Here is a 72089-nt window from a genome sequence, read left to right as displayed (position 1 = left end):
GGGCCGTTTAGGGATCTGGGGCAAAAATTGGGGATTGGTCCTGCTTTGAGCAGGGGGTTGGACTAGATGATCTCCTGAGGTCCCTTCCAACCCTGAGATTCTATGATCCTGTCATGGCATTGCTTGCTATGGGAAAGGAGGGAGCTGCAGTTTGAAACCATTCCCACATGTTATGAAGGCAGAAGAAGTCAACCGCGTGTACCCTTTGGCTTACCATAGCTGCCTGGAAAATGAATTCTGTTGCCCAACCGTGCATGATGTGTCACCATACTGGCAGGCGCTCAATAAAAAAGGCAAAATGCGACCTTGTACCTAAAACACATGCACTGTCTGCTGTGAATTGCTTGATTCACTGTGAAAGAGTCTCCCTTTTGTTCTCAGAAATGTATCTTCTTAAATTTTACTCTCCCTTTTTATCCTCCCACAGATGCAAATGTTTGTATACTCTCTCCATCATCTCTGTCCCTGAGGTTAACGCTGATTAGAAGGCGAAAAAAAACGCACTCATGATGACATGTTTTCCGAGCTCATGCAGTCCTCCCGCACTGATAGGGCACAGCTGAATGCATGGAGGCATTCAGTGGCAGAGTCTAGGAAAGCATTAAGTGAGCGCGATGAGAAGAGGCAGGAGGCGATGCTGAGGCTAATGGGGGAGCAAACGGACATGATCAGGCAACTGGTGGAGCTGCAGGAAAGGCAACAAGAGCACAGACCACCACTGCATCCATTGTATAACCGCCTGCCCTCCTAACCAAGTTCCATATCCTCCTCACCCAGATGCCCAAGAATGTGGGAGGGGAGGGTATGGGCACCCAGCCACTCCACTCCAGAGGATGGCCCAAGCAACAGAAGGCTGTCATTCAAACAGCTTTGATTTGTAGTGTGGCTACAATAAGCAATGTGGCCTTGTCCTTCCCTCCTCCCCCACCCCACCCGGGCTACCTTGTCAGTGATCTCACTTTTTAAAAAAAAAAAAAAAGAAAGAATGCATGGATTGAAAACAATAGGGACTTTATTTCCTTTGCCAGCTGTGGTCGAAGGGGGGAGGGGTTGGCTTACAGGGAATTAAATTCAACAAAGGGAGTGGTTCTGCATCAAGGAGAAACACACACAACTGTCACACCATCGCCTGGCCATGTCATTAAACTGTTTTTCAAAGCCTCTCTGATGCGCAGTGCACCTAGCTGTGCTCTTCTAATCGCCCTGGTGTCTGGCTGTTCAAAATTGGTCACCAGGCAATTTGCCTCAACCTCCCACCCCGCCATAAACATCTCCCCCTTACTCTCACAGATATTATGGAACACACAGCAAGCAGCAATAACAATGGGAATATTGGTTGTGTTGAGGTCTAACCTAGGCAGCAAACAGCACCAGCGGGCTTTCAAACATCCAAAGGCACATTCTGCCACCATTCTGCACTTGCTCAGCCTATAGTTGAAATGCTCCTTACTACTGTTCAGGCTGCCTGTGTACCGCTTCATGAGCCATGGGAGCAAGGGGTAGGCTGGGTCCCCAAGGATAACTATTGGTATTTCAACATCCCCAATGGTAATTTTCTGGTCTGGGAAGAAAGTCCCTTCTTGCAGCTTTTCGAACAGCCCGGAGTTCCTAAAGATGTGAGCATCATGCACCTTTCCCGACCATCCCACGTTGATGTCAGTGAAACATCCCTTGTGATCCACCAGTGCTTGCAGCACCATTGAGAAGTACCCCTTGCCATTTACGTACTGGTCAGCAAGGTGATTCGGTGCCAAGATAGGGATATGCATTCCGTCTATCACCCCACCACAGTTAGGGAACCCCATTGCAGCAAAGCCATCCACTATGACCTGCACATTTTCCACTATGATCTGCACACTACCCTTGCTAGCAGAAGGTCACTGATTGCCTTGGCTACTTGGATCACAGCAGCCCCCACAGGAGATTTGCCCACTCCGAATTGATTCCCGAATGACCAGTAGCAGTCAGGCATTGCAAGCTGCTACAGGGCTATCGCCACTCGCTTCTCAACTGCCAGGACAGGTCTCATCTTGGTATTCCTGCACTTCAGGGAGGGGGAAAGCAACTCACAAAGTTCCATGAAAGTGGCCTTATGCATGCAAAAGTTTTGCAGCCACTGGGAATCATCCCATACCCGCAACACTATGTGGTCCCACCAGTCAGTGCTTATTTGCCAGGCCCAGAATTGGCGTTCCACTGTATCAACCTGCCCCACTGCCGCCATGATGTCTCAATTGCCACATCCCATGCTTTCAGGAACGTCTGTGTCCATGTCTGTGTCCTCCTCACAATCGTCCTCGTGCTGGTGGCTCCTAGCCAGGTTCTGCACATACTGCAGGATAATGCACGAGGTATTTACAATGCTCACAACAGCAGCGCTGAGCTGAGCGGGCTTCATGCTTGCCTTTTTCCCAATCTAGGAAAAAAGGCGCCAAACAACTATTTGCCATTGCTTTCAAGGAGGGAGGGGAGACTACCCACAGTGCACCACTCCGTGAGTCAATGCTAGCCACAGTACTGAGGACGCACTCCGCCGACCTACTGCGCTTAGTGGGGACATACACAATCAACTGTATAAAATTGCTTTCTAAAGATTGAGTTCTATAAAATCAACCTACTTTGTAGACATTAGTGTAGACTTACCCTAAGATCAGAATTTGACCTGAATGCTCTCCAGAACTCACCCTTCACCGTCAACTTCAAGCTGTATTCATGGCTGTTTAGAGTTTCTTTTCTTGTGAAGAACATTACTTTATTTACACTCCCTCCAGGCCCCATTAATGCAGGAACATTCAACCAAAGGCAACCAAGTAGAAACTAGGTCACAAGGAGGACTGCCCATTGGTTATGGCTGATGTTGCATCCTTTGCTCTTTACACAACAAAAATATTCTGAAACCGCATTAACATTGTGACATAAACAACTGTCTCCCCTAAATGTATACAAACATGCAATGCCTAATTACATATACACTGCTTCTCTGGCAGACTTCTGGCAACTTCTTCAACATAAAACATAGTGAATGCCACTAAAGATTTCACAAACTATTTAAAGGGATATGATTCTATTCCTATACACTACAACTAGAATGAAACACATCTATAGGCAAAAGGTATGATCAGTTTTTAAAAATCCAACATATTGTAGGAGAGGTCATGATGATATACTGCCATTATACCACTGTTCACCCTGAACAGGGATCTAAGATAAACATAACTATAATTAGAAAAATGCATCATTAGAGAGAATGATACAGTGTACTTGTTAGTTGGTATTGAAAATAAGCAAGCTGCTCACTTCCTTTTTATTAATTATTGTTATTGTTGTTATTATTATTATTTTAATGCACAAGTTTGAGCCAAGCCATCTGTTAGCATCTCTCTTACTGAAAGATCATCCACTGGCTTTGAGGGCCTATTTAGAAACTGTGACAGAGTGCAAATTAAACTCAATCATTCTCCTATAACATCTTTAAGCAATTAGTAGAAATGTTATTAGAGCATATGACTTATCTTGGGCCCAGAAATTTGTGCATTAAAAAAAAGCAAGTTGCTCCCAAAACACCATTTGAATGCAAATTTGAAAATATGCATCAGGAGATCAGCATAGGAAAAGAGCTTTTTAAAAAAATAGTCTTGGAATTTTATTGTGAAGGATTGGAGAGAAACATTTAGAAGTACCATCGTGGCTTAATAAATCTTCATAAATACCATTTATTTTGAGGGCAGGCACCCTGTCTCTTTAAATAGATTACCACTTGGTATAATCTCATAGGAACATTTATGTGGAGATTTTATTTAATGCAGTCTGTGATATGTATAAACTTCACCATGGCATGAGTTTAACCAAGCACTGAGCAGAACCAGGAGTCATGTGGGAGCTATATTTGCTATATTAGAACAGCACAGTTCAATATACAATTTTATCTGCAGGAGCCTGCTGGGAATTAGAGATTAGTCATATGGGGATCTTTACAGCTGTGAAGTTTATGAGGGGCTGACTCAATGATTTTGGTCTCGTAAATTGTCACACAACTGTCCTGTTACTTAAAATTGTAAGATTTAGAAAACAGGGACTTAAAGCACTAGAATAGGGCTTGAAGTTAGTGTGCAGGGAGTAAAGAAGGGCACAGAAAAAGTAAGTGAGAAACATAGAAACATGTAAAGGGTGGTTTTACGGTATTCTGGAAAGTGACTAGAAAAATGGAATTGGGGGTTCTATATTAAATTTTTTCTTAAAGACTCAATGTCAAATGTGCTGTTCACAAGTCAAAAACAATTTTTTTTTTAAATTGCCAGTCCTGGAAACTCCACTTGGGACCCACAAGTCAAACTGTGGCTCTTTCTGCCTCTTAATCTCCGGTAATGGAGAGTCCACCACTGGAATTTAGTTATCGGTTTTGTTGCGATCCAGAATAGAATCCGGCTCATTCACCAATAGCAGTGTTGATCTGCTGCACTAGCAGGAGCAAGAACTCTTTAACAATAATGTAAATAAATTTGATACAAAGATACACTGGGCCAGATCCTCTAACCTGCACCAAGCCCAAATGAATAGACTTGGCATATAGAATCCCCTTCCCTGCCCCAAACCATGGAGAAGCACAAGAGCCATTCTATGGCTGTTACCCTGCACTCCTTGGGGTGTTTCAGCCAAAAGATCCACAGCGTCTCAAATCCACCTTCAGACCCAATCCCAAAAACTCCTCTGTTTGGTGGAGCACAGGTAGCCCTTAGAACACAGGTCTCTGCAACTCCTAAGGAGACAGCCCCAAACCTGCTCTTGCCCCTAATGAGATGTACATGCCAGTGTGGAAACAGGACAGGGGCAGGAATTGCCCTGCAGTAAGCAGACTGGTTGAGTAAGAATGTATTATTGCATAGTCACTTTTCTGACCATATCTGCACAGAAGGCCATTCATGATAGGCACCAACTGCGACAGCCAGTAATGCTCATATATTAAATTGCAGTTTCCTTTACATCTTGATTTCCATTAAGCTTCATTTCACAGCTCACAATTCTATTAAAGTACCTTAGAACTATCTAGATGCTTATATGGCCCCCTCATAACTGTAATGTCTGAGGGCCTCCCAAATGCAAAGTATTGATCTTCACAGCATGCCCGAAAAGAAGGAAAGCACTGTTATGTTTTCCTTTACAGATGGGAAACTGGGGCACAGAGAGATTAAGTCACTGAGTCAAGTGTCTCAAGTCAGGAAGTCTGTGACAGAGCCAGAAATTGAACCCATATCCATCAAGTCTCAACGCACTGCATCCTTCCTCCTTCCTCACACTGAATACTAATTCCTAAGCAGATTTATTCAACATATTTTTGCCTTCTTCTGATCATGAACAGCTTGCAAAATTCTTTGTCAGTTTCTTCAAGGAACAATTCTTGTCCTGCTGATTGTCCACAAACTGCAAATATTTACAGGTCAAAGTTGCACTCTGTTATTGCCTCACCAGCCCCACCATACCTGAGATTAATCAGGTTGAGCACCATACTAATCGATCAAGATACTATAATCAGTATAAATATCTCCTGCAACTGCACTTTAGAGAAGTTTATTTGCCAAGTGATGTTTCCTCTCTTCTTTGCTATGCTTGTGAAGGAGCACTTTTGTTTAAATGAAAAGACAAATGATTAAGTCTCCAGGGTCCCCCTCTTCTCTGCAAGCAAAAGTATTCATTGTACACACATTAACCAGTGAGGGGGAAGGAGAGAATTGCAGAAGCCCCTTCTTCAGATATTGTCAGGACATCTCTGAATGAAGTATCTGTGCAGTAGCAGCTGCTTCTGTGCCCCCAGACTGTTTGGTGCACATCCCAGTGGGGAGAGGTTCCAAACAGCAGGAGAGGTTCTATAATCAGAACAGCTTGGCAACCACAGTAGGGCATTGAGGGGTGCTTTCAATATGCCCTTAATTAATGAGGCTTTAGCTAGTGAGCATGTGATGCTACAGTGAGTTGCAGTGACCTACCTAAATTTTTGGCCTATTGCCACCACTGCAGACAGCTACTATTTGGTAATCAACTAAAAAGTAAAGAGCAGACTTATAGTAGCTCATACTTCTGTATGTTCTGAGCCTGATTTTTATCCCACCCACATCAGGTTTCACTGGTGTCACTCCATTGTGGACTGTGACTTTAGGAAACCTGAAGTAGTTCACACCAGGAAGTGAAACCAGCTGGATCCAGGAGTAGGGCATGCAGAATGATCTGAGTGAAAAGCAAAGAAGATATTTTTTTGAAACTTCCTGATCTATGCTGAGTTACTGCCTCTAGCAGATATAAAACCAGAAACATTACAAAAACTCTATAATCTTAAATATTATTATTCCTAATTTACACCAGCATAAGCAAAATCAGGGTCAGGTCTTTTATTTGTAAATCACACTAGACTTTGAGCTATCGCCAAACTCCTGGCCCGGAGACTTTTCTCATTTACATTACCCACAGACCAGCTATTGGGAGTCATAGTGCAGTATGATTAATATTCTGTTGGACACAATTGAACTAACCTTGAAACATTTACATTTAATCAACCAAAATAGGCTGCTGACTCCAAACCCAGTATTCCAACAAGAACTATACATTTCGGCAGCATAAAACTTTGGATGACAACACAGGAGTATGAAGTGGTGCACGGATTTCAGTCCATTGGTAACCAGTCATCAAATGGCTAGCAGGGATGGGGCATGAAGAGAAAAATCATTGCACAATAATTAAAATAAAAAAACGTATGTCAGATAGAACTTAAACAATATGTGTTTTAACACAGTCAAATGTAAAGTCATACAACTAGGAACAAAGAATGTAGGCCATACTTACAGGATGGGGGACTCTATCCTGGGAAGCAGTGACTCTGAAAAAGACTTGGGGGTCATGGTGGGTTATCAGCTGAACATGAGCTCTCAGTGCAACATTGTGGCCAAAAGGACAAATGTGATCCTTGGCTGTATAAATAGGGGAATCTCAAGAATGAGCAGGTAGGTTATATTACCTCTGGAATACTGTACCCCATTCCGGTGTCCACAATTCAAAAAGGATGTTGATAAATTGGAGAAGATTTAGAGAAGAGCCACAGGAATGATTAAAGGATTAGAAAATATACCTTATAGTGATAGACTTAAGGAGCTCAATCTATTTAGCTTAACACAGAGAAGGCTGAGTGACTTGATCGCAGTCTATGAGTACCTACACAGGGAACAAATATTTGATAATGGGCTCTTCAATCTAGCAGAATATAATAAGCAGGTATAATAAGATCCAATGGCTGGAAATTGAAGCTAGACAAATTCAGACTGGAAATAATATGTAAGTTTTTAACAGTGAGAGTTAATTAATTAATCAATCACTCATTGGAACAACTTAGCAGGGGTTGTGGTAGATTCGCCATCACTGGCAATATTTAAATCTAAAAGATCTACTCTAGGAATTATTTGGGGGGAAATTCTGTGGCCTGTGCGATACAGAAGGTCACACTAGAAGATCACAATTGTCCCTTCTTGGCCTCAGAATCAATGAATCTAAGAACATTTTAGAGGCAATTGCCTACACAACATTTGAATGTATTATAGGCACTGGATCTAACCTATCATCTGCAAACATAAGGCTTTTCCCAATAGACGGTTATCCCAGTATATTTCAGAGAGATATTCCCATAGAAGCTTCCATTTCCCAGGCTGAATCCCATTTTATTTCCAACCTAGGTAAGTGACTTTGTACAGGACCTTGTGATCTTGAAAAGTAGCTCCCATTCTACCAAGTGCCATTTTTAAAACACAGGGATGAAGAGTCAGGAAGGAAAGGTCATGGTCACTCAGAACGTAAGTATCCTCCACTGGCTGAGGCGTGCTTGCTCACTATTTCAAGAGGTCATATAGGGACCAGTATATTAGGTGAGACATTCCAACTTGCCTTAGCACTGCATGTGCTCATTATATAAGGGCATTTTTAATATGCCGCTGGTACTCTTTTTGGCTGATGATGAGCTATTCATCTGAGTGGCTGGTTTGGCGCCCCCTACAGGAATGTGCAATTATGCTCATTAATTGAAGGGTACTTTTTGGTGATGGACACAAAAGCTGCTTAGGAGTCCCCTACTGTAATGTGCACACATTAACCACAAATTCTGGGGCACTGGTGTCGCTGGATCCACAGATCAGCTTACAACAGCTATTTCATTACATTAATAGCTGGCAATGGCATGTTAACTTGGGATGGTGGTAGATGTATTTTATTTTATTATTTTGCTGAGATATTGGTAATGGCAGAGAATCCACTGACAATAGGATGATTCTAATGAGCAAAAACTCTATTTTATTGAAGAAACAAGAACAGATATAATGAAGAAACTTCAGAAATGAAACATGACTCTTGAGCTTTAACTTTTGCTTGTTTTCATTTTAAAGTGATTAGAAAGAGAGATTGGACAGTGAATTTTGTAATTACTAAGAAGGAACTGAAAACAACCCAGATCAACCTCCAGTGGCTTGGCAAATAAGGGAAAGTTATGTGTAGTCTTTAAATTTAAAACAAAGAAACAGAGTTTTTCCTGGAATAAATATCTCATTGTTCAAGAAAGATTAACAGAGTATGTATGCCCACTCTCCACGCCACAGAAAGGAATGTAGAAAGAACAAGGAGTACTTGTGGCACCTTAGAGACTAAGAAATTTATTTGAGCATAAGCTTCCATGGGCTAAAGCCCACTTCATCAGATGCATGCAATATAGCGGGCAGTAGGTTTCTGGTATAGGGTGGTGTTTATGTGACCATCGCTTATTAGCACTGTAGTGTCCAGGAAGTGGATCTCTTGTGTGGAATGGTCCAGGCTGAGGTTGATGGTGAGATGGAAATTGTTGAAATCATGGTGGAATTCCTCAAGGGCTTCTTTTCCATGAGTCCAGATGATGAAGATGTCATCAATGTAGCGCAAGTAGAGTAGGGGCATTAGGGGACAAGAGCTGAGGAAGCGTTGTTCTAAGTCAGCCATAAAAATGTTGGCATACTGTGGGGCCATGCGGGTACCCATAGCAGTTCCGCTGACTTGAAGGTATACATTGTCCCCAAATATGAAATAGTTGTGGGGGAGGACAAAGTCACAAAGTTCAGCCACCAGGTTTGCCGTGACATTATCGGGAATAATGTTCCTGATGGCTTGTAGTCCATCTTAGTGCGGAATGTTGGTGTAGAGGGCTTGTATATCAATAGTGGCCAGGATGGTGTTTTGTGGAAGATCACCAATGGACTGTAGTTTCCTCAGGAAGTCAGTGGTGTCTCGAAGATAGCTAGGAGTGCTGGTAGCGTAGGGCCTGAGGAGAGACACTACAGTGCTAATAAGCAATGGTCACATAAATACCACCCTATACCGGAAACCTACTGACCGCTATAATTACCTACATGCCTCCAGCTTTCATCCAGACCACACCACACAATCCATTGTCTACAGTCAAGCTCTAAGATAGAACCGCATTTGCTCCAACCCCTCAGACAGAGACAAACACCTACAAGATCTCTATCAAGTGTTCTTTAAACTACAATACCCACCTGCTGAAATGAAGAAACAGATTGACAGAGCCAGAAGAATACCTAGAAGTCACCTACTCCAGGACAGGCCCAACCAAGAAAGTAACAGAATGCCACTAGCCGTCACCTTCAGCCCCCAACTAAAACCTCTCCAGCGCATCATCAAGGATCTACAACCTATCCTGAAGGATGATCCCTCACTCTCACAGATCTTGGGAGACAGGCCAGTCCTTGCTTACAGACAGCCCCCCAACCTGAAGCAAATATTCACCAGCAACCACACACCACACAACAAAAACACTAGCCCAGGAACCTGTCCTTTCAACAAAGCCCGTTGCCAACTCTGTCCACATATCTGTTCAAGGGACACCATCATAGGACCTAATCACATCAGCCACGCTATCAGAGGCTCATTCAGCTGCACATCTACCAATATGATATATGACAGCAATGCTCCTCTGCCATGTACATTGGCCAAACAGGACAGTCTCTACGCAAAAGAATAAATGGACACAAATCAGACGTTAAGAATTATAACATTCAAAAACCAGTTGGAGAATACTTCAACCTCCCTGGATACTCAATTACAGACCTAAAAGTGGCAATTCTTCAACAAAAAACTTCAAAACCAGACTCCAACGAGAAACAGCAGAACTGGAATTAATCTGCAAACTGGACACCATTAAATTAGGCTTGAATAAAGACTGGGAGTGGATGAGTCATTACACTAACTAAAAACTATTTCCCCATGCTAATTTCCCCCCCTACTGTTACTCACACCTTCTTGTCAACTGTTTGAAATGGGCCATCCTGATTATCACTACAAAAGCTTTTTTTTTTCCTTCTGCTAATAATAGCCCACCTTAATCGATTGGTCTCGTTAAGAGTTGGTGTGGCAACCCCCATTTTTTCATGTTCGCTGTGTGTATATCTTCCTATTGTATTTTCCACTGCATGCATCTGATGAAGCGGGCTTTAGCCCACAAAAGCTTATGCTCAAATAAATGTGTTAGTCTCTAAGATGCCACAAGTACTCCTCGTTCTTTCTGCTGATACAGACTAACACGGCTACCACTCAGAAAGGAATATGTAAATGAGAAAAACTGAAGGCAATAACTGATCACCCATGCTTTGTAATATTGTTTTTATCTTGTTCCCCAGCATATTTAAGGCATGAGGTCTCAGACAGGTCCAGAGGAGATGCAATCACCATCTTAATGGCTAGAGGGCAAAGGTATAGGCTCCAAAACTTTTTTGGGTTTTAACATAGGATGAGGGTATGGAAAAGGTTGAGAACCATCAACTTTTTTGTGTGGTGCATGCATACACAACCTACACCACATGTAAAAGCATAAATATGGACTTTTGGCTGTTCAAGGGTATGAATGGGTTTGTTTTGTTTATTGTCAAGTGTCCATCTTCCAACAGATTAACGGGAATGCCTGACAAAAAATAAAACAAAACAAAATTATGCCACAATTTGGGCCAGCCCAGGTACAAATAGCCATGTAAATTGGATAAAAACCCTACAACATGAGAACAAAAGAAAAGGAAGACCTGGTCTGGAAAGGGAGACAAAAATAAGGTCACACATGTACCAATCTGATTACAAAAGCCTTTGCAGTGGGCAGCCCAGTCAATGTCTTCAGAGTAACAAGTTCCACAGATGGGTCTCTTCCCAACTGACCCTGTCACCAGCTGGAACCTCTGAGAAAAACGAAGCTACAGAGACATAAGGGATACATACCCAAGCGCATTAAAAAGAGAAACTTGGAGAAATTCAGCTGAAATCCTGGCCTATCCTAGGAAATGGAACCCACTGCTGAAAATAGTGTTCAGCCTTGGTGTGAGCAGAGCTGAGCATGTCTAAATAACACTGTGTTTAAAACACACTTACTGCATCTTGGGTAAAATTTTCAAAAGCGCTTAAGAGACTTAGTAGTCTGCATCCCATTTTCAAAAGTGAGTCAGGCAACTGTGAGCCTAATTCCTACTGGCTTTCAGGGAGATGTGGGCTCCTAAGGGCCTAAATCACTTTTGAAAATGGCACTCAGGCTCTTAAGTCACTTACGTGCTTTTGAAAATTTTTCACTCTTTGTGTTAACATGAATTGTAAACTTCAGAGAAAGGACCATGAAATCAATGAGAGTTAGGCACCTAAGGGTATGTTTACATGGGATTAAAAAAGCAGGGCTGGGCTGGATCAGCTGACTCAGACTGGGGGCTGGGGCACGCAAGCTCCAGGGCTGAAAAATTGCCATGTAGCTATTCGGGCTTGGGCTGGAGCCTAAGCTCTGGGACCTCGCGAGGATGGCGGGTGTGAGAGCTCAGGTTCCAGCCCAAGCCCGACTGTCTACATAGCAATTTTTACCCCATAGCCCAAGCCCTGTGAGCCCAAGTCAGCTGACCTGAGCCAGCCGTGGCTGTGCTCAGGGCTTTTATCACTATGTAGAAATACTCTAAGTATCTTAGAGGATCTGGGCCCATGTTTTATATGTTTATACAGTACCTAGCAGGAGGCCCCAATATAGATACTATCAGAATATAAACAGCAAGAGGAAGATCAGTTTCCAAAAGAAAAAGAAAAAAAAGACAATGGATGAAGCAGAGTAAAACACCATGACTGAGCCCACAGGCATGTATAATAAAGTCTGTTTCACAGTCAGGGGAAGCAGAAATTTAACTTTCATTAATAGTGCAAGCAGATTGATGGAATAAATTATTACCCAAAAGAGATATCCATCAGCACCCAAATATTTTGCAAATGTAAGTGTGCGATTATTTGAAAAGACCAATTTCCTGCACTTGGGCTGTTAACAAGGGAGTCACTTGAGTACCTGTGATTGTGACAATTTACTATAATGTCAAACCCTTGAATGGAATCTGCTGGCTTCGTCGTGGTATTGCAGTGTACAATACAACTATTTCCATACCTTTGAATGGCCATAGGCAAAATATTCAAGGTTGACAAGTGGCAGGGGGAAAGGATGTGTTGGGAGGAAACAATTAAATATTGATTTTTCTGGCCATGTGCATCAAGATAGATGCCAAAACGTCATCCTCCTCAAGCTGGCCTGAAAAAGGGCGGCATCATCAAGTTTCAGAGGGTAGGAAGAGAGGCAGGGGCAAAGAACAGAGATGACAAAAAGGTCTATGCCAAGTATTGTCAAAAAACTCTTCTTAGCTCATCAAAAAGCTAAAGCTTTGCCAGCTCTCCAGGCTGGTGTAAAGTACTTTGCGGTGTACATTTAAAAAGCTGTTTCAATCAGTTTTTATTAACTTTTAGGCATAGGTATCCAAGCAACACTATCACCCTTTCACGCTTCTGGGAGATGGTCATCTAATCAGGGTCCCCTCCACCCATGAAGCGGGAGGGAGCCATTGGGCCCTGATCCAGCAAAGCACTTATCTTTACATTTCTGAATAGTCCCTTTGACTTTAAAGGAGAAACTGTGTTTAGAAGTTAGGCATACGCTTACATGTCTTGCTTATCCAAAGCCATCTACTCTCTGACTTTCTGCCTAACTGAGGCCATAAAACTTCACCCAGGGATTCCTGCATCTAGCTCAATACCTTGTGACAGCTCACTGTTGAGCTGAGATGCCACGGCAATGTTACTAACTCCTAAGACAATAGCTTGTGATATAGATTTTAAAGCCAACAAATCTTTGGGCCTGTGTTCTAGATCTGAGAGAGAAGAGTCCAGTAATTAGGACCTTTTTATTTTAACTCCTGCAAACACCCATATATCTAGGGTACCACTGAGAATTAACATACCAATGTGGAGGCCAACATGACTTTTTTGGAGGGCAGGGGGAGGAGAAGAGGGTTGGGATTGAGGGAGGAAGAAAGAAAGGAGGGGAGGGAAATTAAGTTTATAGTGAGCTGTACCTCATGAAAGCTTATGCTCAAATAAATTTGTTGGTTTCTAAGGTGCCACAAGTACTCCTTTTCTTTTTTTTGGATACAGACTAACACGGCTGCTACTCTGAAACCTAAGTTTATAATGCAGCTCAGTTGTAATCTTAATAATGATAAAGCGGTTGTAGCAGCTCTGAAGTTATGACACTTATCTTACAGATGGGGAAGCTGAAGGACACTTTGGTGACTTGCTCAAGATCATATAGCAAATTAGAACCTTGGCTGCTCACAGTCTTGTGCTCTAACCATTAGACGCATTGCCTCAAAAGCTGTTGCTACTTGAATTGACCCCAGGAAGGTTTCTATAGAATAAGATTGTAGCTTTGTTTTTAAACAGCTGTATTTATCAATTTAGGAATCGAATAAATTATCCATAGAAATTACTATTTTAATTCCTTCTTCAGGTCTGGTGATCCATACACAAACTGAGTAGTATCTTGCTCTGTGAGGTGTCCCATTTATTTCAAGGGTGACAAGGGTAGCAAAATATGGCCCTTAATTTGCTGTGGGAAGCTGTGGCCAGCACATCCCTTGGCCCCGCACCGCTTCCCGCAGCCCCCATTGGCCTGGAGCGGCGAACCGTGGCCAGTGGGAGCTGTGATAGGCTGAACCTGTGGACATGGCAGGTAAACAAACTGGCCCGGCCCACCAGGGGGCTTACCCTGACAGGCCGTGTGCCAAAGGTTGCCGATCCCTGAACTAGACCATCCTTGACAGGTGTTTCTCTGCTCTTTTTGTGGAATCTCCATCACTGGAGATTTTTAAGAACAGATTAGACAAATAGTCTGTTTCCCTTTCCTCTGCACACACTAATTAGATTTTTATTTCACTCGTCATCATGAAAGAAAAAGGTCTTTTAAGAAGGCCAGTAAAAACCACAAAGGGCCCTTCGAGGATCTCTCCCATTTTTCCACATTGCCTGATTTTATTGTATTTTAATTGTAAATATTGGCATACCATGCTCAGCGGCTTAAGTGCTATAATGGTGATATTCTTCCTCATAGAAGCTGGCACATGCCTTGAGGAATGTAATAATTAACAATACTTTGCACTTATAACAGCACCTTCTACCCAAGACTCGCGAAGTGCTCTACAAACATTAATTAGGCAAGTCTCACAACATTACACACAGGGTACGATGAGACAGAGGGAGGCTACATGACTTGCCCAGAGTCATACAGGAAGTCACTGGTAGAGCTAGGATTAAAACCCAGGAGTTCTAACTCAAAAGTCCATACTTGATTGCCACAGATTATACAAATGTTCAAAGTGTGATCCTTTGTGCTGTGCTCCATAGGCTTGGCTCCTGCTCAGCACATCCCTGTTGGTAGGGCTCGGACTATGTCTACACCTAAAACACTAAAGCGGCACCACAGCAGCTGTATGGCTTCAGAGTAGACACTTACTACAGTGACAGGAGGTGTTCTCCCATCACTGTAGCTATTCTACTTCCCCGAGAGGCAGTAGCTAGGTCGATGGAAGAATTCTTCTGTTGACCTAGAACTGTCCTCACTGGGGGTTAGCTCAACTTAACTATGTCTCCCAGATTCAAACCCACGAGAGACATAGCTATGCCAACATAACTTTTCAGTGTAGACCAGCCCTAGACTATCCTACTGGATTCCTTTGGCTTGGCTCCTTTTTGACTGGAGAAATACAAGTCCTGGGCTACACTAAAAAGGGGTGTGAAAAATCCCCACCACTGGGCAAGATAGGTAACCCCAGGTGTAGACAGCTCGAAGTCAACCGAAAAATTCTTCCATTGACCTAGGTACTGCCTCTCAAGGAGGTGGATTACCTGTGCCAATGGGAGAACCCCTTCTGTCCGCAGAGGTGGCGTCTACGCCGAAGCGCTCCAGCAATGCAGCTGCAGCACTGTGGACTGTGCTGCTGTCGCATTGGAAGTGTAGACAAGCCAACCCACCGGTAATGTCAAAATGAGACGTCCCTCAGAGTAGATAGCGTAGCCCTTGATAATATCACCCACCCTCTCCTTTCTTCCATTTGATCAACAGTATTGGCATTTAAATCATCATCACTGGGCATCCAAGTTTACACCCTTTGAGATGAACAGGGCAGTTCACACTCCCCAGAACTATTGTAGGCTCTGTTCAAACTCAAGCAGACTCACTCCACCACCCCACTGACCTCGCCTAGCTACATCAGGATAAAAACTGCCTGCACAGTATCTCCACTAGGATTTTACAGCAAGATAAGTAACTTCCATTAGCTATCTTGATAAGAAAAACACACCTTTTCGGCAGTGGAGAGAGACATAGGGCAGGTCTACCCTAGAAATTTACATTGGCACAGCTGCACCAATGCAGCTGCACTGCTGTAGCGCATCTGGTGAAGACGCTCTGAGCCAATGGGAGAGAGCTCACCCCTCGGTTTAATAACTCCACCTCCACAAGAGGCGCTAGCTACATCGGCAGGAGAAGCTCTCCTGCCAACATAGCACTGTCAACACCAGGGCTTAGGCTGGTATAACTGTGTCACTCAGGGGTGTGAATTATTCACACCCTTGGGCAGTGTAGTCATACTGAAGTCATTTTGTAGTGTAGACCAGGGCTTAGTTTTAGAGTCCAGCATTATCTCTCGCCAATGTGCACAGAAATGTAAGAACAAAATCAGAACTGAGACTAGACCTTAGAAAGCAGAATGTCTGTTCGTTTTATCCAGCCAATTTAAAGAGACTCTTCCCTTGAGTGGTGCATACTCAAGGGATATATAGCTAGACTCAAACCTGGGAGAAAGTGAAAATAAAAGAAAAGGAGGACTTGTGGCACCTTAGAGACTAACCAATTTATTTGAGCATAAGCTTTCCTGAGGTACAGCTCACTTCATCGGATGCATTCAGTGGATGAGTGCTGGATGCATCCGATGAAGTGAGCTGTAGCTCAGGAAAGCTTATGCTCAAATAAATTGGTTAGTCTCTAAAATGCCACAAGTCCTCCTTTTCTTTTTGCGAATACAGACTAACACGGCTGCTACTCTGAAACCTGAAAATAAAAGGTTTTCCTACATTAAAAAAAGATTTCTCCCAGAGTCCCTAATTAGTACATCTGATGAGAGAAGCAGGAAGGAAACAGCTTCAGGTTGAACGCATCACTTACTGACTCATTGCCATGAAGCTACGCTTCAACAGAATTCCTGGTGAACGGCGATGAAATATTCATCAGCTCATATTTGTAAATGGCTCAGCAACATACTGACTAAATGACCTCCGATGAAGTGCCCGCATTAAAATGGAATAGCAGCCAGCTGAAACAAGGGAGCTACAAACTACACGTGTTTTGTCAGCATGGACAAGCAGCAAACACAAACAGAAGGAAATCTAGTTGGAATCATCATATTGACAGTGAGAAACAAATGAGGAGAGAGCCTGTTTATTTCAAAGAGACCCACTGGCAGCGCTGTCTACAGCAGCCATGAATGTGGCTACCTGGACTCATGTGTTCAGTCGTGTCCAGGTTTTATTTCCAGCCTTCCCTCAACATCAGAAAATTAACACAGCAGTGAGGGAGCATTCTTTACTCTGTTCTCCTCTCTACACATTCACTGGTCGATCTTATTAACACCAGTGCGTGACACACCTCATGCACGCAGAGACCACAGATCAGTGACTTCCAAATACAGGGTGTGATCTTGTGAGTTGACAAATGCAGTCGGCTCCCACCGAAGTTAATAGGAATCAGGGTGGTTCAGCAATTTGCAGTATGTGCTCAGCTCCTTTCAGGATCAGAGCCATAGTTTGCATTCCTTCCCTTTGCATTTTGGAAGCTCACTCTTCTTCTACATGCTCCTTGGACGTATCAGACCCATAACTATCATGGACATCTGCCTACGTACCTCTGTCCATGCATTGGGTGCTTCTGAAAGAACACTGATACAGGGGGGTGCTTAGGGATGTGCGTTGTGAGAAAGTGGATTTTACACTGGTATTGTTCTTCATCAACTGTCTTCATGCACACTGATCGTTTGGGGAGTTGCGGGAGGCGGGGGGTGGATCCACTATCGCCATTTAAGTTCCCATTAGTAATCAGGATGTGAGATTTCCAAGGAGGTTTCCAGCTTTGCACTGCATCGCCAGTGACAGTTAGTGCTTGTACTCAAAAGCTCCACCTTGGAAATTGTGAGGCAAATGCAAGGTAAATTAGGAAAACCTGCCAAGTGGTCTCAACACTCCACAATACGCAGAGGCATCAGGGCTTGGCTTCCCCCTTGTCTTTTTTCATGTAGGTTCTCAAAATCAAACTTTAAATAACCTTTGCTTGCTTGCCCTAGGCTTTGCAGAAAGGTGAGACACTATACCCTGAGCCAGACTGGAGACACAGACCTTCTTTTTTTTTAATTAAATGTGTTGTGCTAGGTAAGATTTACATTCAGGTCAATAACTCTGTATTATAGCAAGATACACTGTACAACTACCATTCAGAATTTAAACTCATAGTACCACCTGGCGGTTGATCTAGAAATAGCTTTTCTTCAGGATTGTTTTTTTTTAAACACTAGTAACAACCTTAAATATTTATATCTAACGCTATTGTATATTCTAGTAACAACCTTAATTTATATTTAATGTTACTGTACATTGCAGCCCATCCAGCTACACACCATCCACTTTAACAGTAGAAATGCCAAAGGGGAAGAAAAAGCAGTCTGAACAGACCGCCAATATTGATCCCAATCCAAACTGCTTGTCACTGGGGTTTGTAATCTAGGATTTAAGAATGAGGGGCTTGGGAGACTTCCCAGTGTCTAAAGATCAAGGAGGCATTGCTGGAGTTTATCTTCCACTGTTTATTTAAGGAGGTGAGAAAAGGAGAGGGACACCACAATTAGGTGCTGTTTGACTAAAGACAGGCTCTGCAATGACTTGACTCCTTTTAGACTCCCGGTTACCTTCTCTTGATGTACACAGCTTTGATCTGCGGAACACAAGATTGTTCCCACAGTGCAGTCGTGATCCATTGGTAGACATAGCACCAAACATTTCCAATGTGCTCAATTACATGTACAGTAGATACTGAGGCAGCAGTGTCCAAGAGTTAGAGCAAGGAATTGGGAACGTGGGTGTTCTATTCCTGGCTTTGTGACCACCTTGGCCATGTATCATGGGGTGTATATATTCCATCCTGTCCCAGCAACTAAGGGGCTAATGCAGGTACTACCAGCCAAGGCTGATTGGCAGACTCACAGCAGCTGGGAAGATTAAAAGAGCTGGGAAGCAGAGGGACAGGGCGGATGCCAGAGGAGCAAGCAGGCTGAAGAAGGGAACTCCTGCCAGCAAGCTGCTGAGAAGCCGCTCAGAGACAGTATGCTGAGAAGGGACATCTGGACCATCAGGCTGAAAAGCCTACAGAAACCAGAGGAGATAGGAAGGAGCTCAGGGCACAGTGGGAACTGTTGAGCCCCAATTCTGCCTGGCTGGGTTAAGGGCCCTGAAATGGAACCCAATGGAGCGGGTGGGCCTGGGTTCCCCTACCAACCCCAGAGGGACTTAAGAACTGAGGGGGTTTCCAGGCCCCCCGGACACCAGGACCAGCTGACTCTGCCAAGAATAAGGAGAAAACTCACATACCCCAGCGGGACTCAGGCAAGGCAAACTGACTGATTGCCTGGCCAGAGCAAATGCTGGTGTAACACTTCACTTGGCCAAAGGGGGCGCTTTTGCAACAGCATACCAGCCTCACACCATCACCACCTCACTGCCTCAGTTTTCTCAACCGTAAAATGATTGGTAATAACTCACCTACCTTTGTAAAGCACTGAGATCCTTGGATGGAAGGCAATGAAGAAACATAAAGTATTGTGTTATAGTTCTAAAGTTACTCCTGCAGTACTGTACTATTTGATATAGTTGGTGGGCTGTTCCATGACAATTATACTTGATCCCAAGGAACAATCCTGGCCAGTTAATATTAGGCCTGCTTTACTTTTAAAATTTAGCTACAATGCTCAGGGGTGTGAAAAATGCAGATCCCTCAGCACCGTAGCTATGCCAACCTAATCCCCAGTCTAGATGAAACTAGACTGACAGAGGACTGTTTCCATTGATCTCACGACTGTCACTTGCGGAGGTGGAGTTCCAACAGCAATGGAACATCCTTCCCTCACTGTAAACTACATCTACACTACAGGGTTATGCCAGCATAGCTATGGCACATAGCAGCACTGTGCCACTATAATCGCCACAGTGTAGACATGGCAGTTGATTTCCTTATAAAGGATTTTAGAAAGACATTGAAAGAGGACCTTTAAAGAGCATCTTCCACACAAGGGAATCGTATGTTAGATGTTTTTAAAAAGCTTGTCTCATGCCACAAGTTGTAAAATCTAGTAAGAAAAAATATTTTATTGTGTTCAGAAGTAGAGCTAGCCAAACATTTTTTATGGAAACTCGTTTTCTGTGAAAAATGCAGATTCGAGTTGACTGAAACAATTTGTGTTGATGTCGTCAAACTATTTTGGTAAAAAACCAACCCCGAAACAAAAAATGAAATGTTTCATTCTGAAGTTTTCAAAACAAAATATTTCAGTTTTTTTTTTATTAAAAATGACTTTTTGAAATTCACCTCAATTTTATAGAAAATTTTTAAACATATAAAAAAAAACCAACTTTTTTTTTTAACTTTTTGTTTCGCTGAACATTTTTTAAAATTGTTCCAGGTTGACCAAAACTAACCTTTAAAAAAAATAATAAAAAAATTCAATACTGTAAACAAACTGAAAAATCAGTTATTAACATAGCTTTAATAAATTTAAGGGAAAACTCCTCCACAAGCATTTATTTTGGTTTTGGTTTTTTTTACTCAGACGTATTACAAGACACCTAGGCTAAAAGTTTCAGCTTTGGATGTCCAAAGTTAGGGCATGTCTACACTTACCTCCAGAGCGATCGATCCAGCGGGGCTCGATTTATCACGTCTAGTGAAGACACGATAAATTGACTGCTGAGCGCTCTCCTGTCAACTCCGGTACTCCACTGGAGTGAGAAGTGTAGGCGGAGTCGATGGGGAGCATCAGCAGTCCATCTACCGCAATGAAGAGACCGCAGTAAGCAGCTCTAAGTACATTGACTTCAGCTGCGCTATTTTCGTAGCTGAAGTTGCGTAACTTAGACCGACTTAGCTCGCCACTCCCCACTCCAGTGTAGACCAGGCCTTAGATACCTAAATATGAATTTAGATACCTAAGTAGCCTGTTCTTCCATAGTTCTGAGCACCTGTAATTCCACCCCTGAGAATCAGGCTTTATATATAAAGTATTGATTTAGGTGTCTACCTTTAGATCCTCAATTTTTAAAATTGGTGGTTTAGGTTGAAAGCCCAGATTGGCCATAATTAACACAGGGTCACCTCATGACCTCCTTGAGCAGCTGCATGACCACTTGAAGAATGGAACTATCAGCATCAAGAACGTAACTCATTTCCACAGACAAAACAGCCATTTTAGACAGTTTTCCTTCCTTGTGGATGCTTATCCAAACCAAACCCAAACCTTGCAAGGGTCCCCTCCAGTAACTGTGTGACTGACTGGATAGAATTTAATGTGATTATACTTAGGGTATGTCTCCTCTGCAATCATGGTGCGTGAGCGCAGCTCGTGCAGACATCCCTGAGCTAGCTTTAATGTAGCTAGCTCTCAGGTACCAGTCATAGTGAAGCTGTGGCAACACAGAATTCAGTGTGGACTGTACAAACCCGTCCAAAATGCTAGGTAATTACTTGAGCAGCTTCACTGCTACTTTACCCGAGCTAGTTACATTATTTGGACACAACCCTGATTTTTCCCACCACCTGCCCCTCTTTCTCCAAGTCAGCTATAAAGAAAATTTGATCCAGAACAGAATTGACATTCCTCACAACAGAAAACTACTAGGGTACTATTGACTCTGCTCCATTTCTGTCAGAATGTCTCAGTAAGTATTATTAAAGAGATACCTGTATGCTTGTATATGTATTTATTAGGCAGTGAGTGGTGCTGAATTTACTCCATGGAGGCAGCCATTTCCCCCTGAACATACAGAAAGTTCAACTAACTAAAATGGAGCCAGACTCCCATTGATTTCACCTGGAGAAGCAGCAGACTACAAAGAAACACAAAACAATATGCCTTAGTTCATCTGTCACTGCTGTGGGAAGCAGTCATTTCTTACAGTCTAAGCACTGCTGATTCACATTGATCCAAAGTTGCACATCATTGCTGCAGTGTTGGCAAAAAAATATAGTCCACCTGGTAGGGTGAATGGGTTTTAACACAGGCATTGATCCACGGTGGTTTTGATTCCAATACCAGTTTAAACACAGTGGATTGCAAACAGTTGCTCTAGCTCATGAGCACATGGTGATGAAGTCGTTGCAGAAGAAACCGACTCCTGACATAATGAAGCCCACAGAGTGCATTGTAAGCCAGAGGCTGTTTTCTTAGCTAATTAAAAATTGCTTACCAGAATAATTTCACACCACATCACTACCACCAACATACACAGCAAGTCAAACCACTGAGTGTTGCAAGGGGCAATGCAGCCACAGTGGAAGCATCTGACAAATATTGTAATGACTCCTTCCAGTTGGTAAGAGTGCTCCAGAGAGGCCAGCAAAATCTCTCCACTGGGATACAAAATTCAGATCAGGAGAATGTTTTTTTCTATTTGCACCATTAGCTGTAAGCTGTTACTTTCAGCTCTAGGAGATCTTGAAAGCCTGCATAACTCAAAGGTCAAAATTTCATTCTGGCCTTGAGCTTGTGAATCTTTGCACTGTGAGCAAGCAGAGCTGACAACCGGTGAGCACAACTTAAATTTATGCATTTGGTATAGTCTCTGCACTGAGCAACAGTAAGTCTCAGTTTCCCTGCCAGCCTCTTCCTTTATTCACAAGGTTGAAGGGGCAAGATACCAGCAAAAAAAGGACGTGTCTGAAGACACTAATTCAAAATGGCACCTTCTTAACATCTCAGTTCCTTGAATATATAGTTATCTCTGCTCATTTTAGTCACATCACAAACGTGCTCCAAGTACAAGATGCACTTTTTTGTTGTTGTCATCTCTAATCTAACCACATAGCTGCATGCCCATGTAAAAATACAAAACAAAACAAAACACTGCCCTGCACACACAATTCTCATGCTGGGGAGAGGATGAGAGAGAGAGAGAGAGAGAGCAAACCAAAATGAGAAATGTTAGTCATGTCACTTAATAAGCTGCTGGCAGATGCTCCATACTACAGTAATGAGTGACTGGTACAAGAATCTACATAGAACAGAGTAACAACAAGTGTAAGTTTACTACTCTTTACTCCTGTTAGCAGTGTTGGCTCTGCATGGCTCTCAGATGGAAACCAAGGGTACATCCACATTGCAGCTGGGGGTGTGAATGATAGCTTGTGTAGCCAGGCTAGCTATACTCACTAAAAATAGAAGTGAAGACGCTGTGGAGCTGGTTTCAGCAGCATCTGCACAAGCCCACAGAAACTCCTGGGTACATACTTGCTTGTTTGATCAAACACAGCTTCTCATCCAACAAGTCATAGAAGTCTGGGAGGGCTGTTCATGTTTGAAGGAGTAGTCCACAGAGGAGATAGGATTGGTAATAAAACCCTTTCTAGGAGGGTCAGTGTGTCCCTTCCAGGATGTTTGTCTATAAAATACTTGTTATTTGGTACAACCTGGTACATTCCAAAGGCACCTACAAATGATTTTCAGATGTAACTGTTAGAGCCAGTGACAGGACAGTGTCAGAAAAGGGTGATTTTGCTTCATCTAGAGAGAGAGGGACCGTTTTGCCACATGGTCCCCTGTGCATGGTCTGAGTTTCCTGAGCTCATCCGCAAGGCCCCTGTCCTATTCCGGCCACATTTAAGTCTCTGGAAGAACCACTTGTCATCCTGCCTTCAGTGAAGCAGGATGACTTGTACCAGCAAAATCTCTGCTTGTTGCTCTGCTTCCCCCAAGTCTGTTGATCTGTGGACTGTGAGCTCCTCAGTGGGGGGACCATCCATCCTTGCATGTCTGAAAAGCACCTATTGCATTACAGCACTGCCATGAAGAAGAATAATTATTGCATATCCCACTATGGCAATGAATCCTATAATCACAACACCCCCCCCCCCCCCAAGACTAAAGAATAAGCCCTCTGACTAGAGCCGGTTGGGAATTGTTTGATGAAATAGTTTTTGATCGGAAAATGCTGATTCATCAAAAACAAAAAATGTTGTCTAAACATATCAGTTTTGATAAAATTTCACTAGAAAGGTTTCTTAGCCTGGGACAGAAAATTTGTGTCAGAGACAGAAAGAGATTTCCCCCACCCCAGAAATAGCCTGCAACTGAGATGTGAGATGCACAGGTTCAACTCCCTGGTCCACCTGATTCATTGAGTGCCTGACCACTTGGGCTATTGACTATCCTGGGGTCTCTCTCCTGTTCCCTACCACATACCAGGTGAGTGCCCTGACCACTGGGGTGCGGGATCTTTCTCATTCTAATTTTTTCACACAAAAAATCCAGAAAGTCTGTGGAATGGGGAATATTTTTTAATTTCGAAAATTTTCACAGGATGGGAAAACCATTTTTGACCAGTTAGCACTTTGATCCTTTTTGGAACACAAGCAAGAACACAAGCATCTTGAATTAAAGAATGAAATTCAGGACCAGCACCATTATGATCATTCATAATGTTTGGCTTGAGAAGTCACGGTTGTGCTTTAACGGCTTCTATCCATGACACTTCGCAAATTGCAGCAACACTGAATATAGAGGAACACTCCCAAGTTTCACCTGTACGTAGTTCTCAGTGGGAACAGCATTTTATTTGGAATGGTTCACACTGATTGTGTTACAATCAACATTAACCACAGCCTGTACACCACTAATTCCAGACACAGTTTCCCTATCACGTTCCCTGTGTAATTTCTTTTGCTTTAATCAGACATTGCTATTGGGTGTGTTTGATTAATTGTTCGATCAAACCAAACAGACCTATAGCAACCCCGCCCTTGGCCAGTGTCCATGTTCTGCACTAAGCACAATTGCCTGGGTTCTGAACCTGGCCGCAGAGTACATGCTCTACTATTATACTAGTGGCTAAAGAACGCAAAACTAGATGTGGGCCTGAACTGTTATACCAATAAAATAAAACTGGCAGGATCTTATTAAAGGGAAAAAGGCAAAATACCACATTTATTGTGAATACAGAAAGAAACATAGTAAGCAGTTAGTTATAGCTATACATTCCATTCAATCTCATATTTATTCACACATTCATTCATACAAACACAGACACGCAGGTTCTGCAAGGTTGTTATCATATAGTTACCAGCCTTAGAGTTGCTCATGCCAAGCCACTGGCCGGGTGGCCTGGACATGAGGAGGGAGCAGGGCCTTGTCAGATGCTCATCTGATGCTCCTGGAAGTTGGTTTGCAGAATTGGACCCCAAAGTTCTCACTTTTTAGAGTCTATTTTTATAGGAATTTCTTCCTATGCCAGTCTATGGGAATTGCTTCATCATGCTGTTGCTGAATCAATCAGCAGATAGCACGTTCCTGACGACTCCGTGCTGCTAGATGTTATCTTGTTCTTTGGTTCTCCCATTCTTGAGGCTGTTGGGTGGATTCCAGTCTGCCCTCCGGGGGTCCTCTGGTTATTTCCACTTGACGCCTTCTTCAGCCGATGGACACTGGATTCTTAGGCTGGCACCTCCCTGATCATTCAGTTATTATCCACACCAAGCATCCATCCACATACATCCTCTATCTCTATTTTAATCACAATTGTTAATACAACAAAAGGGTGGGGAATCTCTGGGTGCTGTTTCTGTTGTTAGAGTATTGCTTTGAGTCTCTCTCTCTGTGAATTGCTTTGAGAACAGACTCTGTCTTAGAATGTACTAACACAATTAGCAGCTTGCAAGTGTCACACATAGAGGGAGAGAAACAGAACCAAAAACCAAGAGACCTCTTAATTAGTAATACCCTGGAATTGAAACTATGGGGAATCAAACTCATTTGTGATTTTAATACAGAACTTCTTTAATATGATCCAACATAATCCCCCTTTTGACACTAAGATTTATAATCATCAGTGTCACTTTCTATGTAGCCTATTCAAGAGAAAGTACTGTGAGGCAATTTGAGTTTGTGATTCCAATTCATGCCACATACATGATCCTAGTGATGTATCTTTACTACAAGGTTCTGGGGCAACAGGCAAGGTGAGGCACACCCACTTTTGAGGAGTCCATTCGGTACAACCTCTAGTGTCCAATAGCTTCCCTCCCTCCCCAGCCCACTGGCTCAAGGTCCAGGGTAGCCAGAAGGATCCCATGTGTAATATGGGGAGTGGGTTAACCTTCAATACCTTTGCCTCCAGGGACTGTTGGTGTGCAATTTTGACAAAAGAAAAATTGCCCATTAACAAGTCTGGTTTTACAATACTGGAAACGTATTGCATCCATTCATTTTGATAAGTGTCAAACAAAATGATCTCTTTCTTTGTTTTAACAAATGCACCAAACCCTTAATATTTCCCAATATGACCCAGAACATTTTGTGTTCCAAAGTTGCTAGGGCAAATATCTGCATTTCAGTGCATCCCATAGCTATGGCTGTGTAGTTTCCTATTTCCAATTTTTTTTTTCTTATGCATAAGCCATGTGGTAGTATTAAGCCATTGCCAAAGATTCCATTGGGCTTTTAGGTTACCCAGACCAATTTGGACCAAGTCTACATTGGCATGTACTTGTTTTTGTATCAGGCTGTCCTGTAGCTGGGACAGAGAGCTTAATTTATTTTTAATTACCTGCAGGTCTTTAGTATTTTTTTTTAAACATACAACAGTGCTAGCAACAAGACAAAACATAGAACACAAAACACAATTTCTATTGTGACAGTAGATTCATGGTATTGGGTTGCTTTTCAGCTGGCATCAGCTTTTCCTGATTTTCTGAAAGACAAAAAGAACATGTTTCTACCCCTTTTGGGGTGGCAGATTATTGCTTAAAATATTTCTTTTACAAATACCCTTGCTGATTGCAGGCAAAACAGAAGAATTGGCCCCCACATTTTCCTGTTTTTGTTCTATAGGCAGATCAGGTTTCAATGGTTTCTATCTTTTAAGGGTTATGGGGAAATTATCCCACTGTTTAGTCATTAAATCCCTGAGGTGGGGTACCTCAGTTTCCCTTCTTATACAGCAGACCAAGTTTATAATGTTTTTCCTGCTGTGTTAAGCTTTAAGTTTATTTACAGGTAATAGCTGAGAAGCATCATTACCATATGACCTTAAAGGATTTTTCCAAAAATCATACACACTATATGGTGTTACAGGGGTACTTATTATCATTAAATTTATTAAAATTATCTTGTTAACCCATGCCTTTTATTTAGACAATTTGTTTGCTGACCAGGTATGTCCTTTATCTTCAGCTCCTTTGTGCTGCTAGTTCTTTCCTTCCTTTATCATTTAGGTAATTTGCATTTTCGCAGACGCTTCCTGCTTTTGGATTTAAAGCCATCAGCCGTTCAGAGACTCTATCTTAAAAGGGACACAATCAACTTTCACCAGAGTTTTGATTACTTTTAACTTCTGCTTCCAAAACACACAACAATCTGAAAAAGAAAACCCAACCTATTGTGGCTCCCTTTGGAGCCCTAATAGCATGTTAATTAAGTAGCATGGTATGTTTGCATTTCTTTTGCCCCTTCTACAATATACCCTGCACATGTTCTGGGGCAAATGCACATTCCTTCCATAGTTTAACTTTTATAACATTATCCATATCAATTTTTACATAAGGTGTAACTATTTCTTTTTTTTTTTTTGCTTACAGAGTTTTCATGTACCTTTATCAAAGTGACAATCTGATTACTCAAAGCCATTTTAAGACTCAGTGTTTCTAACATTGCTTCTTTTTGTTTTATGCACCTCACCCCTGCTGTTGCTTCAGAGAGCCACTGTCTTTTTTAATTTTTTTATTTTTACTACAACTCTCATCTGCTATTTTGTTACAAAAAACAAACAAACAAACAAACAAAAAGAATCCAGAACTTTTTTTTCTATTCTCCTGATTTTGACTGCCTTGCTGCAGCCACACCTTAACATTTTAAATTTTGTAAAGCATTGAGTTACCTTTTAAGGGTTAAATGCCAAATCCCAAAGCCAAACAACACTAATTACCTGTGCCTAGCAAAAAGTTCTGTCAGTTTTGCAACTTTGAATTAAAGAGTCAAATGGATTTTAGTGGCATTATTTAAAACAAAAACAAAACGAATTGGTCCTTAGAACTTTACATATATACATACACATTTTCTTTTCCTTAACATCCCTTCCACACTGCTCTGTTTTTTACATCTTACATTCCCTTTATACATTTGAGGCAGTTAAGTTCCAATAGAACCCTCTTATGTTCTTTTAGCAAATTTGACTAAATTGTCCAGACAAATGATTTTAATCAGATAGTTTATTTTTAATAATTGGCTAATTTACAGATATTCCTTTGGAAAAGGCCCATTTTTCTTTCAGAATGGCTGCAAAGAAACCAAGAATGCTCTTTCTCTAACACTTTTCCTTTTTAACATTTTCACAAAGTTTAACTGCTTAATTCCCTCCAGCCTCTGCAGAGTTAACTTTTTTTTTTACTCTCTTTTCTCTTTGTAATTATGCCTGGGGGTGCCGTACATAGGACCTTCTCCCCCTTTACCTGCCTCCCTCCAGCCTCTGCAGAGTTAACTTTTTCACTCTTTTTGTATTCCTGGAGTGCCTCTTTCACTATTTTCAGCTGGCTTTGGGTATTTGTAGCCAGCACCTTCCAATTGTCTGCTCCCTTTTCCGTTTGTGCCTTTTCCTCTTTACATGAAGACAAGCGGAGGGAAGAATCCTTACATGCCTCCCACAACAACCAAATTGCTGCTGCATCTCTTTTGGCAGCACTAGAAGGTTTGTATATGAGGATATACTGAGCCAATCTATCCTCTAGGTCCAAAATAGTGCAGACATCAGCTAGGGCTTGTTTAGTCCAAGGACTGTGCCCAAATTTTTGAAGGATTTGTTTAAAAGGTGTAATTTCTTTAACAAAAGGTGAGGTTGGAGTTCCTTCTGACTCCATTCCTCCCTCTGGTACTGGTGTACCCTGTTTTCTTTTAAACATCTTAACATGGATATTTCAATCTCTTTGTCACTGCTGATATTACTTAGCAAGTGACACAGCCTAGATTCTGAAATCATAGCTTAATCTATGCGTTTTTCCCCTGCTACCTTCCCAGAGGCCAGCAGGTCTGGTTAACCTATTTCTCCCTGCTACCTTCTCGGAGGCCAGCAGGTCTGGTTAACCTATTTATCTGGCTTACATGGGCTGTATGGGGAGCCATAACACACACGAGTTTTTAACAAAGGACAGTGCCAGTTAACATACTAGTAAGGGTGAAAGTTAATATGAGTGTATATTTTAAAGAGTCTGTCCACAGTGAACAGGACTGGAAACTTCCTTTAAAGAAAAAAAGCTGTGACTAATCCCCAAAAAATTAGGGCAGGCAGAGGGTGGCATAACACTGGACCTTGCAGATCTTACTCGCCAGCTTTGGTAATTGAAATGTCAGCTTTTAAAAAAAGACATCAAGGTTCAAATCCTGGACTGATTGAAGTCAATGGGAAAACTCCTCTTGAGCTTAGTGGGGCCAAGATTTCACCCCCAGGAGTTGCTGAACCGAAGGGCTCCCATTGTTAAGTATTACTTCCTAATAAACTTGTTGCATGCATTTTTGTTTTCTCAACCATATATGTGCTTCTTTTTTGTTCCCCCGGCAACTCTATTCAATAGCAGAGTGACAGACAAAGCAGAGCACCACTTTTCTAAAGGCATGGCTCATTAATCGAATATACATGCCACCTTCCAGGATTTGAAATAGGGAAGATGCGGTGAACCAGCCTAATATTTTACCAAGCCCATCAAACCACGGGGCCAAGTTCAGCCTTGGTTCAACTCCATAGACTTGCACCTACCTGCTGCAGGGCTGAGTTTGGCCTGAAGTTTTTTCCCAGTTATGCTTCAGTCCAAAAAATTCCTGCTTTAGCAACTGAATTTTGAAAGCCAATTGAAAATCTTGATTCTCAAACCCAACAGATGTTTGCTGGAGCTAAAGCAGCCCTTGCTTCTATACTGTGTATTCCTTACTGTCTTCAGCAATTGCCAGTTTACACATGCCACGTTGTATAAAACAATTAGCCTGCATTACAAATTTACAACTTCAATAGTGTGCATGTATGCAGTCAGTACACATGCGGAAAAATCCAGAGCTCTGGCTTAAAAGAGAGGCAAAGGAGGAATGTTAATCAATGCAATGCCAAAAATAATTAAATCAGGACTTGAAAGGTGAGTCATCATTGCACACCAGAAATAATTTTCAGCACAGCCAAAAGTAACGGAATGCTTCCTGAAGCTGTGTTCCTAAGGCTCCAGCTCCAGGGGAATCGAGTCTACTGAACAACAAAGCTCTGTTCTCTTTAGCAAAGAAACTCACTGCTAAAATAAATGTAGTGACAATAAAATTCAGAAAGTGGAGCTTACGTCCAAGTGGAATTTAAACTCAGGGGAGAGGCGTGCCAGATTAGGGCATTTTCTACCTCCAGGTGTCACACAAAGCCAGCAACCCTTACTCACCTTGAGTAGTACCTTCCTTTGCAAACAATCTAATTGAAAGCAAACTGGCAACTCATACAGCAAGGTACTACTTGCTGTGAGTAAGGGTGGGAGAATAGAATACCTAGTCCTGCCCCGAGTGCAGGGGATTGGACTAGAAGACCTCTTGAGCTCCCTTCCAGTCCTACGATTCTATGAATGTTGCCTACAGTGTTTTGCAGCCTGAAATGCCAAGTTAAGCTTGTCTTACACTCTGAGCCCCAAGTGCCCAACTACAGCATGAGAATGGAACGGGGGGCGGGGGGAATTAGATAAATAACTATTTATCTAGTTCAACAAAGAATTAAGGCTGCGGACTGGAGCTTTTCCAATGAGTCGGTGTCAGTAGATCATTCGTCATTAGCTTAAACTAACATGAAACAGAAAGCAGAAGTCTGAACATATGGAACTAACACACTCAGAATTCTGATTAGCCACTTGCTTACACTACGTTGTTTCAAGCTGTGAGCCTGTATTGAATCATTTAATCCTTGTGCAGGCGGTTAATATAGTAACCTCTTACAGTTGTCACAGTCCTTGGAGAGAGGAAGTGGAAAACTACCCTCCTCGCCTTCATGACAAGAGAGAGAAATAATTACGGAGACTACCGCACCATCACCACCATGAAGATGCTTAATGCTGCCATTCTCATTTTAGTCCTGTTTTATCCCAGTCTCAGCACAGCGTGGCCTACGCACACAGTCTGCAAGGAGAAGAATTTGGAAATATATTACAAAAGTTGTGGTGAGATCTTTAAAATTCCATTTTATATTTACAAGGACAATAAAGTTGTTATTGCATACCAGGAAAAGTTCCTATTCCAGGTGATGAATGAAAGCGTTAAGTTTCTGAGCAAGCCCTGATTTTCTAGTTGGAATTGGTTTAGTCGTGCATGGTTTTTGCTTCATTAAAACCTCCTGCTGAGATCAAAGATAACAGGGAGAGGAAACAAATCATGTACATTCTCCAAAGATTAATAAATAACTGCCAAAAATAGAGGTAATTTAGCACAAAAAGGTTGCGCAACTGGGATTTTTATCTTGAAGTTAGACAAAACCCTTTAATCTTCATCCTCCTTACCCCTCTTGTGAAATCAAGGCAGCAGGCTGTCATGGCATTGATCTACTGTTTTCCTACGGTAAAGTTTGGCTGTGGAGATGCATGTTTTCTCTTCTCCCACTTAGAGTTACAAGAGACCCCGTGTGACAGTAGGAAGGAATCAGGCTGTTGAAAGCTGCTACCATGCTTAGCTAGACTGCAGCAGACATGCTTAACAGAGGCATTTCCTGTGGACTGTAGGTTTGTTCTTTAAATCTGTTGAAAAGAAAAGGAGCAAACGGCACTGAAATAGCTGAAAATGAATTCACTGAATGGTGCTGCCTTTTCAAGTTGGTTGCTTTGCTGGCCTTGCGCCTCTTCTGTCGTACTGATCTGCTTTACTACTGGGACAAAGGGAATTAGATTCACAGACGCCTCATTCATATTATACACGTGATGTGAAAAGTGATTCATGGCAAATGAACACCCTAGAGTTTGTTTTTCCAATTCATCCAGACACAAAGGGTTCCCCATGAGGCTTTTTCTCCCCTGCAGCTCTCCTGCAGCTTTGCACATCCATTAAATATAAAACCAGCAAGTGGCAATAGGAGTAAATAAATATGTGTAATAAAATCCTTATTTTATAAGGATAAATAAAATAAAAGCCCATTCCTATGAGAACAAAATCAGGCTTCACATATTATAAATGTATCTACTGTTTTAGGAAAAATTTAATTAGATATTGGATGGAAGCTTTGCCCCCATTACCTTTATTTTAACCATAATTCCTTGTGTGAATTAATTCCCCCACCTCCTCCTAACATGTCTCCATTAACAAGTAGCAGACTTTACAGAGGCAGTGGGCTAAATTTCAAGTTGCTTTAAATCGTGAGAAGAATTGCTTGCTGGGTGTATGTCAGTTAAGGATTCCCCCCCCCCCCATCTCAGATTATGAGCCAAAATGTTTGATTTAGAGCATACACCTCAATTGCTGTTTCCCCATACAAAGATACTTTCAGCCAGAATAATTGTTTATATTGAGAACAACAAACAAGAAAGAACTTAATTAAAAGGTCCCCATGAGAAAGCCCCATTCTGCTCTCACATCCACAAGAATCAGGCATAGCTTTAGAAGGCAGTGGAGTATCACAGGTGTAAAACCAACATGAGAGCTAAGGGCACATCTAGACTTCGAGCTGGGGGTGTGATTCCCAGCTCAAGGAGACATACCCGCGCGAACTCTCATAGAGTGAGCACACTCAAAATAGAATGTCCCTGCAGTGGCATGGATGGCAGGAGGAGCAAGCTACCCCAAGTACTTGCTTAGGGTCTCAGATAGGGGCATACTCAGAGCGGCTCGCCCCTCCCACTGGTCGCACCACCATGGCTACACTCTGTTCTTAGTGAGTTAGCTCAATCCAATGTCTCCTCATGTTGGAATTTACATTGACAGCTCAAAGTGTAGATATACCCTAGGTCAGAGCCAACATGCATGGGCCTGATTTTCCTCTCACTGACACTGGGGCAAACCAGGACTAACTCCAACGAAAGTAATGACATTACTCCGATATAAGAGACTGGCATTGGTGAAAGGAGATTTGGGATTTGTGTCTCCACTGACTAGAGCTGATTAAATATATATATAAACTTTTTTGGACAAAAAATGGATTTGACTAAGATTTTTCATTTTAGTTGAAAGTTTTGTGGTTTCCAACAATATACTACTCCAGTGATATACTACTGGCAATGCAAGAGGTAACCTCACTTTTCTACATGCGGCCGAGTCATGGGAGTCGGGGCTCCCTCACCCTGAATTTCTTTTCACAAGCAGCCCTCACGTACTCTTACCATAGCGTACTTTATTTACAACATTTTATGCACCTCCATGTTGCATCACCATAAAGTTTTTCCCAACGTTTCTCATGGGATGAAAGGGTGGGAAGACAGGTCTCACCACTCTGAGATTCTGGACTTCTTTGCCCTTCCTTCCAGCCCTCCCCTTTCCGTTCATACCTCCCATTTAACAGGTCCCAGCTGATGAGATGAATCCCCTTCTTAGTTTACTCCTAATCAACTGTCTCCCAACTTGGCCCATGCAGGGATACTTACAAAGTGCATAGACTGGTGAGCCCCCGCCCTTTGCCCCCCAAGCTACTCCCACTGTCTCAAAAGCCCCTTCAGCTATTCTCATCTCAGAGGAAATAGCAATGCCATCTTTCATCTGTGTTGATAAATTGCTTTCCCAATGGACCTTCTGGTGCTAGGTCTAGAATATCTTTCAAGCCAGGCAACTTTGCCCATTACACTGCATAGACTTATGAGATACTTCAAATGCAGCAATGCCCAGAAACCACAGGACTGTTTGTCATGTCAGAAGGATAGCTTTTCATGGTGTCAGTGTGAGGTCCAAGAGTTCAGAATAAGAGCTTAAGAGCTTCCTAGCCCATGAATCCTGGACATTGGTGGAGTGGGAATAATAACAAGTACTACTGTGCATGACAGGCATGTTCTGCTGAATGGCAGAAAAACGTTAAAGGTGAATTGCAAAGCAAAAGTTGAACATTCGTTTTAACCCCACAAATCCAACTGGGGATATTCAGCCCAGAAATAAATGTTAGCCAACCTCAGTAAAACTCTTCTCCCTCATTCCCTCCCAGTCTGAAAGCCTCAGGGTACTTCCACTGAAGATATCCCAGAACGCATCATTCTGTGACATCAGATAGGGGTTACAATAAAGCTTCCAGGATGAGATCCTGGCCCAACTGAAGTCAATGGAAAAACTCCCATTGATGCAATGGGACCAGGATTCATCCCGGTTATTTATGATTTTACATCCCGGGATATTGACAATGCTGGAGGAAAAACGAAGTGGATTTCAGGAAGTGAAAGACATTTTTAACTAAATTTGTCAAAATTTTATTTCTGTAAGCAGTGCCCTACACAGCCTGATTAATAAGGCTTAGTTCCGCGTATAAATCTGGTGTTACATGTTCATTTTCGCTTTGCAGTTCACCAAGACGGCAACAAAAAACTGACTAAAGCCAAAATAAGGTCAAATGTTACTATGTTGACTGCAGTGTAAGACCTAGATGGAGAACTGAAGATAGGTAGAAGCAAAGAGTAGCTTAATGAATGACAAAGAGCCATGAACTGCAAGAAAAGCACCAAAAAAAGAAAAAGAATCCTGATCAGTAACTCCATAGTGAGCAACGTAGGCTGAGAAAGTGGTGGCCCAGAGAAGTAAATAGGCTGCTACACTGTCTCCTAGATGTAACAGCTAGTACTGTGAGCATGTGGGATAACTAGGGATAACTATATAGTCTACCAGGGAATAAGTGATCAAAGTGAAGGAGGATCTACCATGACCACAAATCACTTAAGAAACCTTGGAAGACATATTAAGACAGAAGTAACACAGGTCATCTTCTTGAAGATTCTTCCAATGCCAAAAGCAATCAAGAGAGAAGAGTAATATGGAGGACAAACTGATGGATGTACCAGGAGTGTAGAGAGATTGATTTTGCATTTATTAGAATGTGGAACAATGGCAGCTTGTGTTCAGCAGGATTTACTAAGTCTAAAGGATAGCTTTCATATATCTCAAGTGATTTGGCATTCACTTGCAACATATGAAATAAGGCAAAAGGAATTCAGAAAAAATGTAATGTTTTAACATGCTCAAATGCCTCTCTCATATGGAATATATATTCAATGTCTACAGAAACATAAGACAGGGACGAGATCCAAGGTCCATTTAGTTTTGTATCCTGTCTCCAACAGTGGCCAGTAACAGATCCTTCAGGAGAAGCTATAAGCGCACTGCAGGAGGCAGATGTGGGATAATTTGCTCCCAACATTAAATCTCATCCCACTCTCCAATAGTTTGAGACTGGCTTAAACCCTGAAGCACAGAAGTTTAATATCCCTTTCCCAATTTTTATCATTCATTATATAAGAAACATGTAAGAAGAACTCAAAGTTATCAAATGTGAAGCTTCATTGCCAGTTTAACCACTTGTTTATTACTTTGTAGTCTGTCTGAGTGCCTGTTTTATACAGCTTTTCAAGAAAATCAGGCTAGAAACATCATAATATTTTAAACTCTTTGACTAAGTGACTGAGTGAAATGGCAATTTGACAAAGTGACTAAAAGCTTCAGTCATTTAATCAAGTGGTTTGTTGGACAGAATAGGCCAAATTCTCTCTCAGATTCCAAGGGGATGGGCACATCAAAGAGATAGAGTTAAGGCCATCCCTGATGAAAACTTCATAGATTTCAGGGACTTGGATTAATTTAGTCCAATGACTGTAACATCAGTCTAGTCTCCAAATAGTTTAGAGTAACTAATGCTCCCTCTTTTGGGCAGGGACTATCTCTCTGTTCTGTTTGTACAGCACCTAGCCCAATGAGGTCATGGCTCATGACAGCCGCTTGTAGGGGCTACAATAATACCATTTTTATTATTTGTATCTGCCTTGTGATTGGAAGATTAATTGCATTTTTACTCTTGGTCCCCTGTGCATATATTACTGGATATTAGACAATATTTTGTTTAAGAAAGGGATCACCTCCACAAGCTTCCAAGAAGAAAACTGCCTGGCAGACAAATATAGTCAAGTGATTCTTGCATTCTTAACACTATTTTGCTGACTAAGTGAAAAAGAGGAACCATAACAGGAGAGTTTTATCCAGAGATATGAATGGAATCTGCAACACAAAAGTTTGACTCCGATCCCTTTGTACTTCAGAGTAACCTCTACCATAATAACGCTCTTGATCTCTTCAGTTTGCATTTTAAAAGGTAATTCTCTGGGGGAGGGGAGGAGAAGGTAATGTAGTTAAGTGCCCTGAGCAGATTTCAGTGCTATTCAAGTGTCATGCTCCTACTCTGAAAGTGCATGCAAACAAAGCTGATGGAGTGTAACTCTGACACACCCACCAGCGGCTGCTTAGTGTGTTTATATAACTGTAATTGGGTTAGGTTCGTGTTAATTAGCATTCTCAAGTGTTCCAAGGACACCCTCCTCAGAAACTACACTAGGCACCTGCTGCTGTAGGTTTCAGAGTAGCAGCTGTCTTAGTCTGTATCCGTAAAAAGAAAAGGAGGACTAGTGGCACCTTAGAGACTGACCAATTTATTTGAGCATAAGCTTTCGTGAGCTACAGCTCACTTCATCAGATGCATGGAGTGGAAAATACAGTGGGGAGATTTTATATACACAGAGAACATGAAACAATGGGTGTTACCATACTGTAAAGGAGCAGACTAACCCCTGCGGCGCCTCCTGCTGGTCATTGGGAATTAGCTCTTTTCCAGCATGGAGCACACTCTGCAGGCCAGTAATCCACCACAGCTCTGCGTCCCATGTCCCTCACAGACCCCAGTGCCCCTTTCTCTGGGGTTCTGCCCCTGGGCAGTACCCCCACACTCTGCCTCTGAGTTTCCCTTCCAGTTTGTGTCCAGTTTGCAAATTAATTCCAATTCAGCAGTCTCTCGTTGGAGTCTGTTTCTGAAGTTTTTTTGTTGTAATATTGCGACTTTTAGGTCTGTAATCGAGTGACTAGAGAGATTGAAGTGTTCTCCGACTGGTTTTTGAATGTTATAATTCTTGACATCTGATTTGTGTCCATTTATTCTTTTGTGTAGAGATTGTCCAGTTTGACCAATGTACATGGCAGAGGGGCATTGCTGGTGTAGACATGCCCTTAGTGGAGTCCAGGTCAGCTACTCTTCCCATCCCCCAAAAGTCTTTGCCATATGAATTGAAAAGCTTCTTGAGGACCAAATATACTGTGTTTACAGCTCCACTTAATAGAAGCAACAACATGAGCTGTGAGATATGAAGCAGAGCTGTAAAACATGGGATCATATTTTATAAACGCAGAATGACTATCTTCCATCACTCAGTAGTACCATGCTAACAGGTTGTCTTCTTTATTAATCTTTGCAGCAACTTTAATTTTACATAACACCAATTTCTGCTTTTCCCATCACCCCAAGTTAAATCAGATTGCTGGTCTCTCTCCCTTGGTGTATATGTTATCTGTACATGGACTCTCTTTTTAATTAAAGAAAATAAGTTTGCTGGGAGCTTTAGCTGTTAGGGAGAAGTTAGTGGGTGGAGAAAACTCTTGTTTCCTGCTTCTACAGGGTAAATGTTAAATCATGCACTTGATAGAAGGATCTCTCTCCATTACTCATTGTTTTATGGCAGCTAGATTGAGCCAGATGCTTCATAATTATTTATTTATTTATTTTCCTCAAGCAGTCTCCTGCCATTGCTTTTGTTCCTGAATTATTCAAAGCCACATGAAACCAGCTCCTCACTGTTTTTTTCTAGCATCGATTCCTAATGGACAGCAATCAAAGAACTAGAGTTTCCCTTGAAAATGTTTTCATTTGCTCTATCCAAAATACCTCGGTGTGACAGTTTGAATGCCCATCTGGTCCATTATCCCCAGAGAGATGACTGATCACATGGTGTCAGCCCTTCCTCTTTATTTCTAGTTGCTATATCGTATTAAAAGATAGTATTTCCAACTAACTCCTTTCCCATATAGGCAATTGCTGTCGCTGCTACAGGGACATTAAGGGATCGCAAACAGTAGGGGAAGTAGTCCACAAGACAATTAATATTAAGATATGGTTCCCCCTATGAAAAAGCATGGGACTACCCAGACATAATTAAACAATGCCAAAATAGTATTATAAATTATATTTACAAAGTACAATGCATCAAGAGGAACTGTAAGGAGCCTGTGATTTTGTCAATTATTAATATATGCAAAATTGGAATATTTTATGGGGGACAGGTTTGGTATTAAATAGGTGAGCTAAAGATATACCAGATATCTAGAAAGACCTTGAAATTAGCTCTCTTTCTTGTGTAAAGTGGAGGTCATCAAAAAACGTATCCACCCTATAATAACGTTAAAGACCAAGAACTGAACAGTGGTGGCTCGTGAGCAGTCTCATGGTAAATTTATTGTTTAGTTGTACCACAAGATACACCTTCTAGAAACCTCCATTCTACCACATTTAGAGAATGTTGCACATATAGGCTTTAGTAAAGCTCTCAACCTTCCACAGATGCCTTCAGTTACCATGAGAGCAGGGCTTTCTATATGGGAGGTGGGCTCCCCTGGCAGATGTACAATCAGTTTAGGGTGACCATACGTCCGTATTTTCCCAGACATGTCCAGCTTTTTGGTTCTTAAATCGCTGTCCGGGAGGAATTTTTAAATATCTAAAAATGTCCAGGCTTTTGCCATTATTATTTTTCCCCAAAGAAGAATTGATCATTCAAGAAAGAGTGAATGTTGATCACTCGAGAAAGAAAGTGAACGTTGATCTCTCAAGAGATTTCCCCCCTTTTCCCCCAGCTCCCAGTGCTTGCACCGCAAAACAGCTGTTTTGTGTGGCTGGGAGGGAGGGGGAGAAGGGGGAACGCGGAGCGCTCAGGGGAGGAGGCAGGGCCGGGGCAGGGATTTGGGGAAGGAGTCCAATGGGGCAGGGAGGGGGTGGAGTTGGGGCGGGGACTTTGGGTAAGGGGTTGGAATGGGGGCGGGCAAGGGGTGGAGTTAGGACGGGGCCGGAGGCACAAGCAAATCCCCCCCCATGGAGTGTCCTCTTTTTTGAATGTTCAAATATGGTAACCCTAGTTTACAGGAATCATCTAAAATAATCCAGAAAAAAAACCTTTCTAGGCTCAGATATCTTCTCATCCAGGAGGAGGATGTGATTCACCACTGTGCTACTCCAGTTTCATGCTGGTGTAACTTCACTGACTTCAGTGGGAGTTATAGCAGCATAAAAATGGAGTAACACACTGCTAATCAAGTCTGCTTAAGGAGATTTTAGTGACGCCAACCCTGCTAAGCACTAAACACCAGCCTCTCCTGGATGTTACTTGCGGAGTCAAGAGAGCTTCTTATTAGAGACCTGAAGAATCACCACAAAATGAATTCCATATATGGGCCTTCTTTTCATCGGAAAATGAAAGACTTCCGTGAAATGATTCAATGGCAGGTAGTGCAGCAAGTCAAAGCAGTTTCCTTAGGGTCACACGGTGCCGATTCCAACTTATTGCCCCACCCCTGCAGCTGATTTCAACCCATTCCAGGAAAACGGGACACATCTGGTATGTTTACATGTAGTCAGACACTGTTGTGCGTAATTAGCAATAAAGTCCGACATCCAGAGTGCTGTACACATATCTAGCCACAGGATACTTTGTAGGAGTCTTTGGTTCTATTTCATACATGAAACAGGACTGATTCCCAAACCACTAGGGCAAGCATTGATGGTCAGTGACATATAGTGATACCTTCCAGGTGTTCATTAAAAACATGATTACACATGTGTGATTTGCTCTCTCATCTGCTCCCCAGAGGGAGAAGCATGTGGAGTGGAGGGTATAGTTTTGGTAGGGTGGTTTTCGCTTTTTGTTTAATATAAATACACCTCTTGCTGCGTGTTTATGTTAGAGAAGGCAAAGTCAAAGAAATGGACCTTGCACTTGGAACAGTGAGTGATGCGGTTTGTGATGGTCCTTAGTTCCGGGGGGGAGTTTGTTCCACAGTCTCAAACCACCCCCCAGGGAAGGTTCAATCTCCCACACCAATGAACTTTACTCTTATTGTTGAGAGTTCCATTGTGCCAGAGGAGCATAGTTGCTTACCAAGTTCTTTGTCCTGGAACTTTGGACAATCTTTAAATATTCTGGGCCCAGGTCATAGAGAGCTTTGAAAGTAAGGACTGAGTCCTTGAACGTCATTCAAAATTCTATGGGAAGCCAATGTAGTGAGTGGAGGACACATCTCATGTGTTTGCTGTAGCCTGTGTCACTGAGGAGTTATGCCACAGCATTATGAACTAGTTGGAATTTCCTAAGTGCTGTATGCTCATGCCCAGGTCTGTTGCATGGCTGTCATCCCACTGAGAGATGGGTCAGGCAGACACAGATCTGAGTTTGCTCTATTCTTATGTTTCAGATTTGTCTTCTCAAAGGTCATAGACCCAGGCTAATCTCTGTCATTTAACATGAAGCATGGTCAGTGCTCTGTTCCGAAATCACCACTATGTCAGCAAGAAAACTATCCACAAACAACAAGGTGCTGGAAATGTTTCCTCAGATCATTTGCAGATAACTCCAGAGCACATTCAGCAATAAAGAGAGATTAGACTCCAGTTGATTTTTCAGGTCTGACGAAACACAAAACAAATGTGTGCACAGGCACTGGTTTCCTCTGAGCCCTGCGGGTGCTCAACCCCCTGGTCCACCCTAGGTCCCAGGCCCAACCCCAAGGTCCATCCCCGCCCCGCCTCTTCCCGCCCAGTTCTTCCCCTCCCCCTCGCCCCCAGTGCCTCCTGCATGCCATGGAACAGCTGACTGTGGCGGGCAGGAGGCACTGGGAGGGAGGGAGGGAGAGGAGTTGATCAGCAGGGCCGCCGGTGCATGGTAGGCCCTGGGGGGAAAAAGAGAAGGAGCTGGCTGATGGCCGCCAGTGAGTGCTCAGCAACCACTAATTTTTGTATTCACCTATGAATGTGTGCCAGGGCCAGATTAAGGCAATCTCATACCTTAGGCTCACCACCAGACCCGGCCTTCTCCACAGCCCTTCCTTTGCCCCACAGCCTCCCACCCCCACTGTCATTGCACCCATGGTGTTATACTGCTCTCTGCCCCCAATAGACCCATCCCACTCCAGAGGCAGCAGCAGCAGCATGGGCCTCTTTTTCCATACCAGGACTGGCAATAGGGAGCCTTCAGTACAAATCCCAGCTACACTGGTAAATCTGATTGGTGGGTGGATAGGATGAGTCTGCTGCATTCTTCTCCTCCTGCCACACTTCGTTGACTTAGCACTGTCTACACCAGGGGTTAGGTTGGCTTAACTACGTTGTTCAGGGGGGTGGATTTTTCACACCCCTCAGCAATGTAGTTGGGTTGACCTAACTTGGTGCAGATCTGGACTTAGGCAGACAGTGCATCAGTTAGGGCTCGTCTAACTTCTGAAACATAGGTCAACCTAGCTACATCAGTGAGGGGTGTGGAAAATTAAGCCAACCTAAGCCGGGCCACTGTTGACAGCGCTAGGTCAACAGAAGAATCCTTCCGTCAACCTAGCTACCATCTCTCAGAGAGGTGGATTTACTACAGTGACTGAGGAATCCCTTCCTTCACTGTAGTAAGCGACTACACTGCTGCTGTGGCATTTCTAGTGTAGACATACCCTTAACCTCAGCCTGGTTTTTCAAGCTTTTATTGGCAACAATGAGGTCTAGAAACTTTCCCTTTTTCAATTCTGATATAATCACTTGACTCTGGGAGCTGAGACCTCAGGCGTAAGCATGTAGTGCCCACACTTAATCCAGCCCTTTTGTACGTAATTGCTACTTGCAATATTGCCAACCCCAAATGTTTGATACTCATGAGTCAGACTAAAAAAAAAATCATGACATTAGCTTGAATATCATGAGCTTTAAAAAAATTATTACATTTTTTAGGATCTTCTGGGTTTGAGACTTTCAGTTGCACATTTTCAAGCTTTTCTCTGCCACCATAATGAGGGCTAGAAACTTACTCTTTCAGAAATGATAGCTGAGATTTACACATAATCACTTATCTCCAGGAGCTGGGGCTTTAAGTAATGCAATAAATATCACACGAGTTTGCAGCACTATTGCAGTAGGGTGCACAGGTCCTTTGCAGCCCCAAAGACATGTGACATTCCTCCCACTCCACCTCTATGATGCCTACATAAGCCAAATGTTGTGGGGTTTTGGAGACAAAACCCAGCAGGAATTCTGCACTGGGTTTCAGTGTGCATCTCTGAGCTAAGTGAAACGCCAACCTGCACTTGAAGATTCAAGTTAGCAAACTCAATGTTGACCATGACTCTGAGGTCAGTGTAGACCAGGACACAGTGTGCTCAGCCTGGTGTCAGCTAATCATGATTAAACCCTTTCAGCCGCAGAGCTACCCAGGGTTTAATCACCATTAGTGGACGTGAGTTATACAATTTGTTCTGCTCTACACTGAACGCAAAGTCACCGTCAGCACTGCGTCAGCTAACTCCGTTCTTCACAACCATGTTCCAGCATGGTACAGTTTTGGAGTGAAGGCAAGTCCTAAGTGGAGGTTCATCAAATAGAGTGTACATGTGCAGAATCTGAGACTTTCATTCTGCTTCAACAGAGGCCGTCTCTGTTCGCTATGAGTGGGTTCCACTGCGTTTCAAATCTCTCTCTGCGGGTTCAGCTTAATTTATTCAAATAGACATTAAAAGGGAAGTGTTGAGGGAATGCATAAATGATGGCATCCAAAGCAGTTAATTATTCTTTATCTCCTTTGTTCACTTGGATGCTGTGAGGGTTAGTTTTGTTAAGAGCTTTGAAGGTGAAAAGTGCTGTTTAAGTGCCTAGTATTTTTACCCTCATGCTCAATTTCCAGTTCCTGCAGCACTTTACTGTCCTTGTGTGACCCTAATAAAGTCATACAATACACTCGCATTGTTTATCAGCTCCCAAAAGTGTGCTTTTGAAAGGCCGAAAGGTACCAGAATCACACTGGCGAGCTTTTCTAATGCTCTGAGATGTGCAGAGATGTGAACTCTGTCACACGAGCACCACAAAGCTCACATGATTGCTGCCTCTAATCTGCTGCACTCATTTATTATAATGACTTGGAAGCAGTGGTATTTTGGGGCAATATCAGATTACTTCAAGGTGAAATTGAACCCAGAGCAAGGTCAACAAGAGGGGGGGAAAAGATCGGCACAATTCTAGAAAAGACCATCAAAATGATTAGAACAGACCTTTTTCCACTGTGGCAGTCCAGTTTCCGCAATGCTGCAGGAGCGCTGGAGCAATTTGTATAGTGGAGGTGCTGAGAGCCATTGAACCAAACTGTAAACCCTGGATATGATGGAAACCTCTTCAAGCCAGGGGGTGCAGCAGCACCTATGCAATGCTGTGGTAGTCATACCGATGTGAGGCCTGCTCAGGAAAACAAGGCAAGAAAAATACATCTTTTTTTTAATTGTAGCAAGTGAAGTTCTTTGAAACGCCAACAACAGTACTTTGGAGATGGTCTACTCACTCTTCCAGAGTAATCCAATAGAATTCACCTACCGGCTACAAGAAATGTCAAACGAGATTAAAATCCAGCACTATGGTGCCACTGCGTGCAATGTGCCAGGCAATCTATATATAAATATGGACTGCAAGGAATATCCCGATAAACATTCAGGAAGTAGTGAAATGAGAGAAGTGCCATTGTATCTGATTTGTCAGATCAGTGAGGAGTGTTCCAACTGATGGCTGATGAATAGCAGAGAGTCAAAAGGGGTTCCAAATTCTAGCTCACAAAGAGCAGTGCGGCCCTGGTGAAAGCTGCAAACTCAATGTTGAATACAATCGAAACCTCAGTAGCATCCGTGGGTCCTATTATGTTCAAAGAAGGGGACAGAACTTCAGCTGTAGTCAATCATTCAGACCAGCTGAGGATCTAGCTGAGTATTTGTACCTGAAAGTAGTCACGTGAAAGTACTCAGAACCAGAGATAGGCTTGACCCAAAATTGCAGATCTAGACACCCCAATGCCTTGAGAAAGTTCAGATCTAGTTCCAAATGCTGGGACTCAGACCCATCTCAAGCTAAAATATAAAGACATAAAAATGCCTATTTTTCCGTTAAGCATTTACTTGCAAAAAGCTACATGTTTTTGCAAAATTTCAATAATCATTTCAAATGTTGGTAACATATCAAAGCTGAACTGGAATAGCAAACTATCTGAAACCTGAAGAAGAGTTTTTAGCTTTAATTATGGAAGAGATAACAGATTGAAGGAGTGGGTGGAGGAACGACTGGGATCTGGGAACATACAGTACTGTGCACTATGGAGTGTTGCAGGAAAGGGAATCATCGTGTATTTTATAGTCAAAATGGTAAATGTTTTTGCTTTGGGTATGTGAAAGACATAACATGTAATATTTTTTTTTCAGTCTAAATGAGTCACTTCTGAGTGAGGCAAACAAGAAAGAACAAGTATAAAGTCTCCATGAGACAAAACACATTGATTCACTCTTGGAACATTGTGCATCTGAAAATGGAAATGACAGCTGCTCCTGTAGGAGCCAGGGGATTCCTCCACATTTAAAGGGCCAGTACAGAAAAAGCAGAATGGTCTCTCCTTTCAGCTACATAGCTACACAGGCACAGTAAAATTTGCAGACATCTTTATTTAACAACAAAAAAAGCCTACTTTGGGTTCTCTAGGTTCCTTCAGCTGCACCCACTCTGCCTGCTTCTCACTGGCAGTGCAGCTCATCCTACCTTCTCCTTACTCAGGAAGAATGGTTACCAAGAGGTCCCATCTCCACTACAGAGCTATCATGTTGGATTGTAAAGTTCTAGACTGATGTACCATAGAGAGATGGTCAGAAATGTGTGTCCCCACCCCCAGTGGAAAGTTTTGACTTTTCAGCAAAAAGTCAAAAGCCATAAAATTTCTATTGGGAAATTCCACGGCAGATTCTCATGTGAGCTGTCGTTTGAGTGCCTCAGACCTCCATTCTCCTCTACAGCCAGGGTCTCTGGACAGACTACACCTTGCATGATGCACCACAGTCTTGACTCCTGGAGAACTATTGTGGGGTCTCATGGGGAGTCCCATGGCCAAAGCGCATTGTGGAAGATGTAGTCCGGCTGGAGAGCCCAGCCCATAAAGGAGAACAGGGGCATGAGGCACCTGAATTGCAACTCCCATAAGTTCAATTTTTCAACAAAAAGTCAACCTTTTCCACAAAAAGCAGACACCTTTTATGAAGAACTTCATTTTGTCAAAAACCCAGTTTTCCACTGAAAAACAGTTTTAACTAAAAAATTTTGAGCAGCCTTCGGGCCGTGATTCAGTGAGATGGTTAAAAAACAGACCCATCTCATTTAAAAGAGCAAGACCAAACTGTAGTTGTTGCAATATAATTTTGTAACCATGTCCCCCGATGAAAACTTAACTGTTGGGACTTTTAACCATTCAACCATCTGTAGCTCTTATGCAAGCTCAACATATTACAGAAAGCAGTGGCAGCTGCAACTAGAGCAATGCTGGTTGATACATTTGAGCCACTGACTCCTGATTAGTCCAAAATCTGAGCAGCTGCTTCCTACATTTTATCATCACACTTTCCATTAAATACAGAAGTGAGAGATTCACTTGCAGAAGCAAAGAGGAAACCAACCCGAGAGGGGACAGAGAAAAGTGGGGAGGAGGCCCTAGATGCTTTAGAGAAAAGAGAAGTCTAAAACCATATTTCCCACAAGAGCAAGAAATGACTCTTTTCACCTCATTGTAATGACTTTTGAAACCAAAGTTGCAAAACAAGAAGTGACAGAAAGAAAAAAGAAACCAAGCTATCAGGTCCCTCTGACTCTTGTGTAACTGTTAAACAGCTCCCTTGGCACCATCCTTTTCTAGTCCGTCACACAACTAAAGGGACTCGTTCATTGAAAGAAAAAATAAAATGCAGCTCACTGGCATGAAGCCTTGGGCAAATATCATTGCCTTTTGTCTCACTGCTTTATTTTATAGTTATTTTTAAGAACAGAAATTAAGTTTCGGGTGGTCCTTTGGAGAGCTTACATGCTTCCCTGGTCTAGGGTTGTTTGGGGTTTCTTTTACGATATTCGCCCCTCTTACGATATTCGCCCCTCTTCTCTTCATTGCCTCTTGCTTTTTCCTTTCCATTTGTGCATTTGACTTCATTGCTTACAGGTTCCCTCCACCTACCTTCAATGAAGCGGACTTCATTGCTTACAGGTTCCCTCCACGCTTTCATCCCTGCTGGCCCCACCTTCCAGTCACATGTATAGTTTAAACTTGTGGGAAGGGGAGGACCATTGTAAAGACCGCATTCAAACTGGACACAATGCACTGCTGCCACAGCAACCCAGCCTCACAGAAGACAATCTTGACTCCAGCTTGGGGCGCCATTTCAGATTTTGATGGCAGGGAGAGGGGCAACTTTAACCACAATTTCAGGGGCTACTTAGGCACCTGAAAACTCTAGGATTTTTTTTGCAGATAATAACTTTGAAATTAGCTGATTGGAGCACTGTATCTAATTCCTATATAAAAAAAAAGAATTAAATATTAGACCCACTTAGCTCTAATACTAACATGTTCTCACATCTTATGTCAAGTCACTTAAGGGCCACTGGTTAGGTTTAAAATTTTAATGTATATTCTTACTTTGTTTCTAACTCTTGATTACAACAATTGAAAGGTTTCAGAGTAACAGCCGTGTTAGTCTGTATTCGCAAAAAGAAAAGGAGTACTTGTGGCACCTTAGAGACTAACCAATTTATTTGAGCGTAAGCTTTCGTGAGCTACAGCTCACTTCATCGGATGCATACTGTGGAAAATACAGAAGACGTTTGTTTTTATACACACAAACTATGAAAAAAATGGGTGTTTATCGCTACAAAAGGTTTTCTCTCCCCCCCACCACCACCCTACTCTCCTGCTGGTAATAAGCTATAATTTCAGAAAGGGGAACTACACAAAAATGAGGAGGTTAGTTAAACAGAAATTAAAAGGTACAACACCAAAAGTGAAATCCCTGCAAGCTGCATGGAAACTTTTTAAAGACACCATAATAGAGGCTCAACTTAAATGTATACCCCAAATTAAAAAACATAGTAAGAGAACCAAAAAAGTGCCACCATGGCTAAACAACAGAGGCAAAGAAGCTGTGAGAGGCAAAACAGTCATCCTTTAAAAAGTGGAAGTTAAATCCCAGTGAGGAAAATAGAAAGGAGCATAAACTCTGGCAAATGAAGTGTAAAAATATAATTAGGAAGCCTGACTTCAGTACTGGCAAACTGGTTATTACTTAAGTAAAGAACAAAATTGTCAGACACATAGATGAACATAATTTGTTGGGGAAGAGTCAACATGGTTTTTGTAAAGGGAAATCATGCCTCACCAATCTACTAGAATTCTTTGAGGGGGTAAACAATCATGTGGACAAGGGTGATCCAATGGATATAGTGTACTTAGATTTTCAGAAAGCCTTACACAAGGTCCCTCACCAAAGGCTCTTAAGCAAAGTAAGCTGTCATGGGATAAAAGGGAAGGTCCTCTCATGGATTGGTAACTAGTTAAAAGATAGGAAACGAAGGGTAGGAATAAATGGTCAGATTTCAGAATGGAGAGTGGTAAATAGTGGCATCCCCCAGGGGTCTGTACTGGGCCAAAGCCTATTCAATATATTCATAAAGATCTGGAAAAAGGGGTAAACAGTGAGGTGGCAAAATTTGCAGATGATATAAAATTGCTCAAGATAGTTAAGTCCCAGGCAGACTGCAAAGAGCTCAAAGGGATCTCTCAAAACTGGGTGTCTAGGCAACAAAATGGCAGATGAAATTCAATGTTGATAAATGCAAAGTAATGCACATTGGAAAACATAATCCCAACTATACATATAAAATGATGAGGTCTAAATTAGCTGTTACCACTCAAGAGAGATTTCAAAGAGAGTTGTTGGAGTCACTGCGGATAGTTCTCTGAAAACATTCACTCAATGTGTAGCAGCAGTCAAAAAAGCCAACAGAATTTTGGGAATCATTAGGAAAAAGGGATAGATAATAAGACAGAAAATATCGCATTGCCTCTGTATAACTCCAGGGTACGCCCACATCTTGAATACTACATGCAGATGTGGTCGCCCATCTCAAAAAAGATATATTGGAATTGGAAAAGGTTCAGAAAAGGGCTGTTTTGTCTAACCAAAAATGGTTAGATGTATGGAACAGCTGCCATATGAGGAGAGATTAATAAAATTGGGATTTTTCAGCTTGGAAAAGAAATGACTAAGAGGGGATATGATAGAGGTCTACAAAATCATGACTAGGGTGGAGAAAGCAAATCAGGAAGTGTTACTTACTCCTTCTCATAACACAAGAACTAGGGGTCACCAAATGAAATTAATAGGCAGCAGGTTTAAAAAAAACAAAAGGAAGTATTTCTTCACACAACGCACACTCAACCTGTGGAACTCCTTGCCAGAGGATGTTGTTAAAGCCAAGAGTATAACAGGGTTCAAAAAAGAACTAGATAAGTTCATGGAGGATAGGTCCACCAATGGCTATTTGCCAGGATGGACAGGGATGGTGTCCATAGCCTCTGTTTGCCAGAAGTTGGGAATGGGCTACAGGGGATGTATCACTTGACGATTACCTGTTCTGTTCATTCCCTCTGGGGCACCTGGCATTAGCCACTGTCAGAAGACAGGATACTGGACTAGATGGATCTTTGGTCTGACCCAGTAGGGCCATTCTTGTGTTCTGAAATCATCACATATCCACTTGACTCCAGGAGCTGGGGCTTTAAGGAAAACAATTATCATGAGACTCATGATAAAATCATGAGAGTTGGCAATACTGCTTTAGCTTCTATTTAAAGGCTAGTTACTTTCCAAAAGGCTCTTAAACACAACATTACAATGATTGAGTTGCAGTTCTCACAAGAGAATATTTAAAACCAAGCAACAAGAAAATTCCATATTTTAAAGTTGAGAAAAACATTGAGACTTCTACGGTATATCAGGGCCACTGCAGGCAGGAAAGGAAAATAAACAGGCACAGGAGCTCTGGGCAGCTCTTCCTCTTGAGAGAAAGTTGGAGGGTCAATTCTTCTACTCCTTAATCCAGTAAAACTTCTATTGCCATCAGTGCCTCTCCTCCTAGATATTAACATGTGCTTAATAACTATGTATTTCATACTTAAATATCTCAGCCATCTTATCCAGGGCTACACATTGGCTCAGGGACTACATTTTCTGGTATATTCTGAACAGTGCTAAGCACACAGATGGTGCCCAGTGAATAATACAAATCATGATAATAATCGTCAACTTTATGGACTCTGCGGATGCAATTTTTATTCTTTGTTCTGGAATTGGCCTGGATACAGCTGAAACCCTAAGAATTTGAGGCATAAACACATCTGATGCTTTTATGACACTTTCTGATTCCTTCCTTTTCTCGAACTTAGAACAAAAAAATGACAAAACAAAATGGTTTTCAGTTAAAATGCACAGCAGGCATTGCCACCTCTTGGGAGTTAAGCGATCTCCTCTCTTCTGACTCTCATTCTCCATCCTTCCTGACCTCTGTGCTGCTTTTCATGCTGTCAACCATGGCATCCATCCTAACCTCCTGGGACCATTTCCTGGAGTCTCAGAGAACTGGCCGCCTTGGTTTGGCTCCCATCTATCAGAGTCCTCTTTTTTTTTGCAGCATGCAGCAGAGAGATAGGCTGGTCTGTTGGATAAGGAGTTAGCCCTGAAAGACCTGGGTTCTACTCCCCCCCATGGACTTCCTGCATGATCTCAGGCCAGTGTGTTAAGGACAGAGTTTCAAAACCTTTTAGGCACCCAAAGATGCAGCTAGGCATCTAGTGGGGTTTACAAAGTACCTAACCTTCTAGGCACTTTTGAAAATCCCACTAGGTGCCTAAATACCTTTGAAAATCTGGCCTTTAGAATGAGTGTGCCTCAGTGCCCCTGCTCTACCTCACCAAGGGGCTGAGGAGAAATAGGTTAGACCTTGTGAGGCGCTCAGATACTATGGTGATGGGGCCACACAAGTACCACAGGGGAGTGGGAACTTCTCTATACCACTGCTAGCCCTTCCCTGGGTTTTGGCTCCTTCGTTTCATGTATGTCCCCAAATCTCCACCTTTTCTGAATGTAACCTTGGCCCAGAGGGCTTGGCTGTATTATTTCTGAGTCCCCTGTGTTATCTCTAAAACAACCTCCTCCCTCCCACCCACCCACTTCCCCAGGGATTCCTGTTTTACAGGAGCAGAGTGTCCTGTGGCACCTTATAGACTAACAGACGTATTGGAGCATAAGCTTTCATGGGAGAATACCACTTCGATGGATGCATGTAGACTTCCAGATCCTTAACTTAATCACCAGCCCTTTCTTGTCTTAATCGCCCTCCCTCTGTAAACAAAATACTGACTCCCTGCCCCAGGGGCACATTTCCTCTGCAGAACTTACATTTCACACCAATGCTTTGCTGTAGCTTCACCTGGGAGCTCGCACACCTCCTGTATGAAACTCAGGAGGCGCTCCCGCCCCACTTTGCCCCCCGAAATGGCTCCCCACTAGAATTGCAAATATGTGAAACTGTCCCTATCCCACCATTTCCAGATCAATAAAATGTCACATGCAAAGCCCGGGCTAAGATTTTCAAAAAATAGGAGCCTAAAGTTAGGCTCCTATGTTCTTAGCTAGGCACTAAGTGACCTGATTTTCATTCACCAGGCAACTTCCCCTGAAGTCAACCATGGTTTCTAAAATGTTCTGAACAGGTTTGTTTTGGTCTGTGCCAGGGGTTCTCAAACTTCATTGCACTGTGACCCCCTTCTGACAACAAAAATTATGACACAACCCCAGGAGGGGGGACCGAAGCCTGAACCTGCCCGAGTCCCACTGCCCTGGGTGTGGGGGGCCAAAGCCAAAGGGATTCAGCCCCAGGCACAGGGCCTGTAACCTGAGCCCTGCCACCAAGGCTGAAGCCCTAGGGCTTCCGCCCCGGGTGGTGTAGGTTTGGCCCCAGCAAGTCTAATGCCAGTCTAATGGTGATCTCATTAAAAAGAAGTCACGACCCACTTTGGGGTCCTGACTCACAGTTTGGGAACCGGTGATCTACGCTTGCAGTTAAACCAGGTTCAGCACTGGCTCAGCTGCAATTGTTGTCGACACCCAGCATCAGAAATGGATATGCTGACAAAGCCTTAAAGTATTAAATAATTTAAGGACTGGCCAGGTCCTAATGGCTAGAAAAGAGGAAGGTGGGGGGGGAAAGGATTCCGGCTGAAAGCAAACGTAGTTGAGATTAGTGTGATGTCAGTGAAACAGGCACAGAGCAGTCTAATCCTTTTGCCACACGATGTCGGAGTTTGGGGATTATGTTTGGGAGAATTTCAAAGAAAATATGTATGACTTGATTTTCATAAGGATTCTATTCTTTTATCATTATTTTTTATGAAGTAGAGTTCCCATGCATTGGAAATAAAAGTAAAAATCAATTGCCTGTTACCTTTTGACAGATCCCGTGCAAGATTTTGCTCTTAGCATCGATGGTTGTTCCAAAATCTTAACGAATACTTTTGACATCAGAGCTGCAATGATCTTAAGTAAGTAAAGTGCTGTTTTTGAGTGTTACAAATAAGATACTTCACTGGGCATGTGTCGGTGTTAAAGAGGGTCTGATGAATAATAATCAAGTGCTTTTGATAAAACAGAGAGGGTTTATTGCTCTTATGCGAGGGTCCAGGGGCTCAGACACAGATTGGGCCTCAGGAGGCATAGATTCTCTTCTCAGCTGTGTCTCTGACCTGCTGTGTGACCTTGAGCAAGTCACTTCACTCTGCCCCCACCCCCATCCCCGTGCCTTTGTTTCCCCTCCCTCCCTCTGTCAGCCTGTTCACTTGTAAACTTGTTTGGGCAGGGGGTTGTCCTTTGGGTATTGTCTTCACTCCTCCGGAGTTAGCCTAGATAGAGAGTGAGAGCGACCACACTGTGAAATAACACTTGAGCTGCTGTGGCTCACTGGTGTGCAGCACTAAGACTTCTGGGGGCAGGTCTGTTTTCGGGGATCACAAGCGAGACAAATTTGAGGGTTATATTACAATCATTGCACATGCTTGTTCACAACCCCCGACTGCAAGGTTTGAATCCAGTAGCCTCAAAAGGAAGCTACTCTTCATTCAGTACATGTCTTGTTATCTACCACCAGGGACATTACAGGGCAGTTTCTGTATTGCATAGTGTTCTATGGATTCAGGAACCCTCAGTGGAGTTGGGGCCTAAATAAGAAAAGAATAGGATCTTTTTAAAACAAATAATAAACTAATTATTTAATTCATTTAATTAATACATTAATTATAAAGTAAATAATAATAGCTCAATTTCCAAACAGTTCTCTCCCTGAACTCTTCTTCTGTTTTCTGCGTAGGACGCAACATCAAGGAACTGTCTCTGAACGTTAATCTCATCATAAATGGGAAGAGTATCCTAGCCTACTCACAGAAACTTTGTGAGCCGAATGACCGCAGGTTTATTTTCTGTGGAAAGAGAAAAGGAGGTAATTTTACCTAGCACACTAAACACTTGATGGGTGCTGAACACTGCAAGCGGGACACACCTGCTGTGCGGCTGAATGTACTAACTTCCTAACATTCTGTGGACTTCAACAGAATGTTAGTGGATGACAGCAACACAGTAGGGGAGCGTCATTTTACTTTTAAAGTCTTCTTTTTGCATAACGGGCTCACTAGCTTGTGTTTTAATGGCACAGAGGTCTGAGTGCTATATACATCAGAGTTCAAGGGAAATTTAGAAGGATAATCTATAACTCAACATATAATGTAAATAAGTAGCATGGGCCTACACCCCTTATGTTCAGTAGCAGTCTTATTTCAACAAGACTGTTTGCATGTCTGAGGACTATTGCAGGATTGTCTCCTATTTTTGTAAAAGCAAGGGCTGAGCTAAAGAACAAGATTACTTGAGAAATGTCTCCTATCTAAAAAGTTGTGTTTCCTGTTCACTGATCCATAATCCTTTCATAGAAGTTGCGCATAAGTAAGGATTAAAGACTGCAGCATTTGGACCATGATACATTTTGGTACTATCTAAGGTGTTTGGTTTTATTTAAGGATCTCTGATAATAATAAATCCTTACTCTTCCTGATTCCATGCTCATCTCTTTGGGCTGATTTGAAAAGAAAGGTGGGTGGAGGGCAATTTCCCAGGGAGTTAAGAGAATGGCAGTTTAGTAAGTTAGCTTTGAAAGCTATTTTTCCCCAGTCACCTGCATCTCCATCAGCACTATGATAATTCATTTTCCTGTAGGGCTGTGGGTTTGGTGACCATGCACTGTACTGTTGACAAGATGGCCTCAGGGGAATTGCTAAGACATTTCACACAGTACAGAGATATCAAAAAGAATAGCAGAGAAATACTGCACAAGCAACCAATTATGTAAATTCTGCAAGCCAGACAGACAGAAAAATTAAATTCAGAAGCTTTCTCAATAGTGTATTGAATTAAAGAAAAAATAAGATACCCACAGCCCTACTGGAAGACTGTCTTATTCTGACGAAGTGCTCAATAACACCCTGTAGAAAACACATTAAGGAAACCTAGAGTCGATCCTGAGCCCAGCACAAGCTGCTGTTTACACATTAAGCCACATAGCCAAACCCTTCTGGGGTTCGCAGCAGGTCCTTAATCTTAACCTGGCAGGGAGATTGTTTTCACTAATTGAAGTACATCAGGATATAAAACAACACTTGATTGTTTAAATAATGCCATGTATCTTCATTTAGAAGCTGCCCTCAATTAATAACAGAACCTTATCACACAGTTGTTAATAGAAGCCATGTTGTTCCCATGCAATCCACAGAGGGAAGCGGTTAAGTTTGCTAGATGATGGGGCTCCAAAATGGATAGTCAGTGTATGTTTTTACATTGTATTGTAATGCAGTTTGATCTCCAGCCCCACATAGAGCAGCTCAGCACAGCCACATTTGAAGGCTGTATCTACACTAGCACTTTTGTCAGTATAACTTATGTCACTCAGGAGTGTGAGAAAACAACCCTCTGAGTGACATAAATTACACCAACAAAAGCACCGGTGTGGACAGTGCCATGTCAGCGGGAGATGCTCTCTTGCCAACATATCTACCACTGCTCGTTGACGGTGATTTAATTATGTTAACAGGAAAGCGCTCTCCCACTGGCATAGAGCAGCTACACAGAAGACCTTACAGCGGCGCAGTGGTACAGCCGTACCACTGCAAGGTCTCTAGTGTAGACGTAGCCCAGCTGTTTGCATTTTTGTTAAACTTGACCATTGCCTTGTGTAGAGAGGGCCATAATTTGAGCTGTCAAATATGAGGTAAAGGAAGTGTGAAGATGGCAGAGTGCTCTTTTTAGAGCTGAATTTTGTCAATTAGAGCCCCATCTTCATTACACATTGAGTAACATTTGTAAAGCAAATTTTATTTGACCTCGGTTTAAATATAGTTGCTAGCTGGTTTTGATTGGCCACTTTAGTGAGAACAAAGACTGTAAAGCTTTCTCCTACCGCCCTCCTAAAAAAGCCACAGGCTTTAGAGTTTGTTCTGTTTATAGATCTTGTGGCTCTTTTTTGAGAGCACCAGGAATATCTGGTGCTGAGAGAGAGGAGGGTGTAGTGGAAAGGAATTGAGGAGGCGTCAAAGGTGGCAAATAGAGAACATTTTCCTTCCTCTGTTATCTTTTACTTCTATATCAGTGACTCATGATTGGAACGGTCTTGTCAGAACAAACATAGATGGATGTTTTACCAACATCTTCGTTTCAATTATAGTATTTGTTACCTATCTTTTTACTTTTATTTAAACAACTTGTATAATGGTCATAACCGGACTAGCAAAGCTGACGAGGTCTCTCAAACATGATTCTGAACAACTTATGTCTGTTTCTTTGAGATCTAAACCCATTACACTCTCTTCTGTTCCGCAGAAGGCAAAGAAGTGAACTTTAGTAGTGAAAAAAATCGTTGCTAAAGTCTTTGTGGTATTAAGTTTAGAGATGAGCTTCCTCCCTCTAGGGAGGAATTTTTCTGATCTTCGTTCATATCCCACACAAGAAAATAGTTACATAAGAGTTAGGGTTGCTCAAGTGTACTTCCCATTTACACAGTCACAAAAACCAGAAAAACCACCCATTATGGTAACATTAGGATCAACATCCAGCACAACTCAGAGACCTTACCCAATTAATGCCCAAACACTCTCACAGACTTTGCGGCTGCACAAACTCACTTTTTCAGATCCAACACAGGACGCTCAAAGCACACACCCAATTTCTTGCAATCATACTCAACCAAAAAAACCTTCACTCGGACCTTAGTTACAAATTAACATACACATGTAATGGCTTGTGTGTATACTGTGTTACACTTGCAGAGTATTAGATGTGAAGTTAGGTATTTCTTTTGAGTGCAATTGTGAGGAAATGGACATGTATTCTCAGCAAGAAGCTAAACCACAGAGCTGGGTTCTGGTCTGATCTGCCACATGACCTTGAGCAAGAAACTCATCCTCTCAACTCACTTTACGGTTGGGAGAAACTGAGGTGAATGATACTCACTCAGCTCCAATATTTATAGATGAGCACTGTTCAGATCAGTTCTGAACCAACAGAATTCATGGCAGTTGTGCCATCGAGTTGAATGGATGTAGGATCCAGCCCTAGATGAGCTAAGTATTACTGTATTATTACTCACACAGAAAAAAAATAAAAATTCTATAAAGGTTAAAAGCCCAGAAAAGGAAGAGGTGGGTGCAGATGTACTGGGGCCTTTGAACATTCTTACACTTGTTATACTGTATAAAGATTTTTAACCTAAGAAAGAGTTGAGAAAGAGGAGTCAGAATTTCATTATAGGTGTTTTGTCAGAAATGAGAGGCAGCTTCACAAGAACAAGTAACTTGAAGTAATTTACAGGAAATTCTTACTCGCTTCACTTCCTTCTGTAAATTGCTAGAGACCTGTTGGTGGCAGGGAGAAGGAATACATTACTTTTGTTAGGAAGTAAGAGTGAAAAGAACCCACAAAATAGAAAAGAAAGCCTGAAGTCAGCAATACCTAGAGACCTTTTTATGATGTTCTGCAGAAAACCTCTTCAGTCATGTTAGCCCTTAAGAGAAGGGTTGAGCATGGAAGATAATGTCCCAAGAACACTGGCTGTTTTGCACTAACAGATGCTGTGACTTATTAGTATCTTGTACATATGAAGATGGAGGAATTTTTTGACTGGAAAGTTTGCCATAATTTATAAATTGATCCCGTAAATAATATCAGTCTTTCACACTATATAACCTATGTGAACTCAGACAGGAAAGTTCCAAAGAGGCAATACTTTGCATTCAATGCACAAAGCTAAGTGTTTGTCTTAGTTATAATTACTGCAACTAATTCATCTCATTTGCCCCCCACTGATAGGTAAATGCAAGGGTTTAGGAAGATGCACTGTATCAAGAATACTATGTTAAACTGGAATCCCAAAAGCAAGACATGCATTCAGTTGGATTCAGCCTCGGGAGACACTGTTTTCTGCTGTAGCCCCAGCTCTGTAAAGTCCACGGAGAGGCAATCACAGTGGTTTCAGGGGCCTGGTTTAAACAACAGCCATGAAAGTGGGAGGTCCTGGTCAGCTAGAGGTTTGGTCGTAAAACCCAGTAGACCTATTGATTCAGAACATCTCCTGGGAGCCTCCAGTAGCTGAAGAATAAAGCTGCTCTTTTCCCCCGCAGTAGAGGCCCACTTACTGGTGCAGGGGAGAAGAGTCCATTTCCCCATCTGTGTAATAGAGCTGATATTCATCCAGGTCGCAAAGGAATAGAACTCGGGGGTGCACAGCTCCTAGCCCCCTACTAAATTACAGATCAGCTCCACCAGACACCCCAAAGAATAGTACTGGTAGTGGTGGTTTCTGCTCAGCACATAGTAGTCCTAAGAATAGCTCCTGCTGCTATCACCTCAAGCAAGGGTGTGGCCATAACGCATGGGCAGGACCTCAGGGTCTCCTAATGAGGGAAGTACATCTACAGCCCAGGATTGCCTTAATCTAGCCCTGGCAGGATGGTCAAAGTTTACTTTATGGTGTAATAGAAAAATTAGCATCTACCTTCACCAGGGAGATACTAGCAGCCACACACATTCAGAAGCATGTGTGTTGTCTGATTTTGTCTAATTCAGTTTCAAACATAGGTTTTGCAAAGCTAGGACACCGCCATTTCACTTTCAATCCCTTGCCAGTTCTGAAATACTCCAGGGCTGACTCCATTGACTCATGTGATTTGTGAAGAGTCTCCATCTCCAACTGGTAGGGAAGGTTTCAGAGCCCATACTTCCTCCACTTTTGTCCTCTGCTGCTATCCAGGACTTGTTGGGCAGTTTGATCCTGGTTCCGAGCTGCCTGTCCTACTTGCTGCATTTTCCTTCTCAAACACGGCCCACTGCAGGAGATTCTACAGAAAGGGGTTGCTTTCTGCATTGCACTGTCCACACCAGCACTTTACAAATAGGACAGCTCCCATCTACACCTCTGCTTCTGCAACTGCTTAAACCCCTGCACAAACTTTATTCACACCGAGTCCCAGCGTAATCACTGCCCAGCTGAGTAAAGTTGTGCAGGTGCTTCAATGTCTGCAGAATCCAGGCCTATAACTCCTTTCTAGGGTCTAGCAAAATGAAACAGAACAGGGTTTTGCTGTATTTTTAAAATTTTGAGTCATTACTCGATGCAGGAGAGAAGCCTCAGACTCTATGGCTCCTGCTTCATGCACAGAAGTGAGCAACCATGGCAACAGCTCTTTGAAAAGGAAAACGCTTCCCATGGCACAGGTGAAGCAGCTGGAGAGTCCAGGCCATGAGCCAGCTGTAGTCTAGTGAATTGGATTTAGGGTCAGCAGCCAAAATATCCTGAATTCTAATCCTAGTGTTGATGTCAACATTTTGGGCCCCTTAGGCAAGTCACTTGCTCTCTCTGCCTTAATTTCCTCTTTTAGTAAAGTGGGAGATAATATATAGGAATCTTGCAGCTGTGCATGAGGATCAGTTATTGCTTGTGCCATACTTTAAAAATGTGAAGTATAAGGTAGTAGTAAGAGAGACCAGGCTCAGACAGCAGTCAGGGAGCTGTAGAGATCAGTTACAGGAGAAAGGATCCAGGCAGAGAGAAGACAGAAAAATTCACACAAAAGGATAAAATATTACTTCCCCCTCACTGTCAAAGCAGAAGTGGCAGTAAATTTCACAGCTCATCTACGGGATAGGGCTCAGACATGCAGCTGCAGAGGACAATGAAGTGAGCAGACCCTGTATATCTGTAAATCTGGCCCAATCAGAATGGCTCACGCATAGTGTCCACTAGTGCTGAAATCACCCTCCTTTCATGAAGCTCTCAATAACAAGCAGTGAAAAGGGAGTGAGTGTGCCTAGTGGTTAGAGGGCTGGAGACTGGAAGATGGGTTTCTATACCTGGCACTGACACCAACCTGATACCTTTGGCAAGTCGCTGAACCTCTGTGTATCTGTTTACTCACTTGTGAAATGTGTACTTCCACTACACTAGTATACTGTTCAGTAAACACTCAGAAGTCAGGTATCTCCGGATGAAATGTGCTTATTAACTGCATGAGCACTCAGTGACTGCTTCACCTTAGGCTCTCAGAAACTGCTGTTCACACAGGTCTTACCTCAGAGGCTTACGACATTCATCAGCATAGTCTCTCCTACACTAGGAAGATGGTCCATACCTGTACACTTCTCTCAGAGAGCTAGTGTCCCTAAAGATTTTTAAGTCCTAGAGCACTTGTCACTGACGGTTTCAAAGTATTGCTATAAAATAGGGCATACTATAAGCTGCTTGTTTTCTTTGTGCATTGCACAATCATCATCCATTTGTTTTTCAGAGCATATCTACTATGAAGGGCCTGTCACGTTGGGAATCCATGAAATCCCTCAAGTAAGTTCCCTGCGGTTATGTCCTGAAATTTAAGTTACCTGACTAAGAGCAAAAATCGCAATAATAATGGGTGATTTCGACTATCCCCATATCGACTGGGTAAATGTCACCTCAGGGCATGATGCAGAGATAAAATTTCTAGACAGCAAAAGTGACTGTTTCTTGGAGCAGCTAGTCCTGGAACCCACAAGGGGGGCAGCAATTCTTGATTAAGTCCTAACTGGAGCCCAGAATCTGGGCCAAGAGGTGACTATGTCTGAACCAATCAGTAATAGTGACCATAATGCACTTAAATGTAACTTTTTCATAAAGGAGATAAAAGCCCCCCAAAACCTACCATGGTAACATTTAACTTTGAAAAGGTGAACTACACAAAAGTGAGGATGCTTGTTAGATGGAAATTAAAAGGAGCTATCACAAGGGTTAAATGCCTGCAAGTATACGGGGTACTATTTAAAAACACCGTAATAGAGGCTCAGACTAAATGTTTACCCCCAACCAGAAAAGACAATAAGAGGACTAAAAGAATGCCACCATGGCTGAAAATCAGAGTAGAAAGACATCTTGGAGTCACTGTGGATAGCTCTCTGAAAACTTCAGCTCCGTGAATAGCAGCAGTCAAAAAGGCTAACAGAATGTTAGCAACCATTAGGAAAGGGATAGAAAATAAGACAGAAAATATCACAATGCCACTCTATAAATTCAGGTGCTGCCACATCTTGCAATGCTGTGTCCAGTTCTGGTCACCCAATCTCAAAAAGAATATAGTGGAACTGAAAAATGTTCAGAGAAGGGCAACAGAGATGATCAAGGATATGGAATGGCTTCCATACGTGGAAAGACTAAAAAGATTAGGGTTGTTCATCTTAGAAGAGCAACGACTAAAGGGGGATATGGTAGAGGTCTCTTAAATTGTGAATGGTGTGGAAAAAGTGAATAGAGAAGTGTTATTTACCCTTTCTCACAATACACAAATGTGGCATCATCAGATGAAATTAACAATCAGCAGCTTTAATACAAACAAGAGGAAGTACTTTTTCATACAATGCACAATTAACTGGTTGAGGTCATTGCCATGAGATGTTGTGATGGCCAAAAATGTAACTGGGTTCAAAAAAGAATTAGGTCAATTCATGGAGGATAGGTCCATCAATGGCTATTAGCCAAGATGATCAGGCATGCAACCCCATGTTTGGAGCAACCCTAAACCTCTGACTGCCAGAAGCCAGGAAGGAAAGACTCAACTGCCCTGTTCTGTACACGTCACCTGAAGCTCTGGTACAGGTCACTCTTGGAAACAGGATACAGTGACAGATGGACCACTGGTCTGACTCAGTATGACAAGTCTTATGTCCTTAAGAACCACCACATGGTCCTACCAGAATGTCCCTAGTACAGCAACATATTCATTCTTCTAGTAACTGGAGGCTGGGGACATTCAGCACTGTAAGTTTCCCCCATGATTGTAGTTTGTCTCTCTAGTACACTGCCCTGCCCTGCCCTGACTCTTGCATTGGTAGCAAGGGAAGCAGCGCCTCCTGGTGATTCCTAAGAGGAAGGTCACCTCTGCAAGGGCCCATTAGCACCACTGGAGCAATTCTTTCTATACCAGTAGTTGCTGCAAGGATCTTAAACTTGCTGAAGACTTAAGATGAGAGTCGAGGGTAGTGGGGAAGGGGAAGAAATGGAGAAAGGAAGAAATGGAGAGGAGGTGAAAGGAGTTTGGAGTAGAAGACAACCTCTCTCTCCTCTCTTTTCCTTCCCATCAGTCCCTCCCTTCTACTCTCATTGGCCTATTTTACCCCCTCCCCTTCCCTGCTCATCTATTATGTCTTTGGAAGTAGCATACTCCATACTGAACCAATCTCCTGCTTGAATTTCAACAGACAGTCTCACAGTGCCAGAAACGCTGAAAGCCTCCTAGCCTCTGTTTACCTGCCCAGGCACAACTAAGCGCTGTGCTCGGCCAGGCAAAGACACCGACCATTTGCCAAAGAGTTGAAGAAGCCAGTGGAAGGGGGCAGAGGGGTCTAGATCAAAGTAGCCATTGGTTAAGAACTTACAGGTGGAGAGAATCATGGCCACCAAAACTAAAGTGTACAATCCCATTAAGCAGTCAAGGACCTATTACTGCTTCATTCTGCAGAGAAGACCAAATGTGGCTCAATAATCCAGAATTAAAACAAATTTTTGTGTTAAATCCTCCTCTCAATCTCTTAAGTGAGCTTAGCCACCTGACTTTCCCAATACTTCTCTGGTTGGTAGGAGGAGAGAGATATTTTGACCTATGAAATTAGGATGTCCCCTAAGCCCAGGTCTACACATTTGGACCGTGCATAGTTTCTCTTCTACATTGGGCAGACTGCTGATGTGAAATTGTCCCCAGAAGGAAGCGTTATTGTTACTACCTCTTTTGTTGAAACTAAAATACAGCAAGTTCTGTCTGTGTCATGTGTTTCTACAGATGATACTTTTTTTTAAAATACCCAATTAATATGTTAACATCTGTAAAAATTCATCTGAAGTTATAATAGTGCAATATTTGAACAATAAGATTAGCGTGGGATGAATCCCAGTCAAAAGAACATTTCTCCCACTCTGATTACACAGCAGCTGCAAAGTAAAGAGAAAGCCTTAATAACAAAAGCCCAGGTGCAATTGTTTCAGAAAGAGCAAGAAAAGCTACATGGACCTGAAAGGAATTTTTAAATATCAAAGAGTTTTGTTTCCCTGTGGAAGCATTTACCACCATGTTTTAATTTTGAATTTGCTGCGCTACCAACATTTGACATCTACGAAGAGAGACATTTGGCAAGAAAAATGAGCCACACCTTTTACCACCATTGAAATATATTTGGACTGAAAGAGCTTTCAGGACGGGCATAACTATTTTAACGAAAAAGGGGACTCTCTCCTATGAAGAGAGGCAGTTCTGTACTATTTGTGTGCTAATCTAATGTTTTGCTTTTGTTTCACACAGGGAGAGTACAAAGTTTCAGTGAAGCTGTATAATGGAGACCATCTCACTGTTGCTTGTGCTGATTTTACCATAAAAAATAAATAATTTTTCCCCATATAAAGCAAAGAAGCGATCAGAAAGAGTTCATTTAAAGTGGTAGGTCACCAAAATAGTGCAAGCTTTGTAGCTAAGAAAGCTAGTTATATTCTACAGTGATATTGAAGAAAATAATTCCACTCAGAGGTTCGGGTGCTATTCTTGTTTATAATCCACTGCTTTTAGGAAGTCACTAGAACCCCAAGAGGTAATTTATCCTATGACATTCACTGTATTCCATTTGCTTTTGTTTCTATAATATATGGCTGCTTTAAAATAGCAAGAGTTTTAAACTCTCAAAAGACTTCCAGTCCACTAACTACAGAACTGAATGAGACAGGCATTGCTCAGTGAGCTATCTAGCAGGAGGAGATCAGAGCTTGGTGCTTGAACTCTGCCCTCCTTTTTTCCTGGGCTATTGGAGGCAGGAGGGGACAAGGGCATGCCTGCTAGAGCTATGGCTTTTGTGACTGACACTCAGCAGGGAGTCCCAACCACAGAACCCTTTCCTACCTGAACTTGGTGCAACGAATGTCTGTCTCATTTTACATCCTCAGAATCCAATGATAGACTTAGATTGTCCCAGATTTCAATTTTGCTCAGTCTCACATGATATGGGATTTGGAACAGCCTTAGTTTAACTAAATGAGAGGCAGGCCAACATTATACCAGAGGAGAGGAGTTGCAGTTGCTGCATTAGGAGAGGAGGGCACAAGCACTGCCCAGGTCTTACTCTTATAAATTGACACCTTGGGAACCACTATATTGCACTCAGTTTCTGGTGGGGAGGAGGGAATGCCTTACATTATCCCTTCCAAATTCAGTACTTACCTAGCACAGCGCCATTTTTTTTTTTAAATTAAGCTTCCAGTATCTTACATTGGCTATTACAATATCAAGGTCAGAAAGGCACCCACCCCACAGTTAAACTCTCAACATGCATTCAGTATTACACACTTATCATTTGCAATCAATACAATATGAATGTTACAAAAAGCTGCAGATGCCAGCTGATTTATTAACGGTGAAGAAAACCAAATTATTTATGTTCAGGAAGACATAAGGATAGTAGGGGAAAGGCCTACATGATGTGGAGGCCTCTTCAGATATCCTGATTGCAGCATTCATCCACATACTTTTATAGAAGTTACAGCATAACCTCACTGTAGCCCTGTAGTCCTCAATGGGGATAGAACATCCCCAGCACTTTCTGTGTAGACTCTTTTTAATAAACCCATGAAAAAGAGACCAAAGAATGTAGAAGTATTACACCTGCTATTTGAGCAATCCTTGTGTCATATCTGCTCTCTGGAGTAACAGCACTCCACTCTTTGATTTTTTGGATCAGCTTTTTTGTTTTTTATGTCCTTTTTAATGGCTTGTGAACCATCCTGCTTATATGCGATTATGTCCATCTGCTTCTCAATAAAGTCATATGAAAAAAAAGAGTCCTTTATGTTCTTTTTTCTGTTTAGGTATTTTGCCCCTGAGGTCCACCCAAAAGGTAAAGCAAGCAACTCATCAAAAAAGTTACAATTTCTTGCTTGAAACTTGAATATCCTCTCCTCCCTGGCTTTAACAATGCAGAGAAATATCAGGATAAGAGAGACAAGCCATCTTCAGTACTCTCAGGAAGGACCATTCCCCAACTGTTGCCCCCAGATCTCGTCAGAAGAATACATCTCTGAACAAACAGTGCCCCCGATAAATAACCATTGTGTTCTGAGATGGTCCTCCATTTCCCATCCATGCAGTGGACCTGTTAAACTCAGTTTCACCAACTGTGTTCAAGTCTTCAGGGACTTGATCTACACTATGAAGTTTTACCATGACTGAATATGGTTGTAAATAACCATGTTAACTGACAGTGCTCAACACAAATTAGCGGGCAAAGTGTAAACTCGGACACAACATTCAACATACTGACAGCTAATTGTGATTAAACCTTGCTCTGATCCAGGTTTAAACATAATTAGCTGATGCTATGTTGAACACAGTTTATCCTAGTTGCCTGCTAAACAGTACTCAGCATCATGTTAGTTAACTTAATGAGTCACAACTGCGTTCAGCGACAGTAAAGCTATAAAGGGTAGACCTCTGAGGAAGTATGGGATATCAGCCCACATACAAACAGTTAGACAGCATGGTGCGTGTGGATGTGCACACAATGACTATGTTGCAGAAAAGTCACCATGGAAACTCACTTTAACTCTTTTTAACCTGCCCAGAAGAAGGTATCACAAAAATGAATACAAAAAAAGCTCAAAAGTTTGTACCTTCCACCAGAAGTTGGTCCAATAAACGATATTACCTCACCCACCTTGTCTCTCACAGAAAGAGTTGTAATTTATAATTTATTTTTTCCCTAAATTTAAGCCCTCTCTACAAGACTCCTACATGGTTACAAAAGTCAGAACAAACCAACATGGAGAAGAAACCATCAAAATCGCATCTAGAAGCATTAGTAGCACATGGAAATGTTCCCTATGTCCAGCTCGCGTCCATGACAAACCTTGCTGCTAAACTCCTATTGAATGCACTTACCTTCAACCAACCAACCATACCAGACGAAAAATAATCCCAAGGGCCTTCACTAGTTGAAACATTTCCAACTAAAATAGGCGTCCCCTACAACCTAGACATTGCCCTGTCTACCAAATTCTTCAATCCAGGAGCATACCTCCAAAAATTTCCGTTACCAGAGAAATAAATAAATTGGTGATCTCTTACTTAAGGTGTGGTACTACCTGTGTGCTGTGGACAATCAACTACACAACCGAGCAACAAAACTGCATCTCCAGAAATCAGACTTCTATCGCCTGAGCCGAAGTAGATCTCCCTTTGGTGTTAACTGTAGCAGGTCCCTTAGGATATGTTTACACCGCAATAAAACACCAGGCGCGGCTGGTCCATGTCAGCTGACTTGTGCTCACAGGGCTCAGGCTGCGGGGCTATACAGTTGTAGTGTAGATGTTCAGGCTTCGGCTGGAGCCTGGGCTCTGGGACCTTCCCCCTTGCAGTCTCCAGAGTTCAAGTCCAGCCCGAGCCAAATGTCTACACCACAATTTTACAGCCCCACTCGAGCCAGCTGGGGGTATTTAATTGTTGTAATACCCTTAGCCTCTTGACGGACCAGCTACTAGAGGATCTCGCACAAATACACACACATTAAGCCCATACATCACATCAAGATCAGCTGAACAGTCTTTAGTTTCCTAGCACAAACACTGCTTGTCTCTTGCTGTCAGAGAGAATTAGGTAAATGACTAAAAATAAACCCAAGTCCTTACTCCCCAAATAAAACTGGAAACCCATTTTATTCCTGGGGGTGTTCTTGAACCCTTTGCTCAGTTATTTGTTACCTAAGAACTAAGTGGCTTCCCTCGCCACCCCTGCTCCAGAGCTTAGCAGTCCATAGCTTCATCTGTTTCCAGATTAAAAAGTGGCTCAGTTCCCCCATCCTGAAAAGCCACTTGGCTTAACCCAGCTTCTCCTTTTATTTCCTGTTCATAATCAGCCTCAGCTGGGCCCTTCCAGGCTTGGCAGTTTGGGCAGTTTTTGCAGGACAGGGATTTTTGTCTTCTCTGGTCCCAGTATAGTGTGTTAACCCCTTCATGTCCCAAGAAGGTTTGGAGCACAGCCACACTGTGATGCCTGAATTAGAACAGATTTAGCAATTACAGCATTTGTCTTTCCAAAATAGCCTTAAAAAGCTAAATAAAGCTACCATAGCAACAAACAAGTTCTGATTGTAGCTGGGCTGTGTGAGTGTGAGAGCACATTCTCCACTGATTCACAGCTCCAGAGAGGAGGAAGGATGCTTTCACAGAAACAAGAACCTGTGAACTTCCCATCAGTTCTCCTTGAAGCCAGGAGGAGAAGGAGGCAGAAATGAAACTGATGGCTAGATTCTGTGCTCAAAGACTTCCCTGAAGGAACTGTGTGGGTTGGAAACAACTTTGGGGATTTGTGTAGTCTTCTGTTGTCTTCAAAGATGCTATTCTTTTCTCAAAATGAGTGCATGTATTTTTAAGAATCCTTTTTAGACTCTTGAGTGTGTCACTAAAGAAGGCTCTGGCTGCTCCATTTTATGCTTTCATTGGTTCTCTGGGACACAGAGGTGGGGGAGACCTCAGAAGGGTCTGAATCAGCAGTCGTTTTGTCTTTGCCTCACTCAAGGCAATGGAAAATTAAAACATGAAGTTATCTTTGTCCTAGTCCTATACACCACCCAGCTCTCATTGCAACAGAATAGCACACCCATATACCTGATGAAGGATCCATGTGGCACCTAGGCCCCAGTTTTTAAGGAACTCCGTGGGAGCAAACCCGTACCTGTGCAGAGCCTCACTGAACTGAAAGGGGCTCCATGTAACACAAAGGTCCAACCACATGAGCTCCTGCAGGACTGGGGCCTGGCTGACACTGTGATGGGCACATTACAAATGCATAAAATGACTGGATGATGTGGATGTGGGATCTCCATGCCTCCAATGTTATAAAGCACATTCTAGTCGGGAGCCCCAAAGCAACAGAAGGACTTCAGAGAGTGTGTCTGCACTTTGAAGAATATCCCAGCAGACAAAGCTAAGGACTAAAGGACACTAAGGGCTTGTCTAGATGGCAAGTTAGTGCATGGCAAACTGGGGAGTATATCTTTAGCGTACTAGCCTTCACACACTAACTGGCTGTGTGGACCCTGCTACCACACACCAGAAGTTCCTTGGTGCACTTTGACCTACTGCCATTTGAAACAGGAGTAGGGGAAAGGGTGGAAGAGCAGTCACCACCCCTATGTGTCAACTGTATAGGGTATTGGGGCCACTGGATCTGTGTAAAGGGCTCCACTACTGCTACACCAACAGTTACCTGTGCAGGAAGTAAGTGGTGCAGAGGACTTGGGGTGCCCTTTCCATCACAGTTGATTTTCATCTATTTTGCAAAAATAAATAATTAAATACTACTTGCCCCCAATGCTACAGATGCAAAACCTTCCCCTGCATGGCATGACCGAGCTGGCTGGAGGAGGTTATACACTGTTGTGCTGGGTTGTGCTGATAGGGGCCCACATTAATTGTTTTGCAAGGGTTACAAATTTGTCTCAACTTCCTGAAGACCCCGCGCTACAATGAGGCTTATAATTAATATCACAGCATGGCTGTTGGGCAATTTGGGGCCATCTCTATATACATATCGTTTAAAAAACGAAACGTTGTGTCATCAAGATTTTATACTATCTAGATGTGACTCATTGTACCATCACCACTTGGCCATCTTAGCTATTGTTTGTTCCATTTCCTCAAACCCTCCATCTGTCTGTTTTGTCTTCTTTAATTTGTAAGCAGAGCTGGTCAACACTCAGCATTACTGTCTCGCAGAAAATTTTGACATTCCGAATTAAACCAAAAACAAAATTTCCCACAAAATAGAAATTCAGGGGGAAAAAAAGGTTTTGGAAAAATTTGGTTTTTATAGGAAATGTCATCAAGGTACTAGACAACTGTTGAGATCAAAAGAAAATAACATTTTCACCAGTTGAGGGCCTCCCACACGCAAAACTAACTAGCTTGAAAGGATCGGAGACAAGCAATTAGCATCAGCCAGCAGAAAATTGCCAGGGTGATTTCAAGCATCTCCAAAAAGCCTGAACAAAGAGATCAGACATACAAGACACACTAAAAGAGACCAGGCTCTTGCTTAGATGGATTTCCAGTATAGTGGCAGCATTAGGCACCTGCAACCCATGCAATCATTGGAGGCCCTGAGGCAGCCCCCTGACATAGCAACAGAGTTACAAATGAAACACAGGCCCAGCCCAGCATGACAACACAAGGATGCAAGTCCACTCAGCGTGATGAGTGTCAACACTTGTAGGGACCCAAGAATTGAGCTCTGCATGGGCTCACCATGAGACAAATGCCACCACTGTTTCAAAGGAGGGTATTCTGTTCCTAAGGGCCCAATTGCTATTTGGTGGGCCACTCATGAGTATACAAGATGGTAAAACATCCTTTGGTATTGTCATAATGTATCCACTATCTGGTTATATAATAATCCCAAGGCTATTTTAGAGTGAGATGGTAGTGGCTGGTTTCAGAAATTCACTGACTCACACGCTGAGTAGCCACCCATGGGCTTTTCTTTTTTCCTCCTCTTCCCACTCTCCTCACTCTGCCTTGCCACCATCAATCTTACCACAGGACTGCATGATGCTGAGTGTGAAACAACCAGAAAGGGGCTCAACTTCCTGAGGGTTTGATCATGAGAATGGCACTGCTGAGAGCCAAAACAAATATTTACCAGTAACCCTGTGTCTTTTGTTTGCTTGCATGGCTCCCATTTACTAGATTTCTTACAGTAAATTTTACAGCTAGAGTTAGTAAAGTGACAAGGTGTGCCTATTGCTTCTCAATGCGCTGATGGTTTCTCCCTTATTTAGTATTTAAAAATTTGTATTTAATATTGAATGTTCTCTGTCCCTTCCAAGACTAGATTGTCACTTGTTTGCCCTCCCTTTATCATGCTGAGAGCTGTCAGCCTGAAGAATTCTGGGATCTTTTGGGGGAAGGAGAAGTGGTGGGGAATGGTCCACACATAGCAGTGGTTTTCAACCTGTGGTCCATGGATCCCTGGGGGTCCGCAGACTATGTCAAAGATTTCCAAAGGGGTCTGCACCTCCATTCAAAATTTGTTAGGTGCCTGCAATGAAAAAAGGTTGAAAACCACCGATATATAGGGTTTAATTATTTTATGCTTGATACGCTTTAGTCACAATGCTGCTGGCTCTGTCTGACTCATATTAAGGATTCTTCTGTCCTCTCACTACTGAGCTAGATCCCAGTCCTGCAAAAACATAAATGCTTAACTTTGCCTTCAGTGGGACTATTCATATCCTTAAAGTTAAGCATGTGCATATGTGCAAAATCAGGTCCTTTGTCCCCACATCAACCACCTGATGCCAATAACTTTCCTCCCTCTGTCTCCCTCCCTCCTCCCTCTGTCCATCCCTGAAATGGAAACAGCAGTGGCTGTTGCAGTCCTTGTTATTTCAGGCTGGGAAACAGTGCACACAAGTTCCCTATACTCTTTCATCTCCATTTATTGAAGTTAAACCCCAGCTATTTCCCATTCTGAAAGCCAGAAAGCAAAGTCAACTGAAAAAGTAAGTATTAAAAAATGTAGCCATCCAAACTGATCTTAATGTTGGATAAAAAGTTCAGGCTTGAATCAATTAGCTAGAGACACTATTGTTTGTAGCCAATTAAAAATCAAAGCAGAACCAATTTACCCATTAATAGGGGTGTTGTGAAAGATGAGGGGGCTGCCAGTAGCTCCCTAGTTACAACATAGATTTTCTATTGTTTTTCAGAGGACAGATAAATTACTACCAAAGTTTTATTACTGATTCTATGAATGTGAAAAAAAATCTTGTCATGAAGCTTGTATTTCTTCTTCACAGCTTGGGCTGTTCTCTAATAAATAGAAAAGGGACATCAAATTCAATCATCCCTAAACTTTAGGGAAGTTTGGATCCAGATCACAAACAGGTGTTTCTTTTCCATCTCTAATTATTTTGTTAACACCCATAAATATAACTGCAGAACTGGAGAAAATAAATCCAGATCCATTTAAAAACAAATATGTATCTTCTACGTAATGTTTAAAAAGAAAGGTGGTTAGCCACTTTGCTGCAGGTCCTAAATGGAACTTCTGTGCAGTAATAATGGAATGTGGCAGTGGAATGCCTGATCATTCCCTATATTGCCAAATTCCTCTGGAACATCAATATCTCATTATCTCCAAGAGTCATGTCTTCCTGTTTATCCATAGCTGCCATACAGCCTTGTCTATATTGTGGATTTGCCCTGATTCCAGCTCTCAATAGCCAGGAACCAGCAGCTGCACTGGTGTAAACTCCAAGTGCAGACAAGGCAAGCAACCATTTGTACCACTGGAGCTTACCTTGGATTCAAGCAGAACTTTATGTAATTTTTAGATGACAGGACCATGCTTTTATAGCAGAATCCTCTCTAGCAAAACAGCTCTTTCCAGCCCCAGCTAGAACCTTTGAGGAAGGAAGTGCAACTTCCCCTCTGAACTCCAGCTGTAGCTAACACATAGCTACACTCAAGAAAATGACAGGTTTCAGAATAGCAGTCGTGTTAGTCTGTATTCGCAAAAAGAAAAGGAGTACTTGTGGCACCTTAGAGACTAACAAATTTATTTGAGCATAAGCTTTCGTGAGCTACAAAGCTTATGCTCAAATAAATTTGTTAGTCTCTAAGGTGCCACAAGTACTCCTTTTCTTTTTACTCAAGAAAATGAGGCCCATATCCTGCTAACTTCCACTGACAGAGCCTTTTTTTCACTCTGGTGTACAAATCACCAGACTTCTTAGTCCCAGAACTCAGGTGTCCCCTCACTATCCAGTGGGACTCAGGGATAGGAAGGGATGAGAAGGTGAGTGACCGTAACAGTTCTGAGCAGGGCAGGGGGACTCATAATGAGAGAAGAGAACTCTGGACTTTTCCCAGCACTTAGCTAACCTAACATCTACAGTGGTCACAAATTTTCTGACAATGTTTTTTTCATCAGAAAATGTTGATTCCTCAAGAGCAAAAAGTTTGCCAGAAACAAGTGTGATTTTGATGAGTTTTCAGAATGGAATGTTTCAATTTTTCATTTCTCAATGATTTTTGGTTTGAAATTTATTTTATAATTAAAATTTAAAAAAATTAAAATACTGAAACTGGAACAAAATGTTTTGATTTTAGCAAAACGTTTCAATTAACCAGAACTAAAATCAGAATTTCATTCTGCAGGTAATTTCACAATTTTTGTTTCCATTCCACTCAGGAACAGAAAAAAAATTAATACATGGAATTTCCCCCAAATGGAAAATCTGATTCCTGCCCAGCTCTACTCAACTCAGTACACTAAAGATTTTTTCTGGTTGTTCTTCCGGTTAGCACTAGACACCTTTTCCTCCTCTTTACAGCTACATACCATTCAAGATCCAGTACCTGGGTGTGGAAGACTTTTAAGTAACTTATAGGATTCTACATCTTATGCTATGTAATAATGTACATTTCGTATTCCAATCTGGTAACATCTACGTCCTTATCTTATATGCTATTCCAGTAGGTGGCAGTGTTAACCTAAGAGTCACTATGTATATTTTTTGATTTGCAAGATTCTTCCTGGATACCTGACTTGGAGATTTTGAAAGGGATTCACAGTTTTAAAAATACAAATAAGAAATAAGAAGTTTTTAACTGCACAGTGGTTTTATCATGGCCTTAGTGTTAAACTCTGTCTCTTGCACTAATGTTTTAAAGGCTTCCTAATTGAGAATGAGAGATGTTTTATTAAATGTTATATATTATTACACTCATTTCTCGACCCAAAGTGATTCTAAAAACTTTTGTTTTGTTTTTAACCCTTTGATATCTGGAGCCAGCCTTCCCAGCGTTCTGTTTGTAACCACATACTCACTGCACCCAAACACAATACATAAAAGGTCCTCTCTTCTTAAGTGGATGCCTGGTGAAAGGGTGATTGCATGTTCCATGTAGCAAAGCATCTTACATTCTCCGTTAGGTATCACGACAACATGGCATAGTTACAAGTTTCCGGCTTTATGAGCAAAAAGGTCTTTTATTTCACTGTATCCCAAACTCACACAGAGTCAGTGTATAAAAAATGTGCTGTGAAAAAATAGCAAAAGTGGTCTTGAAATCCCCTTACACCTACATTTTCATAATGTAGCCCAAACCTCACTAGACAGTCTTGTGGACCACTTCCTCTCACACTCACAATCATGCCCCTACCATTCCACTGAGCATCACGGGGACCGAATCCCCATTTCATTCACCATCCTGGGGATCATCCCCCGTTCAGCATTGCGTGGACCACCTCCTCTCTCGCTCACCATTCCAGGGACCATCTCCCATTTGCAATTGCACAGATCACTTCCCATCCCACTTGCAAATAAAAAAGTATCCTTGTAGTTATTGCTGCTACAAAGTAGTGATATTGGGAACACATTTAATGTATTTTTAGCTTCTTGTGTACGCAATTTAGTAGCTAGAAACAATGGGAGGAAGGAGCTAGCACCATGTGACTTGCTAGCTCTCCTAAGAGACCACCAGCAAATGCACTGTGGACAACCAACAGTCCGGATCACAGAATGGGAATCCCCTGCCTACACTAATTCTGTTTTCCAGTGCTTGAACAATTCTACAAACGGTTTCAGAGTAGCAGCCGT

General features: G+C 42.3%; 1 protein-coding gene across 1 annotated transcript; it reads left to right on the top strand.

Annotated features, from left to right (window-relative positions):
• The first annotated feature begins 30535 nt into the window (after window positions 1–30535).
• LY86 (lymphocyte antigen 86) lies at window positions 30536–63254 on the top strand. The gene is made up of 5 exons (XM_073332121.2): window positions 30536–30871; window positions 51293–51379; window positions 52201–52329; window positions 58715–58767; window positions 61748–63254. Exons 1-5 carry the CDS (start codon window positions 30703–30705, stop codon window positions 61829–61831), a joined length of 522 nt encoding a protein of 173 aa, XP_073188222.1. The 5' UTR covers window positions 30536–30702; the 3' UTR covers window positions 61832–63254.
• The last annotated feature ends 8835 nt before the right edge of the window (window positions 63255–72089 follow it).

This window comes from Lepidochelys kempii, chromosome 2 (genome assembly GCF_965140285.1).
Source record: "Lepidochelys kempii isolate rLepKem1 chromosome 2, rLepKem1.hap1, whole genome shotgun sequence".
NCBI classification, from domain to species: domain Eukaryota; kingdom Metazoa; phylum Chordata; order Testudines; family Cheloniidae; genus Lepidochelys; species Lepidochelys kempii.
Note: the sequence above shows the minus strand (reverse complement) of the source record. Positions and strands in the feature narration are given on the sequence as shown.

Bases quoted from the DNA above. Each gene is read 5' to 3' on its own strand.
- LY86 (XM_073332121.2), top strand. From the start codon at position 30,703: ATGACAAGAGAGAGAAATAATTACGGAGACTACCGCACCATCACCACC. The intron at 30,872-51,292 runs GTGAGATCTTTA...ACCTTTTGACAG, and splicing joins AATATATTACAAAAGTTGTG to ATCCCGTGCAAGATTTTGCT. The intron at 52,330-58,714 runs GTAATTTTACCT...TTTGTTTTTCAG, and splicing joins CTGTGGAAAGAGAAAAGGAG to AGCATATCTACTATGAAGGG.